The sequence below is a fragment of the Palaemon carinicauda genome, chromosome 3 (genome assembly GCF_036898095.1).
Source record: "Palaemon carinicauda isolate YSFRI2023 chromosome 3, ASM3689809v2, whole genome shotgun sequence".
NCBI classification, from domain to species: Eukaryota; Metazoa; Arthropoda; class Malacostraca; order Decapoda; family Palaemonidae; genus Palaemon; species Palaemon carinicauda.
This window is the reverse complement of record NC_090727.1, coordinates 75,990,967-76,052,478: the sequence shown is the minus strand read 5'-3', so window position 1 is coordinate 76,052,478 and position 61,512 is coordinate 75,990,967. Positions and strand designations below refer to the sequence as shown.

General features: G+C 45.3%; 1 long non-coding RNA gene across 2 annotated transcripts; it reads right to left on the bottom strand.

Moving 5' to 3' along the window:
• Window positions 1-782: 782 nt before the first annotated feature.
• LOC137637766 (uncharacterized) lies at window positions 783-53,608 on the bottom strand. 2 transcript variants are annotated; one of them, XR_011043791.1, is made up of 5 exons: window positions 53,501-53,608; window positions 38,269-38,506; window positions 5,837-5,966; window positions 5,226-5,410; window positions 783-1,675 (listed from the first exon to the last, which is right to left on the bottom strand). It is a non-coding gene; the product is annotated as an uncharacterized lncRNA (long non-coding RNA). The 2 variants fall into 2 exon arrangements; XR_011043792.1 differs by lacking the exon at window positions 38,269-38,506 and having other exon boundaries at window positions 785-1,675; window positions 53,501-53,520.
• Window positions 53,609-61,512: the final 7,904 nt, after the last annotated feature.

Below are 61,512 nucleotides of genomic sequence, written 5' to 3'. Positions count from 1 at the left end.
ATCTAGTTAACTCAAGAAGTTGGCTATAATGGACTACAAAATCTGAATGTACACATTATAATATCACCATTAATATAAATATAATTAAATGCAATGGAATTCTGCCAATACAGGCAGAGTATTCTTTACAGGACTGTGATGTCGATATGTATAACCGTGTGTGTAATACCAAGAATGTTGAACCTTTCACGTTGTACTAGAATTAACACAGCGTCTACAAGAGTGATTTTGAAACACTTGGCACTGAAAAAAATAATTAAGACTGTTTTAAACAAGAACTAAACTGTTTTAAAAAAGGAATACACTGTTTTAAACAATAAATAAACTCTAATTGGGTGTCCTTTTAAACCCGGCAAGTAAAACAATAAGTGAACTTAATCAAAATTGTAAAAAAAAAATATTTTATCCGTCTTAAGACTTTCTTTTTTCATACAAAATATTCTCAATTGTTTTACTTCTTGTGTTGTTATATTACTTTTATTTCTTTAATAAATCTGATATTGAATTCTTTATATGTATTTTCATTATTTCGATTATTATAATATTAGCTGTTTTAAATATTATTATCATTATTCTAATTATTCAACTATTATTTCAATTACTTTAATCAAAAAAAAATATTACCATTTTAATTATTCTTTAAATTATTATTCTAATATATTAATTATTATTACTATTATTTCAGTTATTATTATTATAATTTCAATTATTTCAAATATCTTTATTTATATTATCATTTTGAATATTTCTATTATTTTAATCATTATTATTATTATTTTGAAAGACAAAATTTGAGAAAAAACTGCTCAATAGATCAAACGAAAGAAATGTATGTATTTCTTCATGACTAATTTAGGAATAACCGTTTGCAATTCACTGACGTCTCAAAGTTAAAACGGAGAGTCCGAGTATAAACAAAAGTGACGATAAAACGCTTCTTGCGAGTAATGAGAAATTAACATTTACTTTATAGAAACGACAAAACAGACGGAATTAAGCGAAACTCCTCCTAAGACGCTTTTCTCTAGAAGCTGAATCGGACCTGAACCTTCTTCTGAGTTGGATGTTGTACCTAATTCAACTATAAATCTACTTTTGAATTAACTTCAACATCTTGCCAATGCAAAATATCTTGAATTTCAAATATATACTACAGTACTTAACACAAAATAAAAACGTTATTCCTTATATATAAAAATCTTTAAGCTCGCTGACATCTCTGTACATTTCTATAAATAATAAATAAATAAATAAATTTCAACAAACAATATTCATAGAATGTAAATATGAAAGAACGAAATAAATTTTACATAAACCTTTCATATATTTCAGAGATTCTCTTATTCAGATCTTCCACAATTCCACGAGACATTCTACCTTACGTGTATGTGTATATATTCACAAGCTCTCTAGAATAAACTCAATTGTTAATTAGCAAAATTGAGTTTTTTTCTTACATTTTGCATTATTCAATTCTTTCATTTGGACCTAAAATACATCTATTCTTATTCGAATAAAAAACCCAAGACTTCACTGAAACGAAATTAAGAAAAGGTGTAATTATCGATGCTCTCTTGATTCTTGATGAAATCGTCTATGGATTCGTCTATACCCCAGATATATCTTCAGTGATATTGTTAAGTCTTCTACTGTACTTCGTACTGACGTCGATAATCTGAAAAAGAAAGTTAAATATTTTAGTCATCCTTTTAAGAATATCTCAAGACAATACAGATAATAGAAGCAATTATACATTACTGAACTTTTGAATAATATCCTCATCATTCATTAAAGCCTAACTGCATCATTCTAAACTCTAGGAAGAATTAATCTTGAGAGTTATTCACTTTTCTAAAGTTTGCATTGCTTTCGATTTTCGTCTTCATTCACCATCAGGAGAGGAACACCGCTGGGCAAATCCTATCATTTAAATGTGACATTTTTTCACGAAACAACTAATTGCTTAGACAAAGTCTATACGTATACATGTATAACAGAGTATTCCTTTTAATATTTAGATGTACTTGTAGGTATCCAAGTGTTAATATGACAAATTCGAAGATAATTTGTATTTTTCCTAACCATACAAACCTTAGCTATTTACATTGGGTTTACCTTTTAGCGCAGCTGAAATGGCGAGCCATTAGAATTTAACGAGGGTGTATTACCCCCGCGCTAGTTAGCAGGGGGGTAGGGGAGTGGTAGCTAGCTACCCCTCCCCCCCTCACACACAGGTGAATGCTCACTTTCACTTAGAGGTAGGACTTGTCTTGGGGGACAGGGCTGGCGGGCAAATATGTGTAAATAGCTAAGGTTTGTATGGTTAGGAAAAATACAAATTATCTTCGAATTTGTCATTTGTTCCGTAACCAAATTACAAACCACGCTATTTACATTGGGTGACTTACCCCTTAAGTAGGGTGGAAAGTTCCCAGGCATACTGGCTTTGGCTTTACCCGGGGACTCAGAATCCGAGTGAGTCGCACTCGAGAAAAGGAGTCCCTGCACCTCACAAGTTCCTTGCTCCGCAAGGAACCGTGTGGCCTACATAAGCTTGTGTGTGAAGGAAAAAGTGTGACCCATCCTAGGCAGTTGACCTGGAGTTCCAGAAGGAACTCTGGGTTAGGACGTTCCCAATACCACCTCGTCAGGGTATGGGGGACGCGACAGTATTAACTTAATACTCGGAACACAAGGAAGCATGGTTTACCTGCAGAGGTTCGAGGTCAGCTATGCAAAGACCAGGATGCTGCTTCCCCGTAGAGGGGGTGATGAAGAAAGAAATAAGGGCCAGACATACTTCTTTCGTTCATGCAGACTAAAACCTGATAACAATGCCCTCAACCTTCTGCTACCTGTCCAAAAAAGGAGCCTGAGGTTAGACCAGCTGTTGTGTAGCCATCACAGAGCGATAGAAAACGTATCGAAACTCCTGTGGGTCATGCCCTGCAGGAAGCGGGCTGCGAAGGTCATTAGACGCTTCCAGACTCCAGCTTGTAGCACCTGCGTCACAGAGTAGTATTACTCGAAGGCGAGGGACGTTGCGATGTATCCAACATCGTGCTGTAGGGCGACGTGACGGGGGAGGGTCTGGAGACAGGTCGAGATGAATGTCCTTGAGTCCCCCGTGTCCTCCTTGTGCTCCCAGATCGGCTGCAACTGAGGACAAACTGCACCTGTTCCCAAAGCTAACCTCTCGATTCCTTTACTGGCAAGAAAGAGAAGGTTTTGGGACATCAGATACAGAATGGAGACTCGAAATCTTGAAGGAATTGGACCGAAGGGCCGGGACCCCAAGATTCTGAGTCTAGCCAACAACTCAGGAGCGAACCTGAATGTTGCCTTCCCGTCTTCCTTAGAAAGGGCGGAGTCGTACGAGACCAAGAAGATTGCTTACACACTGGCCGCGGCCAGAGTGAGCAGGAGACCCAAGACGGAATACAATCCGAGGCCTGTCGTAAAGGGTCTTGAGAAGATCTCTTAAGGGACTAAAAAGTCCGAGCCATGCTCCAAGTTGGAGGTCTTCCTCCGACTAGGGCAGGGACGATCGTAGCTTCGCATGAGCGAGGAAAGATCCAGCGGGCAGGAAAAAGTTATTCCTTTAACCCTGAAGGTCAGGGAAAGGCTGAGCGACAGGCTTCATTGCCGAGAGCGGAAAGAAGTTTCCTCCCGCCGAACGGCAATAACACCGTTATTGCTGGAGAAGAGGCCTCAGGGGAAGAGGTATATCTCCCACGGCACCAACCACCGAAGACTCTTCACTTCGCCAGGAAGACCCCTGCGGATGACTATCGCAGATGACGCTACCTCCGTCCCGCGACTGTAGCGGGTTGTCTCTTCTTGAGGAGGGGGCGTAGTGTCTCCAGGCCTGAAGCCGAAGCGGCGCCCCGGTTCGTGAAAGATGTTGCAGTGTGGTTGTTTGAGTAGTCTGTGCCGTGGGAGAAGCTCTCCTGGGAGTTCCGTCAGGGGATGCAGAGGGTCCAGAAACCGTTCTGCGCATAGTCCCAGTGGAGCTCTCCCATTGAAAGGTTGACAGACAACCTGGTCTTGTTGAGACCCATTCTCCACAGACAAAAAGGAGGGAAGACGCAGGCGTCGAAGTTGTCCCACCATCACCGGAATGCATCTTGCCAGAGTCTCGGGATCTGAGACTGGGGGAAAGAACAGCGGAAGCTTGAGGTTCCAAGCTGTTGCGATCAGGTCCCCCAGACCAGGACTTGCTGGTTACTCAAGGCCAAAGACCCCCAGGTACACTCTCTCTACGAGGCTCTGCTCGGATGGTTGGAGAGAACATTCCTCTGCCTGGAATGAGAGAGCCGATGGTGGTATTGAGAGTATCTCAATCATCTCGGTATCTCTACTGCAAGATGTGAAGGTGTGAAAATGCGTCCCCTGCTGGTTAGAACACGCCAGAATCATGTAGTGGATTTTTGCCTTATAGAGGTGAGTTACATGTTTCTTATATATGTTCTAAACACTATTATTACATGTACTATTACTATTATTATTAGCCAAGCTACAACCCTTGTTGGAAAAGCAAGATGCTATAAGCCCAAGGGCTCCAATAGGGAAAAACAGCCCAGTGAGGAAAGGAAATAGATAAATGATGAGAGCAAATTAACAATAAAACATTCTGAAAACAGTAACAACGTCAAAACAGATATGTCCTATATAAATTAAAGACATAATCAGAAAATTCTTAACCTTTTTCATCAACTGTATAAGAATCTATATCGTCTCTCAAGTTAACCTGTTTACCTTTATGGTTCTATTTTTCTTAATCCTGAGATACAAACACAATATTGTATACAATACTGAACAAGGACGATGAAATTAATATGTTAGATTAACACAAAAATATATCGCACATTTTTGTCTTACCCAGAAAATCATTTCTTTTGTATTTTCCTTTTATCAAGAAAAAGCTAAAAGATTTAAACAAACTGAATCTCAAGCGAGTGTTGAGCAGACCCACACGCGAGTGGGTCTTCCCCGCCGCCTGCGGGCAATTATAACTACCTCGTTTGATGATAATTTGTATTTGTGTATGAACATCGAAGAAGTTGGACAGAAAAATGAAAGACAGAAATTTGGAACGGAGATAGAGTAGACAGTTAAAAAGTGGACAAAGAAGAAGCTGAAACCATTTAGCAATGCTTACAGTGTACCCTACAAAGTACACAGATGACACTAGGCAGCTACGAAGAGCAAGGATCGTCACTCACCTTCTCCTTAACATTTTCGAAGCGAGAAAGTAGGCGAGAACATCGAGAGATAGATCAAGAAGGCGTCGTCTTGGGGTAACTGAGTGTTCTCGGTCTATCTTTATCCTCCTGGACGGCTGTATCCCAAGTCCGAGCGTATACGGTTCCACCGAAATCATAACGGTGACGGCGCAGTTGTCAAACACCTGCGGGAGACGAAGGTCGATTAGTTCGAGAAACAAGCGATTAAAAAGATTCTTATTCTGTCATTTCTTTTTAAACTCAAAAATTTTATTTCTACAATAATTCACTTGAATAAATCTAAACACAGTTTTATTTGTCTTAGATTATAATAATAATAATATTTATGGCTACAAATATAAAAAACATATCTTGTAAAATTTATTCCTCCTTCATAAGAGTTGGGTGTTGGGGCCAGGAAAGCCCTTCAGTGTCAAGGTCCAACTGGGAGAAAACATTGTAAGTAGAGTGATAGTTAAGGTGGAAGAAAGGCAGCAAGAACGGGGTCAGGTAGAAGGCTAAAGAGAGAGAGAGAGAGAGAGAGAGAGAGAGAGAGAGAGAGAGAGAGAGAGAGAGAGAGAGAGAGAGAGAGAGAGAGAGATATGACTTACCATTGCAATATTCAAAAAGGAAGTCCGCAATGTAGATGAGGAAACAGGTCTTGTTCCCGCCACCATCACTGACCACGACGCATTTAAGTCTACATTGACCTTTCGTCTTGCAACACCTAATGGTTACTACCTGGAAGAGAAGAGGGAAAATGAACGAGTGTTGCCATATCAGGATCTGGAAGAGTCTAAGGTTAATCTTAAAGTTATGACCTGAAATACAATGAGTACGTTTTGCTATTAAAAACTCCTATTTTTCTTCCATGACTTTTCTATGGTACACTGAAACTGAGCTAAAATGTTTTATACACTTTTAAATATAAATAAATATAACAAATTTGGAAATAATTTGTATTTTTCCTAACATACAAAGCTGGAGCTATTTATAGGGTATTACTTTCGGCATGAATGTAAAGAGAGTTCTATATGAGAAAGTGATTGTACCAACTGTGATGTATGGATCGGAGTTGTGGCGAATGAAAGTGACGGAGAGACAAAAATTGAATGTGTTTGAGATGAAGTGTCTAAGGAGTATGGCTGGTGTATCTCGAGTAGATAGGGTTAGGAACAAAGTGGTGAGGGTGAGAACGGGTGTAAGAAATGAGTTAGCGGCTACAGTGGATATGAATGTGTTGAGGTGGTTTGGCCATGTTGAGAGAATGGAAAATGGCTGACTGCTAAAGAAGGTGATGAATGCAAGAGTTGATGGGAGAAGTACAAGAGGAAGGCCAAGGTTTGGGTGGATGGATGGTGTGAAGAAAGCTCTGGGTGATAGGATGATAGATGTGAGAGAGGCAAGAGAGCGTGCTAGAAATAGGAATGAATGGCGAGCGATTGTGACGCAGTTCCGGTAGGCCCTGCTGCTTCCTCCGGTGCCTTAGATGACCGCGGAGGTAGCAGCAGTAGGGGATTCAGCAGTATGAAGCTTCATCTGTGGTGGAAAATGTGGGAGGTTGGGCTGTGGCACCCTAGCAGTACCAGCTGAACTCGGCTGAGTCCCTGGTTAGGCTGGAGGAACATAGAGAGTAGAGGTCCCCTTTTTTGTTTTGTTTCTTTGTTGATGTCGGCTACCCCCCAAAATTGGGGGAAGTGCCTTTGGTATATGGATGGATGGATGGACTTTCGGCAATGCTGAAAACCAGCCAAGACAATTTTAGTGAGGGATAACTACCCCATCCACTAGTTAGCGGGAGGGGGTTGGGGTAGACTAGCTACCCCGCTCACTCACACCTGTCAGTTGAGTAACCACTTTTCTTTTCTGGCAGGACTTCTAGGGGGACAGGGTGGCGGGCCAAATTGTATAAATAGCTCCAGGTTTCTATACTAGGAAAAATACAAATTATTTCCAAATTAGTTATTTGTTCCGACACAGATACAAACCTTCACTATTTATAAGGTGACTTACTCTAAGGAGGGAGGAAGTTCTACCATTTGGCCTTGGTCATGACCCGGGGTTCATTCTAATTGGTTTTTTATCTAATTAGTAGGAACCCTACCCTCACTAAAATCAAAGTAGTTACAAGGTAACTCACTGATAGCGACCTGCAGAAGCTTGTGTGAGAGAGACTGGTGGCTTGTCTTTAAGTAGGAACTCGAGGATTCTAAGACATATCCAATACCTTCCCTCAAGAGGTATTGGTAACGTAACAAAGTATTCATTCATACTCAGGATGCACAAGGGAAATGATTCTTACCTGCAGAGGGGTGAGGTCAGCTATGCTTTGGTCTTGCAGAGCTATTTCCCCAGTGGGGGAGAAGGAGAAAGAAAGAAGTGAGCCAGACATTCTTTTCATTCACCCTAGACTAACCCGGGTAACCTCAACCCTCAACCCTCTGCTACTTGTCCATCAAGGAGCCCGAGGCATTAGATCACTTGTTGTGCGGCCACCACAGGACCAATGGAGAAGGTTTCCATGCTCCTGTGGGTTACGTCTTTCTGATAGTGGGCTGTGAAGGTCGTCTGACGCTTCCACATGCCCGCTTGCTATACCTGTGCCACAGAAAAATTCTTCTTGAACGCCAGAGACATTGCAATGCCTCTGACGTCATGAGCTCTGGGTCGGTTGGACAGCGGAGGATCTGGATATAGTGCGTATTCCATTACTTTCCTTATCCAGGAGGAAATAGTATTCCTCGTGACCCTCCTCTTGACCTTCCCCGTGCTGACAAAAAGTGCTCGTTCACGGGGGCGAGCTTTTGCTGTTCTTTTTAAGTAACACCTCAGACTCCTTACCGGACATAGTAACAGTTGGTCTGGATCTTCGGTTACAGAACGAAGACTCTCTATCCGAAATGGGACGAACCTGGAGTCAGGCACACCCGGATTTTGAGTCTTAGCTACAAACTCAGGGATGTAGTTGAGGATTACTTCCTCCCATCTCCTAGAGTGGGAGACATCAACAGATAGACCATGAAGTTCGCTAACTCTCTTGGCCGAAGCCAGAGCAAGCAGGAACACCGTCTTCCACGTTAGGTGGCGATCTAAGGCCTGGCGTAGTGGTTCATAGGGGAAGCCCTTCAGAGCCTAAGGACCCGAACCACGTTCCAAGGGGGAGGTCTTAGCTCTGCCTGGGGACAAGTAGGCTCGTAACTGCGTATGAGCAAAGAAAGTTCCGAGGAGGAAATATCGACTCCTTTCAGTCTAAAGGCGAGACTCAAGGCTGAGCGGTAGCCTTTGACTGCCGAGACCGAGAGGAGCATTTCTTCCCAAAGGTATACAAGAAACTCCGCTATAGTTGGAACAGAGGCATCAAGGGGAGAGATACCCCTTCCACGACACCAGCCACAGAAAACTGACCACTTCGCCTGGTAGACTGCCTCTGTGGATCTCCCGAGGTGTCCAGCCACTCTTTTCGCAACCGGTTGCGAAAAGCCTCTCTGTGTGAGGAGGTGCTGGATAGTCTGCAGGCGTGAAGTCGAAGCGAGGCTACGGTTTTGTGGAAGATGTCGGCATGTGGTTGTTTGAGGATGTCGTGTTGTGGAGGAAGCTCCCTCAGGATCTCCGTGAGGAGATGCAGAAGGTCCGGGAACCATTCTGCGTGATGCCATAGCGGAGCTATGAGGGTCATTTGCAAGTTGTTGCTTGCTCATACCTGGTTGAGGACCTTTCTCATCAGACAGAACGGGGGCAACGCGTAAGCATCCAGGTTTATCCACCGTTGTTGGAAAGCATCTTGCCAAAGAGCTTGGGGATCTGGGACTGGGGAGCAGTACAACGGGAGCCTGAAATTCAGGGCCGTTGTGAACAGATCCACCGTCAGGGAACCCCACAAAGTCAGGACTTTGTTGGCTAACAGAGGATTCAAAGACCACTCGGTGCCAACTATCTGAGTCGCTCTACTCAGCTTGTCTGCTAGCACATTCCTCTTGCCCGGAATGAAGCGAGCTGATGAGAGTCACCGAGTTGTCCTCTGCCCATCTGAGTATCTCTACTGCAAGATGGCACAGCTGCTGTGAAAAGGTACCGCCCTGCTTGTTTAGATAAGCTACTACCGTGGTGATGTCGCTCATCAGCACAACGGAGTGCCCCGCCAGGATCTGGTGGAACTCTTTGAGGGCCAGAAAGGCTGTCCTCATCTCTAAGAGATTTATGTGCTGGTACCTTTCTGATTCGGAACATTGGCCGGAGATGTAATGGTGCAGCACGTGAGCCCCCCCACCCTTCTTTTGATGCATCCGAAAAAAGCATCAATTCCGGGGAAGAGATGAGAAGATCGACCCCTTTACAGAGGTTCGGCTCCGCCAGCCACCACTTGAGGTCCGACTGTTCCTCTAGCCCTATGCGGACTAGGTGATCCCGGGAATCGGAGTGTTGGTTCCACTGGGATTTTAGTCGCCACTGGAGGGATCTCATCCTGAGTCGACTGTTGGGGATCAGTCGGGTCAGGGAGGAGAGGTGACCGAGAAGGCGAAGCCAATACTGCACTGGGAGCTCTTCCCAACTGAAGAAAACCTACGCTATCTCCCTCAGTCTCTGGATCCTTTCGTCTGATGGAAAAGTTTTGTACCTTAGGGTGTCTAATTGCATGCCTAGGTATCCCAGTTCTTGAGAGGGGAGCAGTTGAGACTTCTCGAGGTTTACCACGATCCCCAGATCCTGGCAAAACCTTAGAAGCTCGTCTCAGTGGCGGAGAAGGGCCGCCTCCGAGTCTGCCAGAATCAGCCAGTCGTCCAAGTATCTTAGGAGACGGATGCCGACTCTGTGAGCCCAAGATGAAATTAGGGCGAATACTCTCGTGAATACCTGGGGTGTTGTGGAAAGACCGAAACACAGTACCCTGAACTGGTAATGCTTCCAATTGAAAATTAATCTCAGATACTTCCTGGAAGACGGGTGAATTGGGATCTGGAAGTATGCGTCCTTCAGATCTAGAGTGCACATGAAGTCCTGGGGTCTTATCGCTTGTCTGACTGTGTCGGCCGTCTCCATCCCGAAAGGTGTCTGTTTGACAAACCTATTCAGGGCCGAGAGGTCGATGACTGATCTCCAGCCTCCAGACGTCTTTTCCACAAGAAAGAGTCGACTGTAGAAGCCTGGGGACCCGTCGAGGACCTCCTGAAGAGTGTCCTTCACCAACATGGACTGGACTTCTGCCCTGAGGGCAAACTCCCGTGCGGATCCCTTCGCACAGGAGTTCGATGGAATCGGCACTCGAGTCAGTGGAGGGAGAGAGAGCGTGAACGGGATACGATACCCTGAACGAATCACCTCGACCGTCCAGGGTTCGGCCCCGTGGTGAAGCCACCTCTGTCAGCGGCTTTGCAGGCATCCCCCCCACAGGAGGGCAAATGGGAGGATTGCCTGTCTTATTGGGACCGGCCTCGGCCAGATCCCTTCTTACCCTTTCCTCCACGGAAGGACTTTTTGCTGTGAAAGGCCTGCTTTGCATCCTTTTAACCCTGCTGTTTTGGGTCTCTAGCCCTTTTCGGCTGCGGGTTTTGCTGTGCTTTCCGCTGTGGCTGAGAGGGGGAAGGTTTAGCTGTTAAGACCTTTTGGATGAGGGAGTCCTGACTGGACTTCCTCCACCTCTCTGCCACCTGCTCGACGTCCTCGGGATGGAACAAACAATTGCCCTCGAAAGGAGCATTTCTCAGACTCGCTACTTCGGCCTGAGGGAGATGTCTATAGAGCTTGCCTATGACGGCATCTCTCCTCTTCAGGATAGTGTTGGCCCAAAGGTTCACTACCTGATGGGAGAGGAACTCGATGGCCTGAGTGCCAGACAATAGGAAAGTCTCCAAAGACTTCCTGGAGGACTCCCGAGACAGGTCTTTAGACCGCATCAGTTGTCCTAAGGACCCTAACCAGAAATCCAGCTATGAAATAGCCTGCATGGCGTACTTCGCCACCTTTTCCTGGTTTAGGATTTCAGAGGCCGAAAAGGAGACTGAAAGTCCCATAAGTTTCTCGAAGGGGGTGGCCTTCGAGAGTGCCTCTATAGAGTGGTCGAGAGGCAGCGTTGGAAGAGATTCCCCGAGGATCTCATAGTACCTCCTCTGAAACACATACGGAGGAGGTAGGAGCTTGGAGGACGAGTTGGAGCGGAAAGAAGAGGTGGACCCAATTGCCTGGGACACTGTCTTCTGCTTGGCACTCTTCAACCCCTTTGACCAGGGCAAAGCTGCACTGGTCCTATGAGGTTTCTGAGTGCCATAAATCTGGTCAAGGACCGTTCCTTTCACATCTAGAGGGGCTGCCGATGGATCTGGAAGTCCATTAATGGAACGGATGCAGGCTAGGACCTGCCAGAAGGCGTGTTCCAACTCCTTCCTCTCATCCTCTGTAAGCTTAGGGCTAGCGGTTGCTGGCAGAGCGCCGTCCTCGAGATCGCTCTGCCCTTCCACGTCCGAGCTCTAATCCATAGGAGCCCGGAGTGGGTCGAGGTCGTCAACTGTATAGACTGGGGATAGGGAAACTACCGGGGAGGTGCTCGCTTCCAGCTGCCTGGGAGGCAGTGAGGAAGGAAGCCTGGCCGAGGATTTGGGGATGGTGAACAAATCCTTCGTTTCCCTCCCACAAGGCCGGAGGTCCTCTGTCCCCAAGGGCCTAGAGGACTCCGTTGGCTTACGGGTGGAATGTAAGTCCACTGCCGTACGGGGTGAATCCCATCCGGTCGCAGGTCGTGCCTCCTTAGACACTATCTCAACCTGTAAAGAACGGAAGGAGTCTCCATAGGGAGTAACCCTATCCTCCTTGGGGGGCGAAGGACGAATCCTATTCCTTTCCCCCTTTGGCCTGGCCTGTGGCGTCTTGAACTGAGGTTCATGCCTAATCTCCTCCAGAGGTCTTTTGCGAGGGGATGACCGTCTCCCCTTGCCTGAAGGACCCGCCTGTGCGGGAACTTCTGACCTCCTCCTAGGATCGGAGGGAGGAGAGGACCCCGGGAAGAAAGGAAGCGACAAGGGAATCCTAGGTGTATCACCTAAGGACTGGGAACAGGGAACGACTCCCTTCATGGCTTGGCGCATTATACTGAATAAGATGCTAAGCCATGGCGGGTCACGGGCTCCGGAGGAATTAAGGGGAAAGTCCTTAGGAAAGGACCGTTCCCTGGGTTTAGGAACCTGGGCAGGTTTCCTAACCCTCTTGTCTGATGGAGGCTTCCCTACAGGCAAGATTGGCACAGGCCTACCCTTGGGGATAGGGTCTGGGCTCACGACTGTTGTCTCTGTTGAGGCCTAAGGGGCTCGAGAGAACTGATTGTGAGCGCCAAGATGGTCGTGCACTCTTGCGCCGAATTGTTGGTAGGCGGAAGGGAGCTCGTGCGCACGCCGTTCCCGATTGCGCACTCCTGGAGCGTATGAGGTTGTTCGCGCACCTGGCGCGCAAAAGGTTGCTCGCGCGCAGTAGGTGGTTTGCGCGCATGGCGCGCAACAGGATGTTCGCACATATGGCGCGCCATAGGATGAACCCGCACGCCATGATCGTCGTTTTGTTTGCATGCGCCAACTTGGTCGGGCGGGCGAGAGCTCTCAGGTTAGTGAGAGAACTCACTGCTACGCTCACCCGAAGGTTCACGATAGCTTGTGTTGTGTAAGCGCGAACGATCAACACAACGAGAGTTTAAAAACTCTCTGTCATAAAAAGAATGACTCTGGACACGAAAACCCGAAAGTTCAGCGTGAACTGTGTTGCGCAAACCCGAAGGATCAACGCAACGAGAAACCGGAGTTTCTCTGTCACAATACACCGAAGTGTTAGCGCGACTAAAGTTACGAGAGCCCAAGGGTTCAGCGTAACTCAGGTTACGACACCCCGAAGGGTCAGCGTAACGAGGATTCGAAGTTCCTCTGTCACGATATGCCGAAGGATCAATGTGACTGACGGTACGAGAACCCGGAGGTTCAACGTTACCATCGTTACTAGAGCCCGAGGGTTCAGCGTAAAGAGAAACCAAAAGTTTCAAGTCGCGAGAGCCCGAAGGTTCAGTGCGACGGAGACCCGAAGGACTCCTGCTATCATGAGAACCCGCAAGATCAACATGACGAGAGCCCGAAGGCTCACGATCACGCCAACCCAAAGGGTGATCGTCAAGAGGCCCCGAAGGATCAACTTGAGGAGAACCAGCAGGTTCAAAAAGACGTCTCCTCACAGCCTGAGGAGGAGAACGCCCGGGGTTAGAGAGGGGTTACCCACCCCTCCACTCTACGAACCTCCGGAGAGGAACGTACAACAGACTCGGCCCGAGGGGGAGACTGATTAAGGTCAACGGATAAATCCTCCGCAGGGGAGGAAAGTTCGCCCGAAGGAGAACTACGCTTATGACAAGGTTCTCTTTCCGCCCCTCGAGGAGAACCTAAAGCGTAAGGAGATTGCCGATACACAGAGGCCACCTTCTCTCGCGAACGAGAGATATGTTCCCCCGAAGGGGAAGCTTGCCTTGGAGAGAGCCCTGCCACCGCCCCTGGTGGGTTAGCTAACTCCTCGGCGTCGGAACCAGACCCAAGGTCTGGAAAAGAACAGGCGCTCCCTGGGGGAGGAGAAGGAGCCGACTCACTAGGGGAGCCGCCATCCTCGTCTATCCCACAGGGTTGACCTGGAGTCACATGCCCTGCACTACTGCTCGACCGTACCCCGGAAGGGCCTGGTCGAGGATTAGCTTTGGGCAGAGATTTGGGCGTAGAGGAAGCAGAAGCCCGCGATTTCTTCAATATTGAGGAAGACCCCGAAAGCGAAGATTCGCGTTTAGACTTCTTCTTCTTATCACGCGCAAACCTCTCCCACTGGGAGGCAGGCCACTCCCTACACTCGGAACAGGTGTTGTCCCGCGAACACTGAGTTCCCCAGCAAGCCGGGCACAAACGGTGTGGGTCCGTCTCCACGGACGACACGAAGGTGCCGCAGTGGCAGCCTTCAATCCCTGGACATGTCCGCATAGCGGGACAATAACCATACACAGACCGACACACACAAAAGAAAAAGAAAAAGTAATAAAGTCGAGGCAGTTTGTTTAACGGGAGAGAGAGACAGAACATCTGCACTCTACCAAGCCAAAAGTAAAAGTGGTTACTCAACCGACAGGTGTGAGTGAGCGGGGTAGCTAGTCTACCCCAACCCCCTCCCGCTAACTAGCGGATGGGGTAATTATCCCTCACTAAAATTGTCTTGGCTGGTTTTCAGCATTGCCGAAAAGTAATACCCTATAAATAGCGAAGGTTTGTATCTGTCGGAACAACTATGATTTATTTATATACTTATTTTTTGTACAGTATTTAAGAATTCTATTATATCTTTAGTATGCAACATTCTAATATTCAACTGTTTCTTAATAAAATTCTATACACAGTACTCTTTTTAATTAGCTTAGGAATAACTAAAGAAAATATCCCATAAAATTTAACAAATCAAACAAGGTTTTTGCCAGTTTGCAACTGACATGCAAGACCTCTTGGAGATGAAAGCATCGAAAGGAAAGCAAAAGAACTTGCTCTAACAAAGCAGACAGTTAGAACACGTATAGAGGAAATCTCTCTCCTGATGTATCTCGGCAACTGAAAGACCTCGTCCATCTTTCAGTTTCTCGTCTTAAGCTTTGGACGAATCAGCTGAAGTATGTGTTGTAGTCCAGTTATGCATTTTCTGAAGAATTGATGATAATCATATTGTCTTTGATGGGAATGTGGATCTCTTCTTGTAAGAACACAGAGCACAGCCCGGCACTCGTAAGCATATGAGGTAATGCTCTTTGCTCATAAGAACGCAGAGTGCAGACCCGTATTTGTAAGCACGAGACGTAATGCTCTATGCTCGTAAGAACACAGAACACAGCCCGGTACTCGTAAGCAGGGGAGACAATGCTCTGCTTTCAATCACGAAAAATGACGATAGATCCTAGGAAGCGCAGGAAGACAAGGGGGAAGGATCCGTGACTACCATCTCTCTACTTGGTGCACCCCAGTACCAGAAGAGACAACCAGGAGACTGGTCCTGCTCTCGATGAGACGTACCATATGAAGATTACCTCTCCCCTTATAGCAGGAGGATGTGTAAATTTACCCTCAATTGCTTGAGGAGTTGGAGTTGAGTCCAGATGGACCAATCACCTGCAACCAGTGCAAGAGCGGATAATAACCCAGAATGTACCAGTTAGCGGCGCTGACCGTTTTTCGCTCCCTCCCGAAGAAGAGCAATCGTTAAATTCCAAGGAACTGTACCGAAAGGTCTTCATAGGCGACATTCCTCTTCCTGAAAAAAAAATGTCCGACGAAGAGAAAGGAGAAGGAGGAGAAGGAGGAGAGGAAGAAGAGGAGGGAGAGAAAACTCCTAGTTCTCCTTACCAACGGGGAGTAAATTACAACAGGTTCTTTGCAAAAACACAAAACATCTACACTGGAGTTTTGTCGCAAGGGAGCACAGGGACTTCTATACACAGGAGTCACACCCAGGGACATCCTAACGGTGTCAAGCACTCCTTCCAGGCAATAAGTGCAAAATAAGCACATAGGAACAAATGAACACTCAGGCCAAAAAGGATGACTCCTTCCCAAAGGGACACTACCACAGAGCACGAGTTGAGTTAGCATTTAAGAATTTCACTGTCTTCCTGATAGGAAGAACGTGAGATTACAGTGAGACAAGTCTCACTGTAAATTGCACGAGCCTCTCCTATAAGAGTCTGATGAAAAATGAAAGGACATTCTTGACATCTGTAACGAGGGCTACTTAATCGAGCCCCAAAGAGCTTCGACTTGCTCGCAACTCTTTCATTCTGCCCCGGCAGAACTATGGGGTTCTTACAGGACACAGGACTCCCTCCAACCCTTCTCCAACCATATCCGAAAGTCACAAACTCAAAAGCCTTGGATTAAGGTTGAAAAGGGTGGTCATTTTCGGTGAGAAAGCCTAACTGCAATGAACAGATAGCTTTGTTATCTCGAAAGCCAACGTTTTACAAAACGCATGAATCCACTGATACTTATAGTTGTTGTGGAACTAATAAAACTAGAATCACAGTGAGGTCCTAAAAATGAAGAAGAATGCAAGTGGACAAGCTTGTCACTCATAAGGAACTTCAGGATTATATCCAGACTCCAAACTGGTGAGTCCTTGTTGATTAGATGTTTCAAACAATTTGAGAAGTTCCTGTAGGACTTTATCAAACGAAAGGCAAGATACTGTGCCTGACTACAGTCGTAAACACACTCCTGCATCCTTTAATGAAAGAAGATGCACAATTGCGCTTCCTTCGAAAAGACAACAGGAAAACAGCAACTAAGCTGTAGAGATACTGGAAGAGAAAACTGGGTTGATTCTGAACTATTCTCTAAAACCTCCTATATGGATTGATAAATCCTGGAGGTAGAAGTCTCTAAAGCTCCTATAAAAAGTACCTTTCTAAGGGAGGAGTCTGAGAAAACTTACTCTAAAAGGAAGACTCCTATATAAGGACGACTTAAAGTCGCCACAGATTCTTGCAGACTTCTTGATGGAGAGTCCATTCTCCAGCTGAGATAGTCTGCCAAACTTCTTTCCCCCTGAATGAACCTTACAGAAGGATACATTCTTCTCCTTGCCCAGAGAAAAGACTCCTCGCTGTCCCGTAAAGGGACTCGAGTGAATTCCGCCCTGCTTGGCAAAGAAAACAAATGTTGTGGTAAATCGGCATTGACTTGCCAACAGCCTAGTGTTGCTTCCACCTCTAAGTCGAGGTAACGGAACACAACACAAGGCCTAAGGTCCTTTGTTCCAAAAAAGGGGGGACCTCCTGGAGGACGCCTGATTATTGGTTGGAACCTACTGGAATAGACTGGATCGTTCTACCACTAAAGGCAACTTCTTATGGCATCCGAAAAGGACGCATAAGGACTCAAGATCTTCTCCTTATCCCAAAATGATCGAGGATGAAAAGGAGAGGACGAAGAAATATCACAAAAGGATAACAACTTCTAGCTCCCGACTGGCCGGGAAACGAGCCCTGGTCCAGGAAAACTAAGATGAACAGAGATATATCAAGGATTTCAAAGAAAGATTTAAGATGGCTTGCACGGTTCTAAGGGGAGACGTAAAAGCCCGAAAAAACTAGACTCTGAATCCCCATTTTGATGGTGTCAGAAGAGACTCGTCTTGTAGACAAGAAGATCCAATTCTTCAAAAAAGGCTCAACGTTATCTGAAGATCCAACATGTAGATCGGAAGAACGAGTTCTGAGAAGCCAATCCTCCCTAAACCGGGAGGCTCAGATCTTGAGTGCAGTAGACTGTTACATAAGCAGTAGATACTCTAGACTCCTCTCTAGAACTGGGAGAGAAGTCTATGGAGCTAAAACCTTAAGAAGGTTTCCCTAAAAAAGGAAAAAAGTACTCCTCTTTCAGAAGAAGAACTGACCAAGGTCTGCTCCGAACTTCTCCCAATAATTGCCAGAAGTAGTAGAGTTTAGCTTCTACTGTCTGAAGGCGAAACCAGTCAGACTCTGCTTTGCCCTGTTCCTCGAAAGTCTGGTAGCCATCCTGCTGAAAGTCTTTCCTCGAAAAGCCTGAGAAAAGTTCGGAAAAGGAGATTCTTCCTTTGATTTGCAGCTAAAGAAGAATGGATGAAAAACCTTTCTTACCGTATCCGAAACCAAATCTTAGGTGGCCTTTGGGTAACTCAGATGAAACTCTCTGATCAACTCTACTGAGAAAGAGAGAAAGACAGAGATGTGCAAAGAAATTCTATTTCTGAAAGGATGCAACCCCAAGAGGCTGAAACGAGCACCTCTGACTTCTTGTATTCCAACTAGAGTTGTATCCCAGATACAAGATCTAGAGGCCAGACTATTCGAAGGAAAAAACGAAAGCTGCCTATCCTTGGTCCTTCTGAGACACCAATTAGTCTCTAAACATCCTTAAAGCTCTATTGAATACCTGGTAAGAACCATCTTGGTCAAAAGAGACTTTTCGACGCCTTCCCAAGAGAATTCAGAGGAAGGCTAAAATAGTCTGGAAACTCATTACGAAAAACTTTCATGAGTTTCTTAAACAACCGAAGGACGAATGGACTAAGGATCCTCTCCTTCTGAAAACACAAAAATTCAAAGAAGAAAAGTGATCGTCAATGTCTTCTTCTGACAAAGGACTAACGGCAGTAGTGACGTTGTGCTAAATTTCACAACCCGGAGGACGTCAATGTTCAACAGAACACGTCTGGTAAAGATCGTGACTACTGGTGTCAAAGAAAGCCAGAACATCGCCTCTGTCACTGCGTTGCTCTAAAGGTAGATGCTCGACTTTGAGGAACTTCGCATTCTTAAAAGCGTCTATGATAAAAGAGATCGGTGATCTCAACATTCAAATCAACTAGTGTCATCACAAAGGCTGAGGTTCTCATGATCAATGTCATGCCTCATGCTGGATGTTAGACGTCAAACGTGTAAGACGTGGCGCCTGGAAGAGTGGCCCCAAGCGTCCTGAAAGGTGTGGTGCCGAGCGGCCAACAGAGCACGATGCCAAACGTCTATAAGACGTGGTGCTGAAAGGCCTGTAAGACGTGGCGCCGAGCATCCTGAAAGATGTGGCGACGAACGTCCTGAAAGACATGGCGCCGAACGATCTAGCAAAATTATCTAAATTATGCTGCTTGGCACGTAAGGTTAAAAGAATTCCGTTCAGAGGGTTTCATGGCCGACTGGTGCTCTGAGACAAAAACCGTGTCTATATAGGTTACTCTAAAAGACGTGACGCCGAGAGTCCTGAAAGACGAGGCGCCGAATGTCTTGAAAGACGAGGCGCCGAGCGATCTAGCAAAATGATCTACATTATGCTGCTCGGCGCGTACGGTTAAAAGAGTTCCATTCAGAGGGTTCTCATGGATGACTGGCGCTCTAGGACAAAAAACCATGTTTATATAGGTTATAGTATTGCTATTATCAGCATATGTGATCCAATGCAAGACTCAAACAGCAGTGTAGAAGTTGCACTAAGTTACAAACATCGTGTCAAACTCTTATTATTATTATTATTAAATGCTAAGCTACAACCCTAGTTGGAAAAGCAGGATGCTATAAGCCCAGGGGCCCCAACAGGGAAAATAGCTCAGTGAGGAAAGGAAACAAGGAAAAATGAAATATTTTAAGAATAGTAACAACATTAAAATGAATATTTCCTATATAAACAATAAAAACTTCAACAAAACAAGAGAAAGAGAAACTAGATAGAACAGTGTGCCTGAGTGTACCCTCAAGCAAGAGAACTCTAACCCAAGACAGTGGAAGGCCATGGTACAGAGGCTATAGCACTACCCAAGACTAGAGAACAATGGTTTGATTTTGGAGTGTCCTTCTCCTAGAAGAGCTGCTTACCATAGCTAAAGAGTCTCTTCTACCCTTACCAAGAGGAAAGTAGCCACTGAACAATTACATTGCCGTAGTTAACCCCTTGGGTGAAGAAGAATTGTTTAGTAATCTCAGTGTTGTCAGGTGTATGAGGACAGAGGAGAATCTGTAAAGAATAGGCCAGACTATTCGGTGTCTGTGTAGGCAAAGGGAAAGAACCGTAACCAGAGAGAAGGATCCAATATGGTACTGTCTGGCCAGTCAAAGGACCCCCTAACTCTCTAGCGGTAGTATCTCAACGGGCGGCTGGTGCCCTGGCCAACCTACTACCTATAGCAGCATTAGTAGCTAGCCTTGCTGGATGTCAGGCGTGGCGTCGCTCGATGTCCAACGCTCTGTTGTTCGGCGTTACGTTTACCTTGGCGCGAGGCGTCACGCTCAGCCGCGCCACTATGCTCAGCTGCTTGGCGTGAGGCGTCACGCTCAGCCGCCTGACGAGCGCCACCATGCTCAGCTGCCTGGCGCGAGGCGTCACGCTCAACCGCGCCATCACGCTCAGTTGCTTGATGTTAGAAAACACTTAAACCTTGCCTTACCTACAGCGAGGGCGAGCGTTCCGGGAATCGTCAACAGGAATGCTCGAGGGGACTTCTGTTCGGGTCTTACAAGACGCTCGGTGCCAGGCTAATGCCTCTCGCTTCCTTTCGCCGATCGACGTTACTTCTCCCCTGGGTCCGGGAGCCTGAAAGAAGTCTAAGGCTAGGATAACGACAGGTCCGAACAGAAGCACCCTCCACTATATTGAATAAAATTCACTGCACTAATTTAGCATTACTGTAACTTGCACTTTTAAACTCTTTGGCTTGAATGAGAATGCAATAGGTATTGAATCCTAGATAAGATGTAACAAAATATTTTATATAAAATAATAAATGAATAGATATAGGAATAAAGAATATATACATATATGTAAACAACCCTTATTCTTAAGGATTCCCAAAAATAATGATTTGTTACGCTAAACATGAACAGATATAGCGATCATGTATATATAAGTAAAGAACCCTCAATTGAAAGGGTTCCAAAAAATCACAAATTTTAAGTAATTTGTATTTTTCCTAACAATACTTACCGAGAAACCCTTTCTTAGGAGGTTACTGGTAACTCCTCTCCGACGACCAGAGTTTTACGTAGTTTACCCTACTTCCATGTTCTATACTGTCCTGATTAACGGGAGAGAACGTGACCTGGGGGCAATGCCCGATGAAGGTCGCGTGGCTTGAGAAGGACTCGCCAGTAAGTTTTATGTAAGGAACAATACCATGAGGTCAGTGGGGCACTGCGGGGACGGTTGGGGGGGCCATAACTCGAAAGTGTTTCTCGGTAAGTATTGTTAGGAAAAATACAAATTACTTAAAATTTGTGATTTGTTCCGACACAGAGACTTACCTCGAAACACTTTCTTAGGAGACTTACACCTTAGGAGGAGGGAGTGCCCATAACCCCTGACCCTGATGGACAGTAGGGAAAACTACATAAGAGACATAAGTGATATAACACTTACCCTTCTGCAATATCTTCGTTGTGCTTGATATGGTGAATTTCCGTCTTGTGTAATGAGCGATATTCTTGATGACGACTGATGGTACGAGAAAGTGAGAAAAGGGGGAAAAATAGAACTCAGCTCTTTGTGTCTAGATTCTTTATGTTTCGCGATTGAGCCTGGGGCTTGAGCCGTCAAACCGAATGAAGGGCTGAGATGACCGGCCCGATGGAAAACCCTTCTAGGGACTTTCTCGTACAGTCCTTGAGATAATGTGCAGTGAAGGTCGACTGGTTGGACCAAGTTCCCGCTCGAAGAACCTGAGCTACTGACATGTTCTTTTCGAATGTTAGAGAGGTGCTAATGCCCCTAACATCGTGAGCCCTGGGTTTCCCTGGTGTAGGAAGTCCTTGTTTTAAGTAGGCTTGCATGATCACTTTCCTGAGCCAGAACGAAACCGTATTTTTGGATATGTTTTTCTTTGTTTTACCCCATGAGACGAAGAGATTCTTGATAGACGGGCGGAGGTTTGCCGTTCTCCTAAGGTATTTCCTAATAACCCTGACCGGGAATAATTTTAGGTCCTCCAGGTTTCCTTTATTCAGGATTGCCGGAATAGAAAAGCTCTCAAACCTCGGATCCCACACCAAGGGGTTTTGAGTCTTGGCGACGAAGGATGTGACAAACTTAAAGGTTACCCCCTTCCATCCCCTAGAGTGTTCCACCTCAAATGACAGTCTGTGTAGCTCGCCTACCCTCTTAGCTGAGGCTAATGCCAGCAAGAAGACCGCCTTGAGCGTGAGATTCTTGTCATCAATGTCCTTTAAGGGCTCGAATGGTGGTTTCCGTAACATATCTAGGACTCGCGCCAAGTCCCAACTCGGGATTCTAGGGGCGGAAGGGGGGCATGATTGTTCGAAAGCTCTGATAAGCATGGAGATATGCCTGGAGGAGCCGAGATCTATGCCCTTGAGAAGAAAGACTTGACCCAGGGCCGCCCGAACTCCCCTGATCGCTGGGACTGACATGGCTAACTTGTCCCTGAGATGTACCATGAAGTCGGCTATCACGGGCACTGACGCTTCCAAGGGCTCTATCTTCTTGTCCCTGCACCACTTCACGAATACCGCCCACTTAGACTGGTAGACGGCTGTGGATGATTTCCTCAGGTACAGCGACATCCTCCTGGCTGTCTTGCCGGAGTACCCTTGTTTCTTCAGGAGCCGCTGGATAATCTCCAGGCGTGAAGACGAAGGGCTTGCGGGTTTCTGTGAAACCGCTGAAAGTGTGGTTGTTTTAATAGGTCTGACCTGTCGGGTAGAGGCCAAGGAGGTAGGACGGTGAGGTTCCTTAGGTCCGCGAACCATTCTCTCTCCGGCCACCAAGGCGCTACCAAAGTCATCCTTAGGTTGGTTGCTGCCCTTACTCTGTTGAGGACCTGTCTTATCAGGGAGAAGGGGGGGAAGGCGTACACATCTAGACAGTCCCACTTGTGCTGAAAGGCGTCTTCCATTGCCGCCTTCGGATCTGGGACGGGAGAACAAAATACGGGGAGTTGAGCGTTCAACCTTGTTGCAAACAGATCCATTACCGGGGATCCCCACATCTGGATAATGTAGCCTGCCACTTGTGGGTCTAGGGACCATTCTGTCGCTACCACTCGCCCCACCCTGTTGAGGCCGTCTGCTAGGACGTTGTTCTTCCCCGGAATGAACCTTGCCGTCAGGATGATGTCCTTCTGTTCCGCCCATTTTAGGATTTGAAGGGCTAGTTCGCACAACTCCTTTGATATCAGTCCCCCCTCCTTTTTCATGTAAGCCACCACCGTTGCATTGTCTGACATTAGGGCCACCGAATGCCCTCTCATGTCCTCCTTGAAGTAGTTGCAGGCTTCTTGGACCACTCTCATTTCCAGGATATTTATGTTTAGGGATTTCTCCCCATCTGACCACGCCCCCTTTGCTGTCTTTTCCCGGAGATGGGCTCCCCACATGTCCTTCGATGCGTCCGTGAAGAGAAGGACCTCCGGAGGTTGGGAGGACAGTGGCATCCCACTTAGGGTGTTCGACCGATCCTGCCACCATTCCAAGGCTTTCCTGGACTCCTGAAGGAGTGGCACCACAATGTCCGGGGAACTTTTCTGGTTCCAGTGTTCTTTTAAGTTCCATTGAACCACCCTTAGGTTCTGTCTCCCGTGAGGTACCAGCTTCTCTAGGGACACCAGGTGTCCTACCAACCTCTGCCAATCCTTCGCTCTTCTGGGGCGACCCAGAAGGAAGGGCCGGAGCACTCGATCCAGGTTGTCCAGCCTGTCCGTGGCTGGGAATGCCTTGACCTGTAATGAATCCAGGACTATTCCCAGGTACGTCATCCTGTTGGATGGGGTTAGCTGCGATTTCTCCAAGTTGACTACGATGCCCAGGGTCTTGCACAATTGAAGAAGATCTTCGCCCTGCTGTTTCAAGTCTTCCTTTGAGGATGAAAGGAGTAACCAGTCGTCCAGGTATCTGATGAGTCGAATGCCCCGTTCGTGGGCCCATATGGAGACCATCGTAAAGACCCTCGTGAATACCTGGGGGGCTGTTGAAAGACCGAAGCACATGGCCTTGAATTGTAACACCTGGGCACCCCACTTCACCCGGAGAAACTTCCTGCTCGATGGATGAATGGGCACTTGGAAGTAGGCGTCCTTGAGGTCTATAGAAATCATAAAGTCGCCCTCCCTCAAGGATGCCATGACCGTTCTTGGAGTGTCCATTTTGAAGGTTACTTTCCTGAGAAACTTGTTGAGGGCTGACAGGTCTATTACAGGTCTCCACCCTCCTGTCGCTTTTTCCACTAGGAACAGGCGGCTGTAGAACCCCGGACCCGGGAATGTCACTGTTTCTAAGGCTCCCTTCTGCAGCAACGTCGTGACTTCTTCGTCCAGCGCTGCCCTCTTTGCCAGGTCCTTGGGCACCAACCAGTCCGCCTGTGTTGCTGGAACCAGAGGGGGTGTCTCTTCCATGAAGGGAATCCTGTAGCCCTCTTTTAGTACTGTTACTGTCCATGGATCTGCTCCGTGGAGCTTCCATGATTATGCTTGCCAAGTGAGTCTGAGGCATCCCCCTACCTGAGGCTTGGGCAGGGGAGGGGGACCTCCCATCTTATCTCCTACGGGAGGAACGGCCTGCTCGCCCTCTCCTGGAGGAGAAGAAAGAAGACCTATACGTTGGGGGGGTAGAGGATGATCCTCTTTGGGGGGGAACCGCAGAGGAAGGCCACTGTCCTGACGAGGGTTCCCTCCTTCCTTGAGTTGGTGCGGCATGCGCGGCCATGGGTGCTTCTGTCACTGGCCTCCTGAAGACGGGGCGGCTTGCAGTCTGTGGCTTCAGGGTAGGTAGCTCCCTCTTTTTGGCCAACTTCTCCACGACCTCTTCCGCCTTCTTCGTAGGAATAAGCTGCTCCCCCCAGACGGAGCAGGTCTTCAAGGCTTTCGCTTCCCTGTCGGGAATCTTAATGGGAAGGTTCTTGACTAGGGCGTTTCTTCTCCAGAGAATATAGTTTGCGGAGAGAGCCAAAGACTGAAAGGTCAGGAATTTAAGGGCGCGGCTACCTGACCCCAGCAACTCATTTAGAGCCTCCCGTTTTGCAAGCTCCATGGAGTCTGTAGGCATCTGGGTGCCTACGAGGGTGGTGGCCCACCAATCCAGCCAGGAGGCCACATTAACCAAGTCCTTAGACATCTCCTCCATCATTGCCGACTCCGAAGGGGAGAAGAGGGTAGATGCTGCCGATGCCCTCCCGTCGGAGATGCCCTGGCACAGGATGTCTAGGGTTTCCTCGGTCTTGCAAGCACCAGTCGGCCTATTTTCCAAAGAGTAGTACTTTGTTTGCGACTTCAAACCCTGTAGGAGTTTTGCTGAGCTGTGGCCCCTGCAGGAGTCGCTATTGCGGGATATGACCCTATCGATGTGAGTCCTTCCAATCCCCACGTTACTGGCCTCGGGAAGGGAGAGAGAGGACTTTTTCTGGGCGGGGACGGCTATGAACTTGTTCAGGCCTGAAGTCCAGGCATCTTCCTCTTGAGTGGCGGGTTCTATAAGGTTGTTATAACCCCTAATTAGGGCATGGACTCTCCTGTACGCGGAGTACTCCGTCACCGACGACTCGCCCTCCCCTCCTTCCGACCGATGGGGCGAATCGTGATCTCGGTCTCCGCCGTGATGGCGGGGCCCTCGGTTCCCTTTACCTTCGGCGTCCGCCGTCTCTCTCCTCTTCGAGGCCTTTTTCAGCGAAACGGTGTCCTCCGTGAGATAGTTCGACGGAGGTGTCCGTCCCTTTCTGGATTCTCGATGGGGGGACCTGTCGAGGCTGCCCGGCCTAGACAACGGCTCCCTCCGCTGGGCGGAATAAGCGTCTCCAGGACGGGTCTTAGGCCTGCAAGACGTAGCCCTCCGCTCATCTGGTGACTCCCTGGCGCGGCGCGTGGAGGCCCTTCTAGGAGGACAGTCTCCTGCCCGCTCAGGTGTCGAACTAATAGACCTGGAAAAGTCTTTAAAGTTGTTTCCTGGGACGAAAACCCACGTCCCTTTCGGAGAGACTGGTCTCCTGCTTTTGGGTGTAGGGGAACGGGAACTCATCCTGTCCCGAGATCCTGTGGGAGACCGCGAAGGGGAGTTCCTCCGCACAGACCGATCTCGTTTCCACGTCCCTACCGGGGAGACTGGTCTCCTGCTTTTGGGTGTAGGGGAACGGGGACTCATCCTGTCCCGAGATCTTGTGGGAGACCGCGAAGGGGAGTTCCTCCGCACCGACCGATCTCGTTCCCTCCTCTGTCGTCTCCGCCGTTCACTGCTTGACGAATCTGAAGAGTCACGTCCTGACGAGTAAGACTTACCCCTGTATCGAGACCTAGCACGTGACTGCGTTTTCTTGGGGCTACGCCGTACCCCTGACGTAGATGGAATGGGGAGACTCTCCTGTAGCGAAGTCTTCGGTGGCAACCATCCCGACGGGCCCGCCAAACAGGGAAGGCCTCTCCTAGGCCTTCCTCCATGTCCAGTGGGGACCTCATCGGAGTCCTCGGTATGTCCCAAGCCAATGGATCCTCTTGCGGGGACTCCTCTCTGTCGACGCCGCCCTCCGTCGCTGAGGCCCCTGGAACTTCCACCCAGGAACCTGACGAAGAAAAAGGGACACTATTAGACGACATGGGGTCCCCCGACGAGACGCGGCCCCTATGAGAGAGAGCCACGTCCCCCAGACCCCCACTACACTCACTTACGGGCGCCTGAACTGCCTTGGCCGACGAAGGATTGCCCACAAATTCCCTCTCTTGGGAAAGCGGAGCCATCTGCTTGGTCTCCCTGGACTTACCTCGTCCCTTACTCTGGGTAGGGGAAGAAGGCTGTACCCTACCTGACCCTTCTCCTGCTGAAGTCGCAGGGGAAGAAACGCTAGTCTTCCTAGGGGACTTCTTCGACGCCTTCTTCTTTTTGGTACGGAATTTTACCCACTGGACCTCGGTCCAATCGGCACATTCGGAACACTTGTCCAACGGCGAACAAGCTTTACCCCTACACGAGGTACACAGCGTATGCGGGTCAACATCGGGCTTGGACAGAAAAGCCCCGCACGATCTACCGGCTCTAGGCCCAGGACACCGGCGAACGTACTCCATAACGCAACACAAAGGGCCATAGACACAAGCAAGCCAAAAAGGGAAAGCACTAAAACACTAGGAAAGCACAAGGGAGCGAATTCAAAAGCACGTAGGTAAAGCACAAACCCACACTAAGAGATCCAGATCACGTGGGAAGCACGTGGAAACAAACACAAAGGGAAGCGCACGGAGTATGAAGAGCGACGTGTAGCACGTGTGCTCACATAGCGACCAGAAAACTTACTGGCGAGTCCTTCTCAAGCCACGCCCCCAGGTCACGTTATCTCCCGTTAATCAGGACAGTATAGAACATGGAAGTAGGGTAAACTACGTAAAACTCTGGTCGTTGGAGACGAGTTACCAGTAACCTCCTAAGAAAGGGTTTCTCGGTAAGTCTCTGTGTCGGAACAATAGCGGTTTAATACACTTTAATTGGAATATAAATGTGAATATATGAAAAATGTTATTTTCATTATAAAACAAATTTTTGAACATAATTACCTGGTAGTTATGTATAATTAAATACCAGGTAAGTCTTTTGTGTCTCAAAAATACCATGTAAGTCTTGTGTTTCCAAAATACTGGCAGCCCAACAAAAAAAACAACGATATCCAAGGATTGCTGGAACTGAATCAATTGTCATGAGATTGCGCAGCGTAAAAAAGAAAAAAAAAAACAATACGCTATTCTATTAATCTTGAAATATAGATTGGAGATTAAAAGATCAAATACTAAAAAGACAAAAATTCTCTTAAAAATAATATAGTCTTCTATATTACAAGTAAAATACTCATTAAAAGTAACAATTCCTTTCATTCTTTACGAGTGCAAAGAAAAGAATATCAACAAACTACGTAGCACTATGTAACTACGTCACACGAGTGTGACGTCATCATGTTTCAAAGTGTTTACGTTAGTTTACAGTAGGAGGAAAGAACTCCCAACCTACCTGTGCAAAGTCTACACACGATTTAAAACACTAACACTTAGGAAAAACAATACCCAATCAGCGAATGCTAAAAGCAAATTGTACATCACCAAAATAACTGTAATATACAGATTACAGCGAGTAAAAATTCCATCGATGCTATTGCTACGGCGACAGGGAAAATATGGATACACATGGGATGGTTTCTAGACACCTCGCTAGGGGTGCAGGGTGGTACACCTGGCTATCCAATCGGCGATTGGCGCGAGTTTTTTTAATTTTTCTATCGTGCCGTCAGGGACGGAAGCTATATATATAACTACCAGGTAAGTCTTGTGTTTAAAAGTAAACATCTTTATGGTCCGACAGGACACACATCGAGCGATTAGGAAAGAGTCATAGACGTGTCCATAACACCCGTCTAAATCCCGTGAAGCTAAGACTACTCCAGGGAGGACCGAACCCGTATACGGGAAAGACCGTTGTCAGCGTGACGATTAGGAACTGGCGCAGGTGCAGGTGATAAAGGCAGTGACGGGGCAGAAGCAGCATCTTCCCAAGGAACAGAAATATCTGACTTTGCACTCCTTATGCCAGCTGCATTAGCCTAACTAAGGAGTGTGTCGTCGTTAGAGCTGAAGAACGCCACTAGGGAGAAAAACCTAACCTGTGAATGGGAAAGTTGTCCAACGAGAGGCACAGGAACATACTTCAGACTTTGCAATCCCTCCGCCAGCGGTCATCACAGAACGACAGTGAGTGGCGTTATCAGGGATGAGGAGCTCTGGATCAGCCGCAAATGGCCTCTACCCTCTAATGAATTTGCAGGGAACGAGCAACACCTACTTCAAAACGGTGAATTAGAGTTCACACAGAGAACGACTACCCTGTGGAGGAGGGCCGGGTCACTGCACTCAGATAAGCGGGGGAGGCCTCTAGCCAAAGGAAGATATCATAAGAAAGGGTTCTCCGCCATCAAGGAACACCAGCACTATAACGTCTTTGAGCAGCAATGCTCACACCTGCATTAAATAAAACAACAAAACAAAAAACTGAAAGAACAAGCTAGTCAAAGGCCAGTTAAAAAAAAAAAAAGTTGGTCAGTGGAGAGAGAAGAACATCTGCTCTCCACCGAGCCAAAAGTTAAAGTAACAATAGAACACAAACGTGCGTATGAGCGGGGTGGCCGGCTACCACCCTTGGCCCCCGCTAACCAGCGGTGGAGTAGTTACACCTTGCTAAGAGTCTCATGGCTAGTTTCAGCTTTGCCAAAAGTATATTCCCTAATAAAGAGCATACGGTTTGCATTCTGGTGTCAGAACAAATAAAGAATAACAGCCGGGTATTAAAAAGGAATGAGGGTTGACGGGAGAGAGTGATGGTGCGTCCACTCTCTACCGAGCCAAGATAAAAAGTGACGTCATATCACCGACGTGAGTGTGTGTGTGAACGGGGTAGCTGGTCGGCCAACCCCCTAACCAGTTATACCTAGCTACAAGTGCTATGGCTAATCTTCAGCTTTTTCTGATATACATATCCATAGTGAAGAGTGAAAGGGTTTGCATTAGGTGTTGGAACAAACTACATATTCATTTATAATCTCTTTACTCCTCTTAATTCAGTATATTTTCTTTTTCATCACAAAGCAATTACTCTTCTTTAGCCTACTCTGAGGAAGCAAAACTCTCCACATGAAAACTGGGCCTGGTTCAACTGCTCCATCACCAAGAGTCATTGCAATGCTAATGATAATAAATCTGTGTCTTGCATGGCAAAATGTTATTTTCCTTAGTAAAATAAATTTTTGAATATACTTACCCGATGATCATATAGCTGTCAGCTCTGCTGCCCGACAGAAAAAACCTACGGGCGGAATACGCCAGCGATCGCTATACAGGTGGGGGTGTACATCAACAGCGCCATCTGTCAAGTAGGTACTCAAGTACTCGATGTCAACAAGAACCAATTTTCTCCTCTGTCCACTGGGTCTCTATTGGGGAGGAAGGGTGGGTCCTTTAATTTATGATCATCGGGTAAGTATATTCAAAAATTTATTTTACTAAGGAAAATAACATTTTCCAATATTAAACTTACCCGATGATCATATAGCTGATTCACACCCAGGGGGGTGGGTAGAGACCAGCATTACATGTTGACATTATGAGCTAAGTATTCCGTATTTCATTTTAGCAGTTATTCAAAATAACAAGCATAAAATAAATAAGTACCTGGTAAGGAAGACGACTTGAACAATTACTCTGCCTTTTTAAGTACGTCTTTCTTACTGAGCCTCGCGATCCTCATAGGATGCTGAGCGACTCCTAGGAGCTGAAGTATGAAGGGTTGCAACCCATACTAAAGGTCCTCATCAAAACCTCTAATCTAGGCGCTTCTAAGAAATGATTTTGACCACCCGCCAAATCAAGTAGGATGCGAAAGGCTTCTTAGCCTTCCGGACAACCCAAAAATATTTCAAGAGAAAGATTAAAAAGGTTCTGGAATTAGGGAATTGTAGTGGTGGAGCCCCCACCACTACTGCACTCGTTGCTACGAATGGTCCCAGAGTGTAGCAGTTCTCGTAAAGAGACTGGACATTCTTAAGATAAAAGACGCGAACACTGATTTGCTATTCCAATAGGTTGCGTCGAATATACTTTGCAGAGATCTATTTTGTTTAAAGGCCACGGAAGTTGCGACAGCTCTAACTTCGTGTGTCCTTACCTTCAGCCAAGCTTGGTCTTCCTCATTCAGAAGGGAACGAGCTTCTCGTATTAACAGTCTGATAAAATAGGATAAAGAATTCACTGACATAGGCAAAGATGGATTCTGAACTGAACACCATAAAACTTCAGACGGGCCTCGTAAAGGTTTTTAAAATAGAACTTAAGAGCTCCTACAGGACATAATACTCTTTCTAGTTCATTTCCAACCATACGATAAGTTTGGAATATCGAACGATATTGGTCAAGGCCGAGAAGGCAGCTCGTGTTTGGCTAGAAAACCAAGTTGTAGAACATGTAGCCGTTTCGGATGAGAATCCGATGTTCTTGCTGAAGGCATGAATCTCACTGACTCTTTTAGCTGTGGTTAAGCATATCAGGAAAAGTCTTAAAGGTGAGATCTTTCAGGGAGGCTGATTGAAGCGGTTCGAACCTGTCTGACATAAGGAATCTTAGAACCACGTCTAAATTCCAACCAGGTGTAACTAAACGACGCTCCTTCGTGGTCTCAAAAGACTTAAGGAGGTCCTGTAGATCTTTATTGTTGGAAAGATCTAAGCCTCTGTGACGGAAGACTGATGCCAACATGCTACTGTAACCTTTGATAGTGGGAGCTGAAAGAGATCGTTCTTTCCTCAGATATAAGAGGAAGTCAGCTATTTGAGTTACAGAGGTACTGGTCGAGGATACGGATACTGATTTGCACCAGTTTCGGAAGATTTCCCACTTCGATTGGTAGACTCTAAGGGTGGATGTTCTCCTTGCTCTAGCAATCGCTCTGGTTGCCTCCTTCGAAAAACCTCTAGTCCTCGAGAGTCTTTCGATAGTCTGAAGGCAGTCAGACGAAGAGCGTGGAGGCCTTGGAGTACCTTCTTAACGCGTGGCAGACGTAGCAGGTCCACCCTTAGGGGAAGTGTTCTGGGAACGTCTACTAGCCATCGACGTACCTCGGTGAGTTATTCTCTCGCGGGCTAGAGGGAAGCAACTAGCGTCAACTTTGTCCCTTCGTGAGAGGCGAACTTCTGCAGTACCTTGTTGACAATCTAGAACGGAGGGAATGCATATAGATCTAGATGTGACCAATCTAGTAGAAAGGCATCTATATGAACTACTGCTGGGTCCGGGATAGGTGAGCAAAGTATTGGGAGCCTCTTGGTCATCGAGGTTGCGAAGAGATCTATGGTTGGCTGCCCCCAGGTGGCCCAAAGTCTCTTGCATACATCCTTGTGGAGGGTCCAATATGTTGGAATTATTTGTCCCTTCCTACTGAGACAATCTGCTATGACATTCAAGTTGCCTTGGATGAACCTCGTTACTAGTGAAAAGTCTAGACCTGTTGAACAGGAGAGGAGGTCTCTTGCGAACTCGTACCATGTCAGAGAGTAGGTCCCTCCTTGCTTGGAGATGTACGTCAAAGCAGGGTGTTGTCCGTGTTCACCTCCACAACTTTGTCTTGAAGGAGAGACCTGAAGCTTTTCCAGGTCAGACGTACTGCCAGTAGCTTCTTGCAGTTGAAATGCATTGTCCTTTGACTCGAGTTCCATAATCCCGAGCATTCCCTACCGCCTAATGTCGCACCCCAGCCTACGTCCGATGCGTCCGAGAAGAGAACGTGGTTGGGAGTCTGAACAGTCAGGGGAAGACCCTTTCAAAGGTTGATAAAGTCCTTTCACCAAGTCAGACCAGACTTTATCTTTCCGGAAACCGGGATCGAGACCGCTTCTAGCGTCTTGTCCTTTTCCAGTGAAAAGCTGGATGATACAGAAGAGGACGGAGGTGTAGTCTTCCAAGTGACACAAATTGAACCACGGATGACAGTGTCCTAACCAGACTCATCCACAGCCTGACAGGGCAGTGTTCCTTCTTCAGCATCTTCTGGATGGATAACAGGGCTGGGGGTTGATCGTCTTGTTCAGCAATGTCCTCATCAGAGGGTTCCTCATCCGAAACTGATGAGGAAACGGCAACGGAGTGGGCAACGTCTGACTCGCTGAATCCGGTCGCACTGGTGGATGCGTGACGGAGCCGGACACAAGATCATGGTACTGCTGCACAGTCTGTGAACTGTCAACCATGGGGACGCGAGGAAGTACAGCGTCAACCCGAAACTTTCTAGACTGTCTGGGTTGTGCAGTCAACCCCCTACCGGGTTGCTGAGGTTGCCGCACTGCGTCACAACAAGTCACCTCTGCTGGTTGTTGAACGTCTTCCTAGTGACACACTGAACGTCCACAACCACCTCCGAGAGTCGCTTAACGTCAACGTGCGACTGGCAACCCACACTGGGTCGCACCGGTGGAGGAACCACCTCAACTGGCGGACGTGAGTAGGATACCTCAGCGTCCACAGGGCGTACAACCAACTGGTAGGAAGGTTGTTGGCTAGGAGGTTCTTCTCCGTAAAAAATCCTCTATCAAGGACACAAGCTTGGACTGCATGTCTTGCAACAAAGCCCATTAGGGTCTATGGGAGCAGGTGTGGCAACAGACGGGGTTAGCGACCGAAGCGGAACCATTTACCATCCCTGGAAGCCTTGTTATGCTTTAATTAAAGTCCATAGGAGGCTAAGCAGCTTAAGGCTCCTCTCCAAATGACAGAGTCCTCAAAGGAATATCAGAAGGAGGGAGAACAGCACTTTCTCATCTACAGGAACCATGTCCGAGAAAAGCTAGGTTATCTCAGTGAGGGTCTCATTGGTGCATAAGCAGCAGACCAGAAGGCAACGTTATGTAACTGCTTGACAGTCTGTGAACTGTCAAAAACTGAACTGTCAACCACAACAGGTGCGTGAGGACATACAGCACTGGTGCATTAGTAGCAGACCAGAAGGCAACGTCATGTAACTGCTTGACAGTCTGTGAGCTGGCAACAACCAAAGCTGTGTGGGGAAGCCTCAACTCCTGACTGACTAGTCTGCTGCAGGCGAGTGGCGGTAACCACAGTGGGTTGCGGAGGCTGACACACAGTGTCAAAACACGGCAGCTTGTGGTAGCTCACGCACGGCAACGGAGTGCTCCGTGTGTCTGTGGGAGTCAGCATGCGTCTGGCAGGGTCGACTGCGCATGGGTGGAGGAGCTCTCACAACAAGAGTGTGGGAGCAGGCAGCCATGCTGGGCGCACAACCGTGGCAGGTTGTAGGCAAACGGGTGCATCGTCAACCTTCTTCGCAGTCGGAGTGTGGGAGCAGGCAACAACCAAAGCGGAGTGGTGGTGCGTGGTGGGGACTGCCGTGGGTTGCGGAAACTAACGCATCGCGTCAAAACACGGCAGCTTGACTCCACCTTCCCACTGCTGATGCGGTAGCTCACGCATGTTAACGGAGGGAGCCGCACGTCGGCTAACATTAACATGCGTCTGGCAGGGTCGATTGCGCATCGGAGGTGGAGCTCTCCGCAGCCGGAGTGTGGGAGCAGGCAGCCTCAGCGTGAGCTGGGCGCACAACCGTGGCAGGTTGTAGGCTAACGAGAGCAGTGTCAACCTTCTCCGCACGAAACTCCTGCATAACCGCAGCTAACTGAGTCTGCATAGACTGCAGTAAAGACCACTTAGGGTCTACAAAAAAACGGCAACAGACGGAGCTACTGTCCGTTGTGACTGAGGGTCTAAAACAGCTGGTGCGGCAACAGACGGAGTTACTGCCTGTTGCGGTACCACCTTGCCTCTCTTGGGAGGAGTGCAGTCGTCGGATGACTGCAGCGAGTCCGAACTGACCCAGTGGCTACACCTAGGCCGTTGGACTTGCGCGAAAGGGACCGACTTGCACTTAAAAAGCTGCAAGATGTGGTCCATGGTTTCTTACGAGAAACCTCTTCCGCAGACGAGGAATAAATGGGCTCTCTCGTCTTTGTGTGGGTGGGGCGATCTCACGTCGGCTAACGTGGTTAGATACGCCCGAAACCACGGAGGGAAAAACGTCTGTTCGTCGATCAAGGCCTGTGGAACCCATAAGTCGTTCGACATTACTTCTCCCCTGGGCTTGGGAGCTTGTAAGAGGTCCCGGACTAGGTGAACAACTGGCACGAACAGACGAACCCTCGGACGCAACACTGTAACACTTTGCGCATACAGTGATACCTCGGTAGTCGAACGACTCTATACTCGAACAATTCGGAGTTCGACCAAAATTTTCGAGAAATTTTTGCTGCGGTGCTCGACCAAAAATTCGGTACTCGACCAGCCGAACACGTGACGACCGCATGGGCTTTGTGATGATCGCGCCATCTCGGCCACTCTCGCTTGTTCGGGAAGCATCAGTTCTCTCGAGAGCGTCACTCAGACAACGCGCGATCAGCATTCGTTGTGATTTAGTGATTTTCAGTGCTTTTAATTGCTTTTTTAGCTTTCATAATGAGTCCCAAGAAAGTAATGAGTGTTAAGGGGAAGGAGAAGAGGAAAACAGTGCGAACAACGATCGAGTTGAAGAAGGAAATTATAGCGAAATATGAGAATGGTGTACGAGTGTCCGATTTAGCGGTAGAATACGGAATGGCGAAGTCGACCATTTCTACGTTTTTAAAGCATAAAGAAATGATTAAGAAGGCGAATGTTGCAACGGGAGTTACGGCGGTAACTAAGCAAAGGCCACAAGTGATTGAGGAGATGGAAAAGTTGCTTTTAATATTTATTAAAGAAAAACAGTTGGCCGGGGAAAGTGTTAGTGAAGCGTTCATTTGTGAAAAAGCGTTGCATATCTATGAAGAATTAGTGAAGAAAAGTCCGAGTACCAGTGAAAGTGATTCATTTACATTTAAAGCGAGCAGGGGTTGGTTTGAAAAGTTTCGTAATAGAACAGGTATTCATCGTGTTACTAGGCATGGGGAGGCAGCTAGTTCGGATCAAATTGCAGCCGATAAATACGTGGGGGAATTCGATCGGTACATAAATGAACAAAATTTGATCGCACAACAAGTCTTTAATTGTGATGAGACTGGGTTATTTTGGAAGAAAATGCCAGCCAATACGTACATTACCAAGGACGAGACGAAGATGCCAGGTCACAAGCCAATGAAAGATAGGCTAACATTGTTGCTGTGTGCAAATGCAAGTGGCGATTGCAAGATCAAACCCTTGTTAGTGTACCACTCGGACAACCCCCGGGTTGTAGAAAGCCATTCTACCGAGTTGACTGTGGAGGAATTGTTGCACCTGCAACAACAACAGCAGCAGGATCTGATTGTGGAGCAGGAATCTTCAGAAGAGGATGAGGTAAGGGAGGATGTTCCAAGTTCTCTCATCAATGAAATTTGTTCCAAGTGGGCAGATGTGCAGGCTTTTGCTGAAAAATACCACCCAGAAATTGCAGTAGCAAACCGGGCAGTGCATATGTTTAATGATAGTGTCATGTATCATTTTCGAAGAATACTGCAGAGGAGGAAGAAACAATTAACAATAGACCAGTTTTTCACAAAAGAAAAGAAAGCTGCTACATCAAAGCCTGTTTCTCCTCCAAAGAAGAGACAAAGAAGAGAAGAAACCCCTGAAATAGATCTGCCCACCCTTTCATTGGAGAGAGAAACAACTCCTGAAGGAGAACTACCCCGCCACATCATGGAAGGGGACTCTCCTTCCAAGCAGTAACCTCCCCCTTCCATCCTCTCCACATCCATCCCTGTATGCCATCGAACCGCTGCTCAAAGGTATGTTCACTACAGTACAGAAAATGGTTTAAAATTGTTTTATTTTAGTACAGTAAATGGTTTAAAATTGTTTTATAGGATTTTCTGACCAATTTCATACACATTTAGATAATTATTGTTGTTTAGGTACACGTTTTATTAATATTTTGGGCCTGTTCGAGTGCTTGGGAACGGAATAGAATATATACCATTATTTCTTATGGGGAAAAAAAATTCGGTACTCGAACAAATCGGAGGTCGAACACGGATCTCGAACGGATTATGGTCGAGTACCGAGGTATCACTGTATCACTTTATCACTTTTGATTTTCTGTTTGCACTTATTTCACTGAAATCGAAACTTTAACTGATTTCTACCTGAAACACGCAATCCTATCCTTCATTAAAAGGTAGTAATTGCGAAAACAGTTTTACAATGCAACAGAAAAACATAAAAAAAAAGATAAAGAATTCAGTGGCTGGAAAAGAGACTAAACACTAGATCAAATAAACTACGTTTACAATCTCTCACCGCATAAAGCCTGGGAACAAGAATAAAACCCTAGAAACGTTTTACCTTCTTCCCCTACAGCGACTAGGGAGAAGAGTAAAAAACGAGAACAACGTTACCGCTTGAACGAAACGTTTATTCTCCTCTCTCTCCCTCCGTCTCTATCTCTCTCTCTCTTCTCTCTTGATTTAGCACCTGAGAGAAGAGCCCAATTATATATCGTTAAAACATGTTATTTGCTAAAGGAAAAAACTGAAAGGTTTCCCAAATAAAAAGTTCCTTTATTTAGAATTTAAACCATTTAAGCTAAGAAAGAATGAACGAAACGCTAGAATCGGTTTACTCTTACTGCAACGTGAAACCGTGATACACTCTCTCTCTATCGTAACGATAGAGCGCATGTTGAACGTTCTGAACGTCAACAACTGCGGAGACTAAAAAACTAAACGTTAGTTCATCTTTGAAAACAGTACGAGACTATCAAAGAAATTCTTTCATAAAACATTAAAATTAAAAAAGTATTAAATTCTTAAAAGGTTAAATACGATATAACGGGCTCAATGTTAATTAACTTCGGTTCCAAGTAAGGACCGCCTACTATTAGGAAAGGTCGCATATAAACAAACATAAAAATTAATTTATTATAAGTTTATAATAAATGGAAAGTTAATCGAAGAGGCCTATAAAGGCGGAGAGATATAAAATAAAAAGATCTATAACTTGTTAAGCAAAAATACCAAAAACCTAAACACACTTCCGTCTAAGGGAAGGGTCGGCCATTTAAAAGTGAAAGAGAGTCCATACTCTCTTCGCACCATAATTAAATCTATCCAAAACGAGTTCAAGTTTTGAAATGAAGATAAAACCCCTGCATAGCGAAAGCTCAAAACTGGAATAGTGTACTTCACCAAATCGTTGTGAAAACAAATCCAGTTAGGGACGGCGTATTTAGTAGGTCTTGCCATTGGCACGACAGAGAGAAAATTGGTTCTTGTTGACATCGAGTACTTGAGTACCTACTTGACAGATGGCGCTGTTGATGTACACCCCCACCTGTATAGCGATCGCTGGCGTATTCCGCCCGTAGGTTTTTTCTGTCGGGCAGCAGAGCTGACAGCTATATGATCATCGGGTAAGTTTAATATTGAAAAATTAAATGTACTTCAGAAATGCATCCAAAGAAAGAGACAAATATTCAATGGTCACTTTCCCGAACCAAAATCAGTTTCAGAGATCAATTTTCTTGAGATTTTAAAACAATTTCTATCGGGAATGATAAAGAAAGCTTTTTATTCTATGATAATGAAAGTCATTCCACTGAAGTACTAATAAAAGCAACTAAAACCTAAGCTAGACATAGTTGCAACTAATACACATTGGATGTGCGAAGGTACATTAAAAATGGCTCAACAATTATTTCATCAACTATACACGAACCCACGCCATTAAAAGTGGATGCTTGCTTGCATGTGTTTACATCTTGCTGAGAAATAAAACAGAAGGAAACCTATATCAAAAAGCCCTTAGTATTTTGAAGCAAAAGTGCTCAGACTTAAAGCCAAGTAAATTTACCAAAGACTTTGAGAATGTAGTCAAGAATGCTTTCAAACTTGTCTTTGAAAATGTAGAGATTTAAAAATGTTTCTTTCATCTTTCAAAAACCATTTGGAGGAAAATTTAAAGTGCCAGTCAAACAAATAGTTATGTAATTAATACTAACTCTCACCTTTATCGTCCATTCCTACCACCAAAACAAATAACCGGAGCATTTGAAGAAGTGTTGGAAACATTATAAGATGATGACGAAGTGGGAATCTGGAATCTGTAATCCAATAAGAAGCTGCTGCACCACTACTGTTGTAGTTCCAACTGGGAATACATGGCGATGGGCTTGGTTTCCTGTGGGGTTGCCCTTCCGAAGAAAAAGTCAATCAACGAATACTGGCACTACAAACGACATCTCCCTAAATAATAAGGAAAAATAAGTTTATCATGTGAATAACAAAACATGAAATACCAGTAAAAGTAATTTATAATAATACTCAGAGAATTGAATACAAAAGCATAACCCAGGTTTTAGCATTTCTCCCAGTAACTTTGATCAAGTGCTGTACTGTGCAGTATTGTACTCCGCAAGTAATCACAATACAGTGTACTGTACTTTAATTTCACACCAATTACATGAACCACATATATTTCCAACTGGTTATCTTGTGTTTGCTATGCATTTCTCAGCCTTATTCTTTCTTCAAATCACTGATTTTTGGTGTTTCCCTATCCAAAACCCTGTTTCCCACTGGGATCCCCTATAACTGTTATTATATGGATGGTACAAAAACTCATGAACATGAAAAATTTGGAAATAATGTATTTTTCATAATCATACGAAGCTGAAGCTATTTACTGTGGAGATACATTTTAGCGACAGCTGAAACTAGCCATAAAACTTTAAGCGAGGTGGTACTGCCAACGGTAGCCAGTTGGGGCTAGTGGTGGCAGGAGGCGAGGCCTCCCCTCGCTCACACACGCAGTAGCCAACACACTCCAGTTTGCAATTGCGGTAGGACTTCTTTGGGTAGGTGATGGCGGACCAGTATGTGTAAAGAGCTTCAGGTTTGTATGGTCAAGAAAAATGAAAATGATTTCCAAATCTTCCATTTGTTCCGGCACCACATACAAACCCTTCATCTATTTACTATGGAGACTCACGTTTAGGTAGGTAGAAGTCCAAGATCAACAGGCTGACCCCTGACCTGAAGTGTGACCCTTATGCTGAGTAAGAGCTTGAGAAAAAAGCCCACCCTATCACCTTGCTAACTCTGCATACAAGTTAACGGCCTGAGCAATTGCACAAAGCTGTGAAAAACATATAATGTGACTCGTCAAGGTATAGACTTCCTTTTAAAGGGGAAAAGGCAAATAAAAAACAAAGGTTTTCCGAAATTGGGAAAAACCGATTCAGAACTACCATAACGTATACTTTTCCCCGAAATGGACTCGATACAAAAAGGCTGGCAAGAAAGCTACCCACCGAGCCACTTACAGATCGCCTAAGTAGGATATCAAACACAGCGCTAACAAACCTGAAGGGGATATTTGCTAGAATGATGAAAATGAATAAAAAGATCATGCCAAAATAAGAAATAGATGTCCAAATCATATATCAGGGTTACAAATAGTATAAGGAAAAGTAAATGCAAACCCGATAAACAAAGAGATCACTAGTAAGCGACACAATGGCCATAGCGAACCCCCGAAAGGGAATCTACATAAACAAAAGGCCAAACACGATTAAGAATAAAAAGGTGTCGCTACCCAGAAATCCCAAACAGACAAATATAATACTCAACTTGGAAGCAGGGATCTCTAAAACGTCGGACATCTTCCGAAAAAAACACACGAGCAAAACAAAACACTTCTGACCAATGCAAGAGCTGAAGAGGAATGAGGATGGGGGGTGGGGAGATGCAGGGGTAGAGAGAGGGTAGGTTGATGAAGGAGATGTCTAATTGGTGAGGGACTTATGGTCGTGGTTCAATCATGCCCCAGTTTTGTATACCGACACTCAATGAGTGAGCGAGCTAGGTTTATTCCTGGCATTCCATGCATCTCTTTTTTTCTCTGGTATTTTCAGCAATAATTATGCCTTAGATATGGTGCTAGAGGAGCATTTCATGGAGCGACACAGGGCGAGCCCAGAAATTGATTTTTCCTTCGTCAAAATCCCTTTTTACTTGCCTGAACATTACCCGAGTCTCCCTTAGCTTAAAGATTGAGGATGCAACAATATACATGTATACATATCAGGACACACAAGAAACGATGATACTCATCTACAGCCAGTAGAGGCCAGCTAGCAGAGTTCTTTGGCTCGCTCAGGCTCCAAGAGAGGGGAGAATGAAAGATAAAAAGGGACAGTCACACGCACATTCATACTAGATTTACAACTGAGTAACATCTGCCTTCAACTGACTGTTACCTGTCCTAAGAGGGACCTGAGGTGTTACTGATCATGTTTTGTGCCGCCACTACAGAACGTATGGAGATTGTGTCAAGGCCCCTGTGGGTTACGTCGTGCTGGTAATGAGCGGTGATGGTAAGCTGAGGTTTCCACACGCCCACCTGTAGAACCTGCGTCACAATAAAGTTCTTTTGGAATGCCAGGGACGTGCTTACACCCCTAACATCATGAGCTCTAGGCCTACTGTCAAGTGGAGGCAGGTCTGCTTGGAAGGCTCATTCGATGGCTTTCCTGGTCCAGGAAGATATTGAGTTCTTTGTTACCTTCCTCTTGATCCTGCCTGTGTTGACGAACAGTCAATTGATCCGTGGTCGCGCTCCCATAGTTTGTTTAAGGTACTTCCTCCCCGCCCTTACAGGGCATAATAACAGCTGATCAGGATCATCTGTTACAGTATGGAGACTCTCAACCCAGAAGGGCCCAAATCTAGGTTCTGCTACAGCCAATACTTGAGTCTTGCAATAATCTCAGGGACGAAGCTGAGTGTCACTTGCCCCCATCTCCTTGAATGGGTGATGTCGTAGGCAGACCATGTACCTCGCAGACTCTCTTTGCAGAGGCCAAGGCTAGGAGGAACACTGTCTTTAGTGTCAGGAAGTGCTCTTGAGGCTTGACTAAGAGGTTCATAAGGAACTCCTTTCAAGGGTTGTAGTACTTGTACTGCATTCCACGGGGGTGGTCTGACTTCCGACTGAGGGCAAGACAACTCGGCTCTACCTTATGTAGGAGGAGGGATAATTTCATCGAGGGGAATAATTCCATCAAGGAGGAAATGTCAACTTCATTCAGTTGAAAGGTAAGGCTCAAAGCTGAGCGATAGCCTTTCACCGGTGACACTGATTTTTCTATCCCTGAGGTACAACAAGAGTGGAGGGATGCCCCTTTTATGACACCAACCCCAGAAGATATTCCACTTCGCTTGATAGACTGCGATAGATGACTCTCGGAGGTATCCAGACCTCCTGCTTGCGAAAAACCTTGTGAAGTGAGAAGTTGCTGGATAACCTCCAAGCGTGAAGACATAGCGATGCTACTCCCATGGAATATCTTTGTATGTGGTTGTTTAAGTAGCTTGGGAAGTGGAGAGGGTTCCTTCGGTGCCTCTGTGAGCAGATGTAAAAGGTCCATGAACCATCCTGCATTTTGCCACATTGGAGTTATTAAGGTCATTGATAGGTTGTGTGATACGTCGGACTTTGTTCAGGAGCCTCCTTACCAGGTAGAAGGGGGGGAGGGGGAACACATAGATGTCTACATTGTCCTTACCAGAATGCTTGGGGATCTGATACTGGAGAACTGCACACCGGAAGTTTCCGGTTGAGGGACATTGGGAATAGGCCTATTTTTGGCGAACCCCATAAAGTCAAGACTTTGTTGGCTATCTTTTGATACAAAGACCACTCGGTGCCAACTATCCAAGTCTTCCGGCTCAGTTTGTCTGCCAAGAAGTTTCTCTTGCCCAGGATGAAACGGGCTGAGAGGGTCACTGAGTTTTCTTCCATCCATCTGATTATCTCTACAGCCAGATGGCAGAGGAGCAGTGAAAAGGTACCTCCTTACTTGTTTATGTAAGCCGTAGTGGTCTTGTCACTCATCAACACCACAGTGTCTTGAAAGGAGCTGTTGGAAGTGTTTGAGTGGCAGTGTTGCTCGGCTTTGGACCATAATCCGGAGGTGGTGTGCTGTAATAGGTGAGCCCCAACCCTTCTTTTGATGCACCCGTGAAGAGCATCAAATCCAGGGGAGGCGAGAGAAGGTCTATTCCTGTCAGTAGGTTGGTATCTGATATCCACCACTGCAGGTCTCTCTTCTCTGCTCCAAACCTACTGGTACTAGAAGATCTGGAGGGTCTTTGGGATGAGACCAGAATATTTCATCTGTCACTGGATAATTTGAGTGCAGAGACAACTGCTGGGGATTACAGTAGAGGGAGGCAAAATGTCCCAGGAGTATTTGAATGTTTAAAGACCACTCATGAATGGCAGAGGCAAGGGACAGTGACATTGCCCTACAGACTAGAATCAGCCAGTCGTCCAAGTAGCGAAGAAGGCGTATGCCGTTCTTGTGCGTCCAAGTCGAAACTAGGGCAACCACTCGAGTGTAAACTTGTGGTGCTGTGGACAGGCCAAAGTACAGCCCTTTAAACTGGTATACTTTGTTGTTGAGGGAGAACATTAGGTACTTTATTGAGGCTGGATGAATGGGATCTGGAAGTACTCATCTTTGAGATCCAGAGTGATTAAGAAGTTTTTTGGTCTGACAGCTTGTCTGACAGTTTAGGCTGTCTCCATCTTCAACAGAGTTTACTGGACAAATGCATCCAAAGCTAAGAGGTCTATGACTAGTTTCCAGCCTCCAGATGTCTTTCCTACAAAAGAAAGTTGACTGTAGAAGCCTGGAGACCCATCCTGGACCTCTTGGAGAGCGTTCTTTTCCAACAAGGTCTGGACTTTGGCCTGAAGAACTGTTGCTTTGTGGAGGAACTTGTGTTTACTGGATGGGAGGTCAGAGGAGGAGAGAAAGTGTGAATGGGACGTGATATCCTGACCTGGGAACGTCCTGACTCGCTGGAGAGCGTTGAAGCACTGGAAAGCGTTGGCATGCTGGACAGGGCTAATGAGATGTTGGTGAGCGCTGGCGCCCAGCCGAGGTCTGGAACGCTGAGAAGGAAGGCGCGTTCTCGAGGATGAGGGATGTTTTGCAACATTACGTGACAGGAACGGTGAAGGCAAGTCAGGAACAGGGATGTGCCTTTTGGAAGGGCGAACATCCACCGTGGGGGATCACAAGCAATCCACAAAAGAGTCCAAGACCGAAGTCAGAAGATTAGCGGCAGGGTCGTCAGAAGAAGGTCCAGGAACGGGCAAAGGTCGAGGACCAGAAGACGACAGAAGAGGAGGTTCCTCTGTGTGGGAAGGCAGCAAAGATGCATTTTCACCGTGCCGAAGGGAGACCTCTAGGGCGAAGTGGAGAGCAAGCTCTACGAGATCGCTGATGCCCGCTGGGGAATGGTGGATCAGCAAGCTGACCTTTAGAAGAAGCAGTCCTCCGCAGAGGAGTCTCTATGAGTGAACTCCTCCAAGGAGGAGAAAAACTCGCAGAAGCGACAGACGAAAGACTTAGCTTTCCCTTCGAAGGATGATCAGGAACGGGGGAAGCGCAGTCGGCAAAAACAGCTGAAGTCTGAAGAGGCAGGGGCAACGGCAACAGCAGCAGAGGATGCCTCAGACACCACTTCGTCGACGTACGACAGAGGATCCAACTCCAAAGTCTGCACACTAGCACCATGGATGATGAGCTGGAGCAAGGAATACTTGGAGGGCAGACCCGGAAGCCCCAAGGATGACAACACCTGAACAAAAGAAGAAAGACACATGGCCTCACCCGGGGGGAGAGGTGGGGCTGCTTGGCTAGGGGAAGCAACACCATCTTTCGAGGACCGGGGTTGACCAACAATTAAAGAGCCTACGCTAGTACTCGACGGTCTCTCGGAAGAGGCCAATCGAGTAGGAGCTTCAGAGGAAGGTCGGGAAACGGAAGAAGCAGCCTAGGGGTTTCCCCTTCCGAAAAAATCTTCGAAGGAGAAATATCCCGCATTGACATTTTTCACGCCGTCACCCAAACCTTCCCCACTGGGAGGCAGACCACTCCCGACACTCACTACACTTGTTATCTCGATCACACCTCTGCAGGCAGGACAAAGGGTGTGACGATCAGTGTGCACGGCTGACATGAAGGCACCACAGGGCCGGCCCTCAAGTGCAAGGCAGGTTCGCATGGTCGGCAGAAGTCAAAACACACACACTAATAAAGAGAAAGCACGAACAAAAAGCAATTACAGTAATGGCAACAAAATAGGCGAAGATGAAGATCGGCAACGACCGTTCACCATCCGAGCCAAAAGCAAAGTGAGCTAACTCACAGGTGTGTAAGCGGGAGCGGTAGCAAGCTAACCCCCCCTAACCCCGCTAACTAGCGGAATGGGTAGTTAACCCTCACTAAAATGTTAATGGCTCGATCTCTCACCTTCGCCGAAAGTAATAACCCCTAATAAGTAGCGTAGGTTTGTATTTCAGTTATGGAACAAACAAAGCTTTTATCGAGGAAAAGTAAACCTTTGCCTCATTCCAGTTCACAAATCACTCGCTCAGCAAACCCTGGGTTTATAAAGATAGCATAAGTAAATCTATATTGCGGACTTCTTCATATAGCAAATAGGTTTTATATTTTTCAAAATCAAATTATGTTTTGTTAAAATAGTCACTTAAAGATCCAAGAAAATAAACTGATGTGATATGGTCATGTCATGAGAAGAGATGAACAGTATATTGGGAGGAGAGTGATGGAAATAGAGGTACAGGGAACGAGAAGGAGAGGGAGACCAAAGCGAAGGTGGATGGACTGTATTAAGGGTGACCTTCGATCAAAGGGATTAACCGGTGATGAAGTGTGGGATGAGAACGCTGGCCAGAAACATCGACCCCACATAAAGATGCAGACAAAGAAAGAAAGAAAGAAAGCTTATGAAATCTTTGTAATGTAACACCTACAATAATGACAGCTATGATGCACAGCTGGAGAAAGGCTCCTGGCACTCTACTAGGGCAAAAAATGCAACGAAATGTTATTTTCATTAGTAAAATAAATTTTTGAATATACTTACCCGATGATCATGTAGCTGTCAACTCTGTTGCCCGACAGAAATCTACGGTCGGGATACGCCAGCGATCACTATACAGGTGGGGGTGTACACAACAGCGCCATCTGTGAGTAGGTACTCAAGTACTTCTTGTCAACAAGAACTCAATTTTCTCCTCGGTCCACTGGTTCTCTATGGGGAGGAAGGGCGGGTCCTTAAATTCATGATCATCGGGTAAGTATATTCAAAAATTTATTTTACTAATGAAAATAACATTTTTCAATATTAATCTTACCCGATGATCATGTAGCTGATTCACACCCAGGGTGGTGGGTGGAGACCAGCATACATGTTAACAAAGAAGCTAAGTATCCCGTATCTTATTTTAGCCGTTATTCAAAATAACAAACATAAAATAAATAAGTACCTGGTAAGGAAGTCGACTTGAACCATTACTCTGCCTTTTTAAGTACGTCTTCCTTACTGAGCCTAGCGATCCTCTTAGGATGCTGAGCGACTCCTAGGTGCTGAAGTATGAAGGGCTGCAACCCATACTAAAGGACCTCATCACAACCTCTAATCTAGGCGCTTCTCAAGAAAGAATTTGACCACCCGCCAAATCAACCAGGATGCGGAAGGCTTCTTAGCCTTCCGGACAACCCAGAAATATTTCAAGAGAAAGATTAAAAAGGTTCTGGAATTAGGGAAATGTAGTGGTGGAGCCCCCACCACTACTGCACTCGTTGCTACGAATGGTCCCAGAGTGTAGCAGTTCTCGTAAAGAGACTGGACATTCTTAAGATAAAAGACGCGAACACTGATTAGCTTTTCCAAAAGGTTGCGTCGAAAATATTTTGCAGAGATCTATTTTATTTAAAGGTCACGGAAGTTGTGACAGCTCTAACTTCGTGTGTCCTTACCTTCAGCCAAGCTTGGTCTTCCTCATTCAGAAGGGAATGAGCTTCTCGTATTAACAGTCTGAAAATAATAGGATAAAGAATTCTCTGACATAGGCAAAGATGAATTCTTAACTGAACACCATAAAGCTTCAGACGGGCCTCGTAAAGGTTTTAAAATAGAACTTAAGAGCTCTTACAGGACATAATACTCTTTCTAGTTCATTTCCAACCATACGCTAAGTTTGGAATAACGAACGATATTGGTCAAGGCCGAGAAGGCAGCTCGTGTTTGGCTAGAAAACCAAGATGTAGAACATGTAGCTGTTTCGGATGAAAATCCGATGTTCTTGCTGAAGGCATGAATCTCACTGACTCTTTTAGCTGTGGTTAAGCATATCAGGAAAAGAGTCTTAAAGGTGAGATCTTACAGGGAGGCTGATTGAAGTGGTTCGAACCTGTCTAACATAAGGAATCTTAGAACCACGTCTAAATTCCAACCAGGTGTAACCAAACGACGCTCCTTCGTGGTCTCAAAAGACTTAAGGAGGTCCTGTAGATCTTTATTGTTGGAAAGATCTAAGCCTCTGTGACGGAAGACTGATGCCAACATGCTTCTGTAACCCTTGAAAGTGGGAGCTGAAAGAGATCGCTCTTTCCTCAGATATAAGAGGAAGTCAGCTATTTGAGTTACAGAGGTACTGGTCGAGGATACAGATACTGACTTGCACCAGTTTAGGAAGATTTCCCACTTCGATTGGTAGACTCTAAGGGTGGATGTTCTCCTTGCTCTAACAATCGCTCTGGTTGCCTCCTTCGAAAAACCTCTAGTTCTCGAGAGTCTTTCGATACTCTGAAGGCAGTGAGACGAAGAGCGTGGAGGCCTTGGAGTACCTTCTTACGCGTGGCAGACGTAGCAGGTCCACCCTTAGGGGAAGAGTTCTGGGAACGTCTACTAGCCATCGAAGTACCTCGGTAAGTTATTCTCTCGCGGGCCAGAGGGAAGCAACTAGTGTCAACTTTGTCCCATCGTGAGAGGCGAACTTCTGCAGTACCTTGTTGACAATCTAGAACGGAGGGAATGCATATAGATCTAGATGAGACTAATCTAGTAGAAAGGCATCTAAAAGAACCACTGCTGGGTCCGGGATAGGTGAGCAAAGTATTGAGAGCCTCTTGGACATCGAGGTTGCGAAGAGAACTATGGTTGGCTGGCCCCAGGTGACCCAAAGTCTCTTGCATACATCTCTGTGGAGGGTCCAATATGTTGGAATTATTGTCCCTTCCTACTGAGACAAACTGCTAAGACATTCAAGTTGCCTTGGAAGAAACTTGTTACTAGTGAAAAGTCTAGACCTGTTGAACAGGAGAGGAGGTCACTAGCGAACTCGCACCATGTCAGAGAGTAGGTCCCTCCTTGCTAGGAGATGAACATCAAAGCAGGGAGTTGTCCGTGTTGACCTCCATTACTTTGTCTTGAAGGAGAGACCTGAAGCTTTTCCAGGTCAGACGTACTGCCAGAAGCTTCTTGCTGTTAAAATGCATTGTCCTTTGACTCGAGAGCATAATCCCGAGCATTCCCTACCGCCTAAGGTCGCACCCCAGCCTACGTCCGATGCGTCTGAGAAGAGAACGTGGTTGGGAGTCTGAACAGTCAGGGGAAGACCCTATAAAAGGTTGATAAAGTCCTTTCCTCAGGTTAGACCAGACTTATCTTCCGGAAACCGGGATCGAGACCGCTTCTAGCGTCTTGTCCTTTTCCAGTGAAGAGCTAGATGAAACCGAAGAGGACGGAGGTGTAGTCTTCCAAGTGACACCAATTGAACCACGGATGACAGTGTCCTAACCAGACTCATCCACAGCCTGACAGGGCCGTATTCCTTCTTCAGCATCTTCTGGATGGATAGCAGGGCTGGGGATTGATTTTCTTGTTCAGCCATGTCCTCATCAGAGGGTTCCTCATCCGAAACTGATGAGGAAACGGCAACGGAGTGGGCAACGTCTGACTCGCTGAATCCGGTCGCACTGGTGGATGCGTGACGGAGCCGGACACAAGATCATGGTACTGCTGCACAGTCTGTGAACTGTCAACCATGGGGATGCGAGGAAGTACAGCGACAACCCGAAACTGTCTAGACTGTCTGGGTAGTACAGACAACCCCTATCGGGTTGCTGAGGTTGCCGCACTGCGTCACAACAAGTCACCTCTGCTGGTTGTTGAACGTCTTCCCAGTGACACACTGAACGTCCACAACCACCTCCGAGAGTAGCTTAACTTCAACGTGCGACTGGCAACCCACACTGGGTCGCACCGGTGGAGGAACCATCTCAACTGGCGGACGTGAGTAGGATACCTCAGCGTCAACAGGGCGTACAACCAACCGGTAGGAAGGTCGTTGGAAAGAAGGTTCTTCTCCGTAAAAAATCCTCTATCAAGGACTAAGCTTGGACTGCATGTCTTGCAACAAAGCCCAAGGTCTATGGGAGCAGGTGTGGCAACAGACGGGGTTAGCGACTGAAGCGGAACCATTTACCCTCCCTCGAAGCATGTTATGCTTAAATTAAAGTCCATAGGAGGCTAAGCAGCTTAAGGCTCCTCTCCAAATGACAGAGTCCTCAAGGGAATATCAGAAGGAGGGAGAACAGCACTTTCTCATCTACAGGAACCATGTTCGAGAAAAGCTAGGTTCTCTCAGTGAGGGTTTCACTGGTGCAAAAGCAGCAGACCAGAAGGCAACGTTATGAAACTGCTTGACAGTCTGTGAACTGTCAAAAACTGAACTGTCAACCACAACAGGAGCGTGAGGACATACAGCACTGGTGTATAAGTAGCAGACCAGAAGGCAACGTCATGTAACTGTTAGACAGTCTGTGAGTTGGCAACAACCAAAGTTGTGTGGGGAAGCCTCAACTCCTGACTGACTAGTTTGCTGCGGGCGAGTGGCGGTAACCACAGTGTGTAGCGGAGGCTGACACACCGTGTCAAAACACGGCAGCTTGTGGTAGCTCACGCACGGCAACGGAGTGCTCTGTGTGTGGGAGTCATCATACATCTGGCAGGGTTGACTGTGCATGGGTGGAGGAGCTCTCACAACAAGGGTGTGAGAGCAGGAAGCCATGCCGGGCGCACAACCGTGGGAGGTGTAGGCCCACGGGTGCATCGTCAACCTTCTCCGCAGTCGGAGTGTGGGAGCTGGCAACAACAAAAGCTGAGTGTTGGTGCGTGGGAGGGGCTGCGGTGGGTTGCAGAGCATGCTGTATGATATGCAGAGCATGCTGTATGGTATGCGGAGCATGCCGCATGGGCTGCGGAGAATGCCGCATAGTACTGGAACCCGGCAGCTCTACAGCACCTTCCCACTGCTGATGCGGTAGCTCACGCATGTCAACGGATGGTGCAGCAAGAACATGCGTCTGGCAGGGTGGACTGCGCATCGGTGGTGGAGCTCTCACAGGTGGAGTGTGGGAGCAAGCAGCCGCAGTATCTGCTGAGCGCACAACCGTGGAAGGTTGTAGATTAACAGGTGCATTGTCAACCTTCCAGCACGATACTCCTGCATGAAGGAGCAAGCTGAGACTGTATAGTCTGCAGCATGGACCACTAGGGTCTATGAAAGACGACAACAAACGGAGCTACTGTCCGTTGTGACTGAGGGTCTAAAACAGCTGGTGCGGCAACAGACGGAGTTACTGCCTGTTGCGGTACCGCCTTGCCTCTCTTGGGAGGTGTGCAGTCATCGGATGACTGGAGCGAGTCCGAACTGACCCAGTGGCTACACCTAGGCCGTTGGACTTGCGCGGAAGGGACCGACTTGCACTTAAAAGCTGCAAGATTTGGTCCATGGTTTCTGCGAGAAACCTCTTCCGCAGACGAGGAATAAATGGGCTCTCTCGTCTTTGTGTGGGTGGGGTGATCACGTCGGCAACGTGTGTAGATACACCCGAAACCACGGAGGGAAACGTCTGTTCGTCGATCAAGACCTGTGGAACCCATAAGTCCTTCGACATTACTTCTCCCCTGGGCTTGGGAGCTTGTAAGAGGTATCGGACTAGGTGAACAACTGGCACGAACAAACGAACCCTCGAACGCAACACTGTAACACTTTGCGCATATCACTTTATCACTTTTGATTTTCTGTTAGCACTTATTTCACTGAACTCGAAACTTTAAGTGATTTCTACCTGAAACACGCAATCCTATCCTTCATTAAAAGGTAGTAATTGCGAAAACAGTTTTACAATGTAACAGAAAAACATAATGAAAGATAAAGAATTCAGTGACTGGAAAAGAGACTAAACACTAGATCAAATAAACTACGTTTAAAATCTCTCACCGCATAAAGCCTGGGAACAAGAACAAAACTCTAGAAACGTTTTACCTTCTTCCCCTATAGCGACTAGGGAGAAGAGTAAAAAACGAGAACAACGTTACCCGCTTGAACGAAACGTTTATCCTCCTCTCTCTCCCTCCGTCTCTATCTCTCTCTCTCTCTCTCTCTTGACTTAGAACCTGAGAGATGAGCCCAATTATATATCGTTAAAACATATTATTTGTTAAAGGAAAAAAACTGAAAGGTTTCCCAAATAAAAAGTTCCATTATTAGAATTAAAACCATTTAAGCTAAGAAAGAATGAACGAAACGCTAGAATCGGTTTACTCTTACTGCAACGTGAAACCGTGAAATACTCTCTCTCTATCGTAACGATAGAGCGCATGTTGAACGTTCTGAACGTCAACAACTGCGGAGACTAAACTAAACGTTAGTTCATCTTTGAAAACAGTACGAGACTATCAAAGAAATTCTTTCAAAAACATTAAAATTAAAATAGCATAAATTCTTAACAGGAAATACGATATGACGGGCTCAATGTTAATTAACTTCGGTTCCAAGTAAGGACCGCCTACTATTAGGAAAGGTCGCATATAAACAAACATAAAAATTAATTTTTATAAGTTTATAATAAATGGAAAGTTAATCGAAGAGGCCTATAAATGGCGGAGAGATATAAAATAAATCTATAACTTTGTTAAGCAAAATTACCAAAAACCTAAACACACTTCCGTCTAAGGGAAGGGTCGGTCATTAAAAGTGAAAGAGAGTCTATACTCTCTTCGACACCAACACTTCCGTCTAAGGGAAGGGTCGGCCATTTAAAAGTGAAAGAGAGTCCATACTCTCTTCGTCACCATAATTAAATCTATCCAAAACGAGTTCAAGTTTTGAAAAGAAGATAAAACCCCTGCATAGCGAAAGCTCAAAACTGGAATAGTGTACTTCACCAAAAAGTTGTGAAAACAAATCCAGTTAGGGACGGCGTATTAGTAGGTCTTGCCGGTGGCACGACAGAGGAAAAATTGAGTTCTTGTTGACAAGAAGTACTTGAGTACCTACTCACAGATGGCGCTGTTGTGTACACCCCCACCTGTATAGCGATCGCTGGCGTATCCCGACCGTAGATTTCTGTCGGGCAACAGAGTTGACAGCTACATGATCATCGGGTAAGATTAATATTGAAAAATACAGTACTGTAATGTATTACTAAACAAAATCAAAGTCAAGATAAAGTTTCTCTCATTATTCAAAAGTTTTTAAGCAGATAAAAGTTCTCGTAAATTCACACCATTAAAAAAAAATTTTAAATTCTTAAGCCCTCTGAGAGTGCAGACCTCCGCCACGGCAGCTTATTTTTCGAAACCAGCTTGCCTTTCCCAGAATCAATTAAGACTACAGGCATATTACAAGTCTTTTGTGTGACAACAACCATGTACGAACTTGCGGTCAAGGTTAGGGTTAATTAAGGCGACCTTTTGCTCGACCTTGACCTTTGACCTATAGGACTTTCAAAATTGAATCCCTTCCATGTCTCAACATAACAATTAATCCTTGAACGTTTCACTACTCTATGAGTAAAATTGTGGCCAGGAAGTTGTTCACAAACGGACAAACAGGGATGAAAACATAACCTCCTCCAAACTTTGCTGGCAGAAGTAATAAACCATCGGTTCCCGTCCCAACAAACAACTTCCACTCAATACCTTATTTAGATTAACTGCGTTACACAAATTAGCAGCGATCACCTTGGCAATCGAAGCAAAATATTGGAACATGTATTTTAGGCTACAAGGAACAGTGTTGGGGTTGAGGAGACCACTCCGCAAACCACAATTGGTTGAACAGTACGAGCAGGAAGGAGAGTAAAGGGAGATAAAGCCAAAGGCTAACAAGGTAGAACATCTAAGCACTGAAAGGACAATAAAGAGTTACAGGATGACTCCCTACCCTTACCAAGTCCCCTCCCTTTTAGCGCGCAGTTGACCAATCACAGCAGATCTCGGAAGAGAATGAACTTCGACGGACTGACTTTGGACACAGAACGTATCTTTGGACGTCATTCTTATCAAATATACACTTTTATAGAAGATTTTCCTTAGCTGATCTATTAAGAGTTAACTTGTATGTTATTGAAGACATAATGTAATAATTTAATTTGAATGGCACCTTCTGTTTGCTTATTTCTAATTACTAAAAACTCATAATTTGTTTTAATTAAAAACAATTCTCGAGTTGTACTTTCCACACATTTACTCTTTAAAGCTTCAACAAATCTCCCTTTACCATTTCTCGGATCTTTTATAGAGCGGAAGGAACCCTTATAGTTGGTAGAGACGGATCACGTGTAGAATTCCAAAAGGGAACCTTTATACAGCCGCGTACAATTCCTCTTGTGTGCATGGAAAATGGCAATTTTCTTCCAATTTTCTAGTCGCTCGTAAGACGTGGCCACTGTACGACAAATACTGCGTCAGTTGTTCTGCTAAACCTCCCCACCTGACCTAAACTACAAGATGTGATCTTACCTATTGGGGAGCCTTTGTCTATCAGCGGCCAGTTCCTCCTGTGTCGATTAAAAATGAACATCAAGTAACCTAAACTTTCCCCTGTAACCTAACCTACAAGTCATGTCCTTACCGCCTTATCTGGGGGGAGGGGGCGTCTAACATCTCCCCCGTGACCCCCTTTACACTGCTGTATTTTAAGATAGCCGTAATCAAACATACAGGTGGCCACTATCATACATACATCCCCCTTAAACCTCCTGACCCCTCCCAACAAACTACATGCAACACAAGTGACGAGTTGGTAAGGGTAGCGAGTCGTTCCGTCGCCCACAAATGACTAAGCAATGCTTACAGTGCACCTTTAGAAGAGCACTCACTACTGTCTTTGACCAAGAACAGGGTTATTATCACCCTACGAGAGAGAGAGGGCACAGGATTTGCAGCACAAGTTTCTTGAATCAACAATGTTAGTTTTTAGACTGTTTATAAAACACTCAATGTTTATTACTAAAAATACAAGGAAATAATTTTAAATACGTTACAAGCATAAATACGCCTTACTTCGTAGTATTTGGGGCCAAATAAGGCATATTTTAATTGAAAATAAGGAGGCAACTTTCGTAGAGACGATAAAGGTAAACAAATCTTGTCTTAATCACTGGACGTCGGACTCGGTCAGGGAGGAGGATCACATCAGCTCCGTCAGATACGCCCAATAAGACAACAAGTTTCAGTATTGTATCTCTTTTATTATTATTATTATTATTATTATTATTATTATTATTATTATTATTATTATTATTATTATTATTATTATTATTATTATTAACTGCTAAGCTACAAAACCTAGTTGGAAAAGCAGGATGCTAAAAGCCCAGGGGCTCAAATAAGGAAAATAGCCCAGTGAGGAAAGGAAACAAGGGAAAATAAAATATTTTAAGAAGAACAACATTAAAATAAATATTTCCTAAATAAGACATAAAAACATTAACACAAGAAGAGAAATAAAATAAGCTTTAACTCTAGCAGTAGTATCTCAACGTGCGGCTGGTGATGAGAGAGAGAGAGAGAGAGAGAGAGAGAGAGAGAGAGAGAGAGAGAGAGAGAGGGATTATTTAATAAATTTATTACACCGAAAGACGTCAAAGTTACATATTGGCAGTTACATACAGTACATCAGAAATCAACAGAAAAGAGAAAAATTACAGCATTGAATCATCAGTATATCAGTTTAAAAAATAACATATAAGAGTTCGTATTCCATTATCACAACAACTGCAACAGACAGTTTAGCAGCCACCGCAGTGTGGATGACGAGTCAAGATTACGTCTAGGTGGTCATCTTTGAGTAAATTTTGTCCTTGGGGAGAGAGAGAGAGAGAGAGAGAGAGAGAGAGAGAGAGAGAGAGAGAGAGAGAGAGAGAGAGAGAGAGAGAGAGAGAGAGAATATGGGGTGTGCAGGGTTTGGTGATATCTGTGAAGACTGAAAACATTTGCAAAGTAGATATTTTAGAGTAAGTTTGAGCCAAAATGAAGTAATTAGAGGAAATGGACTCCAGGTAGATAGAGTAATTAATGCTAAAATAGATGGAGGGATAGAATCGATTGATTTATGTAAGTATCTTGGTATAAGTACAATGGATGACATTAAGATGAAAGAGGAGGATAAGTCAAGGAATAGTTGATATGAGGAAGTGAGCAGGAAGAGTTCAAACAGTTTTGGTAGGATAATCAAGGTTGCACATGGAAGCCAAGGTGGTATTCACGAAGGGAGGGTTGAACCAACTTTCCTTTAAGGAAGTTAAGTGTGCACGTTGAATAGGGTAAAATAAGGTTGAATCCGTCGAGATAGAGTTTGAGTAATAGATGCAATGTAAGAAGAATTGATTGGATGAGAAGTGAAGAAAATAGTTTGAGAATTGTATGAGAAGTTTTAAGGATTTTCTGTGAAGGTGATGGAGCAGAGTTGGTTGTGGGAGAAGGGAATGGATGGTGAATATGGAGTGTGGCCAGGGTTGGATGGTGGCAAAGGAGAGTGATGCTTGGGGGGATGGTGAAAAGGATTGCTCAGAGCATTTTGAAATGGTTGGGTCATGTGGGAAGAATGGATGACAACAAGTTTATTATTATTACCGAGACATTGTTGGAGGCAGAAAGATTTAAGAGATGACACTGTAGGACTTGAAGGAAAGGATTGAAGGACCCACAGCAGATGTGCAGGAAGTCCTAAAAGATCCCTTGCAAGATGGAGGTGCATAATGGGGCAGTGTCTGTCTCTGTAGGGATTTGATGTGCTATTGGTGAGATTTCGGTGTAGGTGTAGGAAGTGAATAATGGGGAAGGTCTGCTGCACAGGAGTCTCATCCCTGATTTAGAACATGAATGAGGCAGTGACAGTTGTCTTTTCTTGTCCTGAGACAGCCACCACTTGGAAGAAATGACTACTGTACATTCATGTGTGTGATCATAAAACTATGTTCGTACATCTGCTTACCTTTCATTGCCTCTCATTTCTTCATTTCCTTAACTGACATAAAATGTTACTTTCACAATATTTGTCTTATTTTGTCAATTTTATGTTAATTCTTGACATCCTCTCTATCACATATCTGTTCTCTCTTTTATAAAACCTCGAATAACGACAACAAAACACAGAATAATTAAAATACTTCTCAAGTAACTTTCCCAGGGTCTTAAACTCGCTACTAAATTGACGTATATTTTCTATAAAAGAGAAAAATCTCGCCTCCCGTTAAGGCGTTGGCAACGCTGCCACGGAAGGCGCCGGTTTGATGACGTCATCGAAACCAAAGCGTTTATTGACTGAGGTCACGTGATAGAGAAACTCCCATTGCAAGATGACTTCAAGTTTCTTTCAATGTAAACAAACCACCTAAACTCGTCTCCTTCTTCTTCTTGCTAAATTCGGTGTGATTAAAATTAGATTCGTTTCAATGTTTCTGAAATATTTGAATTGTTATTATGAAATTATGTATATTTACTCATGTTTATCCAGAATTATACTAAACTGGAATCTATCTGTGAAGGCTACTACTTTACTTTAAGTCCTTAGTTAGTTTTCCTTTACGTTGACTTAATGTATTTTGGATAAGTAGACAGAGTCTAGAAGCCCCTTCTAGGCCCTTTATGTCATTTAATACATTAATCACCAACTGGTCTAATTATCAAGCAATCTTGCTTAACCTTGACTAACTTCTCTAGGTGCCATGTTGCCATCAACCTTAGAGCCATTGTTTAGTTTAAATCGTCTACCTTCACCATTGCTCAAAGTTATTACTGAAATAGTAAATACAATTGAACACAATTCACACTTACCCTTCATTACTGTGTCCTTGGTTTTAGCCTCAGAATCAAGTAGTTTATATCACTAGTATAGGCCATAGAATAAGGTAAGCTTTACCAATAAGAAAGCTTTTAAACTCAAAGGATTTTTCAGGTTTTGGTATTATAGAAAGCCAAATAAAGGAGCCATTTTCCTATAAGTCAGATGTGGGGAACTTAGTCTTTAAGTCATTTGGGGAGAGAGAGAGAGAGAGAGAGAGAGAGAGAGAGAGAGAGAGAGAGAGAGAGAGAGAGAGAGAGAGAGAGAGAGAGTGTGTGTAATGACTATTCCTTCCTTTTTACTCCTTTTCAGGGAGTGGCACTTTCTGGCCCGAGCAACAAAGTTAATTGATGATTTTTTGTTAATAACATGATTAAGAATATATCTGAGCATTATATTGTTATCACCTTACATTTCTTGAAGCATATCACGAATAGGGTTGTCACGCGTCCCGGATTTTATCCTTCGTTCTCTGTCGCGTATTGACCCTTCTCGGATATCATTATTGTCCTGATTTTAGTTCAACATAATGATAATGTTGAGTGTGTATTCTCACTCACTAATGTCCTGTGGACTGACGAGCGGAATAGGTTGAATGTGCCTTCTGTATAAGCTACCTCGAAATGTCCTTGGAACTTTAACTTTCAGCGTAAAGAATCTTGTTGACCGGTGCTAGAGAGGACCTACTGAAAAAAAGTTAAACTTAACTTACTTTGATGGCTGCTTTTCCGGTCCCATACAGCGGGGGAACCCCACTCTCTACAGGACCTCCACTGTCGTTTTACCTTGTTCGTTCAGAGTATTTAACGTTTCTTGTCTCATATTCTTCATTTACAGTTAAATCATCACTGTCAACACTCATGAAATAAGAAAGTCTTCAGGGAAATATAATTAAAGAATAGAGATTTGAGTTAGATTTTTGCTTATGTAAATTCAATTTGTGATAAAATACTCTACATAAAAAGAAAGTTTAGTTAATGTAATGTTTATGTTAATTACTAATTTTCCAAACTATCAATTTTTTATTGTTTGCATTGGATAGGAATTTTTCTAAATTACTTTCCTTTTGTTTTCTTTATTCCCCATTAAATTTCTAGCTCTGTGTTTTTCAATTACAAGTGCCTGATAATTATATCTATGCTCAATAATATATTTGCCTGGCTGTGTATGTCAGTATAAATTCATATATAGGGTGAGGAATTTCAAGTGTCCCGGATTTTTAATCTTGTCGTCTGTCAACCTAAGCAGGAGTAACATTTAAATCCTGATGCCTTCTATGTAAGTTCTCGTTGTTGCAAACTGTAAAACTATTTGCAACTTTAATCATTTGCAAACACAAGAGGAAGGAAATGGACATTCACTAAGAGAGAATCTTGCCCCTTTTCAATTGTCAAACTTTCCTTCTGCACCAAACGAGAGATTACGCAAAAGGCAACGCCAATTCAGATTAGATATACCAACAAAAACACAATAATTCCTTTTCAGTTAAGGGTTTAAAGGCCACTCATGAATAACAGAGGCAAGGGAAAGTGACATATACATATGATCAGTGTCCAAGCCCTCTCTCCACCAAAGGTAGGACCAAGGAGAGACAGGCAATGGCTGCTAATGGCTCAGTAGATAGACCTATAGGCTGCCCCAAACGCCTCATCCTTATTTTAAGAGGATGGTGAGGTTACAGTAACCAATGAAACTAACGAGTCAGGGGCATTACCACATCAGCCCCCACAACTGTACTTTTAATCAATTAAACTCTCACGAGGTTGATGCAGGATTTCTATGATATTTACAAAGCTCCAATCTGTGTCCAGACAAACTGGGCTGTCTGTCCAAGAGAAGGTTCAAATGGCTGGGCCATAAAAGCCAACGTTAGGACCGGGGAGACTCTTCAACGACATAGGTGCAAATGGGGAAACCCTCTACAATTAACCTGTTTAGTCAAAAGTAAATAAAAGATGGACAAGGGAATGGAGTAAAGACCTTATGGCAATGTCTACAGTGCAGTGCTTGAGGGGCACAGTCAGCAACCTTTTCTGACTATATTTATAGAATTTGGACCATATGGCTTTGTAGGGGGACCGTGGAAGTCATTCAGTTTCCCTAGAGGGAAAATTATGTCAAAGAAAAAACAAGACAACAAGATGGATGAAATGAAGCCAGAATCAAGGTATAAAAAATGCATTAGAAGTAACAGAGACAAGGGTGACCGAGACCCCTTCTATCCAAAAACCCCATCTTGTGACAAAGTCCTTCCTGATGAAACGTGATTCACGAAGCTCCAGCAATTAGAAATGATCTGGGAGAAGGAAGGAATTAATATCGCAAAACCTCTTGAGAAGGACAAAAGAGTAAACTGTTCACAAACATAACATTGAGGTCTGATGAAGTCATCACCCTCATTGTTTTGTCTAAGAAAGTTTACAGATCTTCAGAGTAACAACAAGAATCCAGGACAGCTGATCTAGGACTTTGAGATTTAAAATTCTAAAAGATTACAATCAATTGTTAAAGGAGACACATGCGGAAATTATTGGATAATTAATAACAAGGAGACCTCAGAAGGCAATAGTGTAAAGGTCCCTTGCAAAGTGAAAATTGTGCCCATTAGATTTTGGCCAAGTGCTACCTGGGGGGAAATCTCAACTGGTATAACGCACTGAAGTAAAACTTGAAAGATATTGGCCAGTAAGATGAAAATAGGAAATGGGAATGGACTTTAAGTAGAAGGTTATAAAGTGGGTGCAATTCAGGGACAAAGGAATGAAGTAAAGACACTCAAGTGATGCTACAGTGCACAGCAGGAGGTGCACCAGCCCATAAGGGAACCCTCCCAAAAATGGATGAGAAACCAGGATTAATCCGGACTGCTCTGCGATCATACCTGCTTAATGACAATGTAATCCAGCAGATTTTTGGTCCAGTGCTGTGGATGAGGAGGCCGTGCGACACACAGGTTCAATTTGGGGAACCACACAATTGCACAACAGATGTTGGTCTGAAGAATGGAAGGAGGCAGGGACAGATACAAATAGAAAAATAAAAAGCGGATGAAGCCAATAGTAAAAGGGATACTGAGAAGCCCTTTGAGTAGTGGATATATTAGTAAAAACAGATATACGCAACTAAGACCCTATACTTGGGAAAAATGTTATTTCTGGGCTTGAACCTGTGCCGGCCAGTGAATAAGCTCCTATTAGCACTTATTCTTAGGTAATTTACTGCTAAATATACCAGAGAAAAAATGTAAAGGAGTGCTAGGTTAACTAGCTCGCTCACCTATTGGTGTCGGTATGGAATTGGGCGTATAATCCAGAGGTCCCGCACTATTTAGATTCATCCACGACAAAGACCCCAATAGAGGAGAGCTGTTCAACCTCACTCGGCACCACCAACTCTGCATCCGCTCAGAACTCAACTCCTTTTTAGCACGCCTGTGTGGTAACCCGCTTGTTTGTGCTCTCGTGTTTTTGCCTTATTTTTCGTGGATTATGGCTTCTACATCGGTTTCCCAGGAGACACCGTCTAAGTTAAGTACCAAGCTATGTTTTGCTGTGTTTTGAGCAATCTAGACCGTTTAATATTTAAATTATAGGAGTTTATTCTCTTCGATCATCTCGGTCTTGCTCGATTCCGCTTAGGGTTGGTACTCCTGTTTTGAGAGCTTTTAGTTTCACTCGCGGTGTTACTAAGTGTATTATTTTTATTATTAGTTTAAATTTTTATATGTTTTATTGTGGATATTCATTATTTAGCATTTAGAACCCTTGTGGTTCATATTTAGGGCCGATATCAGATTACGTATCGTAGATGGCTTGCCGACCTTCGTTACTGGGCGGCAATTTTTATTATTTAAGCCATCAGGATGTTGTCCTTCGGGATTTATTCATTATTTCGCATGCCTTGCCCTAATTTTTTATGTGTATATTTATATATTTTTCAACGCTATTACTTTTATAATGAATATTTGTGCTTATTACTCCGTATGATCTGTTTTGGTAGTGTTTGGGGATCGTCAGTTGGTAGCCCTGCTGCTCCGTATCACGTGATCCTCCCCCAAGCTCCCCCTCTCGCTAGGTTGGTGGCTAGGCTTCTCTCCCCCCTCCCCTAGGGGACCGTTGCCTTCCCTTCTTTCAGAGGGGGTAGTTCAGTGTTTATGGACTTTGTCCTCCCTCCGGGTGTCCCGGCGGTTTCGTCTCTGTCTAGACTGGTTGGCCACCGGTCAACAGAGTAGGATCCCGGTGCACCCTATTTTATATTCACCTATCACACTTTTATTATGTTATACGAAACCCTCCGGGTTCTGTTGGTGGTTCTTATCTACGGTTCCGCCCCCTCTTAATTTATAACAGTTACTATGATTATATATGACAGATCACTATCCCGGAGTTCCTATATGTATTAGTTTATGGATGTACTTTTATTTCCCGGTCCGGGGCTTAACCTCGCTCCGGGAAATCAGACACCATGTGTCTTAATTCTTTGTTGCATCCTTCTTTATGATCCCGGCTCGACCGGAATGGATAGTTATACTCTAGTCTTAAGTTAGACTTATGTTTAGGCCCGGGTCCTCCGGACCCGCCCCTACTTAAGAGTATTACAGTTAAGCTCTAGACTTAAGTTAGACTTATGTTTAGTCCCGGGTCCTCCGGACCCGCCCCTACTTAAGAGAATTACAGTTTCTCATATACTATTCTTTTTATAGATGGTGCATTGTCAGACAACGGCCTGTGCGGCTGTTCTTCACCAGCCTTGTGGCCATACTGTGTGTAGGTCTCACGCCCTCTGCAGAGTTCAGCTGGAAGACATCGTAGTCTGGCACCCTGATAATTGTATGGTCTGTTTTGACCTCATCACCACCCTTGGATCTGATTCGGTGAGTCCCGTTGGCTATGTTGTCTTTCTAATTATTTTACCTTTATTTGGTATACATATACTATTTAGTAAGATTTCTTTGGTCTTGAAGGACCTCCGGGAATCTTCCTTTCTGTAATTCCCACTATTATTTCAGGCATCCCCGGAGCAGAAGACTGCGGCTCGGGCCACACTGAAAGTGTGGGTTGGGGGATTTGCCCGAAACGTGAAATCGAAACAGCCTTACGTCCTTTCTGAAGACTACTGTGCTATGATCTACCCTAATGCCAAGTCTTCAGCCGCTGTGGCTAGGCATGTTGCGGCACCCATCATTGCCGACATTGATGCCACTATTTCGGGATTCATCGACCAGGAACAA